Source organism: Canis lupus, chromosome 7 (assembly GCF_011100685.1).
Source record: "Canis lupus familiaris isolate Mischka breed German Shepherd chromosome 7, alternate assembly UU_Cfam_GSD_1.0, whole genome shotgun sequence".
In the NCBI taxonomy this organism is placed as follows: Eukaryota; Metazoa; Chordata; class Mammalia; order Carnivora; family Canidae; genus Canis; species Canis lupus.
Window position 1 is genome coordinate 7,680,923 of NC_049228.1, and position 72,089 is coordinate 7,753,011.

General features: G+C 43.1%; 2 long non-coding RNA genes and 1 pseudogene across 2 annotated transcripts; 2 read left to right on the forward strand and 1 right to left on the reverse strand.

The window, feature by feature from the left end:
- Nucleotides 1-4,374: 4,374 nt before the first annotated feature.
- Nucleotides 4,375-13,722, reverse strand: LOC111096861. The gene is made up of 4 exons (XR_005361577.1): nt 13,396-13,722; nt 8,403-8,445; nt 7,897-8,012; nt 4,375-5,286 (listed from the first exon to the last, which is right to left on the reverse strand). It is a non-coding gene; the product is annotated as an uncharacterized LOC111096861 (long non-coding RNA).
- On the forward strand, nt 10,071-11,275 carry LOC100687572 (annotated as a pseudogene).
- A 201-nt stretch (nt 13,723-13,923) lies between the features above and the next one.
- Nucleotides 13,924-27,806, forward strand: LOC111096862. Its single transcript, XR_005361578.1, has 5 exons — nt 13,924-14,210; nt 14,950-15,027; nt 17,507-17,577; nt 26,191-26,278; nt 27,774-27,806. It is a non-coding gene; the product is annotated as an uncharacterized LOC111096862 (long non-coding RNA).
- The last annotated feature ends 44,283 nt before the right edge of the window (nt 27,807-72,089 follow it).

Here is a 72,089-nt window from a genome sequence, read left to right on the forward strand (position 1 = left end):
AGCATCAATATAAACACAGATGCAAAAGAAATTGGCTTGGGAGATGGAAAAGCCTAGTCTGAATAATGTTGTATACCAATAAAAACCATAAAAACAGGGGAGGGGGGAATATAGAGAGTAGGTGATTATTTCCGTGATGCTTGAAGATGTACATTTCCACAGATATCAAGGGGAAAGGAAAATATGCCTTAGCTATCCCGTAGTTGGCTATTTTCACTACAGTTCATAATTCTTTCAGGTTTCCCCAAATCATGACTTGTCTGTCTACTTGACTGTATGCTAAGCAGACCTTTGCCTTACGACGCAAGAGGCTGTATATGGGTCAGTCCTGGGAAATATAAAATACAGAGACGTGAAATGTGCACTGGCTCAACCCAACTCCCAGCCCTTGCTGACATTCGCGCTACCTAATGAGAATCACAAAAGGTTTAGGGCCGGCAGAGGGCCCAGGAGCTGTCCTTGCTCACCCTCACCTGACCATCCCCTCCTGTGGTGCCTCGGGGAGCCTCTCCCTTCCCGGGGCCTCTGTTCCTTCACTACTTGCCAGGCTACCTTATCCTGGGCTGGGAGAAAAATATTTGTCGATTATAAGGCAATATTTATCAAGTATATCAGTAGAAAGAGCAACTACTCCCCACTGGCCCTTCTGAGGATTGCACTAGCCTGTCTGAAAAGCTTTTGATTATAACCGTTACGAGTGGCCATGGATTGTCGTAATAAGAGCCAGTTTATACTGAGCACAATGTGTCTGGTGGGCATTGCATAAAGTGCATCCCCCACGTCATCCCATCTGGTTCTCACAATGACCCATGAAGCAGGCTGTTTACCTCCATTTCACAGGTAGGGAAAATGAGGCTAAGAGACACTTAATAAGCAGGACGAAGTGACATAGCTATTAAGGAGAGCCAGATGCAGGTTTCCCGAAGTTCATAGCTGGCTGCCTTAACTCAATAGTGATGATTGATCTTACAAGCATGACATTATTTGAGGGATGTGAGCAAAGTTCGCCCTGACCCCAGTCTCCGTTTCAGAGGTGCCTGAAATGTCATCATTAATAATTCAACACTTTGTATTAAGCACCGCTCTTTTCTTGCAGGACTCATTTTGCAATATCTTTATTAAAAAAAAAGTGCATCCATCTATTTTCCTCTATGACAATTAAGACCCAGAAAAGCCCAGGAGATGGAGAGAGCAAAAGATGCATAAAAATGGAGGAGGAGGGAAGAGCAGGCCCCCAAAACAACCACTAGCTACTTCACCAGGTTTTCATGGGTACGTCTCGAGACGAGGAAGGAAAATGGTAAGACAGATATTTCCATTCGACATAAAGCCCTCCTACATAGAAGACATGGGTATGGCCAACCTCAAAAAGCCAAGGAGTGTCCTTCCTTGGAGACTTTCGAGACAAGACCTCTCTTGGTTGAGTTGAAGGCCATGTTGCCAGGAGACTGAAGATGGACAAGATGACCTTCAGATGGGGCTGCCCACGCTGGTCTCCACTGCGCTGGTGCTGAGCTGATTGGCAGTCCCTTCAGAGGTTTGTGAGATAGATCCATCCTGTTTCATCTTATTTCTGTTATTATGGACAGAAGCAGCAGCTCCTCTCCGTGAGAAGGGCCGGTGTGAAAAACCAATTCCCTTGTGATAAGAGCGGGGAGAAAGAATAAGCAGGAAAGAAGGGGGAAAGCTCTTCGTTGTTGATAACTGAAAGGGGCAGATGTTTCATAAAAAATGACAAGCAATAGTCTTTTCAATAAGGTGATAATGCTTCTGGTTGATCTGATGTGTGGCTGTTCAGGCAGTGTTGTCTGAAGAGAGGCAACCGCGTTAAGAGGCTCACGACGTGCTCGGGTGAGGGAGTTTGCTTCTTCCAAATCAAAATATTATTTTCTTTCACCGATTGCAATTTGTAGCTCATTGAACAATGTTGGAATTTTATTTTAAATCTTTTTTTTTTTTTGGTTCTTTGAAAATTCTTAGAATGTGCAACTCTCAGCCCCAAGCCCCCAAGCATAGAGCCTTATTTATTTATTTTTTATAAGTGAAGCCAGAGACTTGGGATAAAAAGCAAATCAGAGGAACATTTTTTCTCTATGGGAAACTTGACTGAGACTGAAAATCCCTTTGAGGGATCCACACATGAATCCCTCTGACTAACCGTGTAACTGGGTGAACCCCAATCTCATGGAACCCTCAGAAACTTCACAATGCTTCCTTGACTCTATGTCATGGGTTCAAGCTGGTCCTCTTGGGCATGAACACCGGTGACTCCCTACACTCCAATGTTCCCCATCTTGGCTCTGACAAGACAGAGATGTAGCAGAGTAACACTTTGAGATGTTACTGGCATATTATTTTCTCTATTCCCTTGTGAGTGAGCACTCCCCATCCTGCTATTGACAGGGGGCCACCTTTACCTCCAGAGCCAGGAAACAAAGATGCCATATTGTCAACCTCCAAGATAAAAAAATCCCAAGATTTCTAGTGTAAGATGGAAAGTGTAAGAAATGGAGTGCTCACAAGTAGAACTGCTCACTCCACTGCACATATAGGAGGTGGGAGAAGAACTGAAGAGCCTCTCAAAAGCAGAGCTGGGGTCCATCTTTGTATCATGCCCACCACACCTAGATAATTTGGAAGAGGGGAGTAGGACAAGATCCAGATTTTCTGGGGTCAACGAGAGATCAATCTTTTACTGGTCCCATCTGGAGTTACAGTCTTCAACATCCCCTCAGTGATCCTTATCCCTTTGAGTGTGGGTAAAATAAGGAAGACCAGCTGTAGGGGCAAAAGTAAGATTGAGTGGGGATCCCTGACTGCCACATAGTGTTTCCATCGTCAAAAAAATGACACACAACTAAGTGATCCCCAAGCTCACGAGAAAGGCTAGGAAGGACTGAAGAAGGGTGGATGGATACCCAGGAACAAGGATGTGAAGAGGAACCTTCATGAACCTGGGTAGCTGGAGGCTACAGTAAACCCAAAAATCCTTCAGTGAATAAGATTAGTGTAGACTGAACACCTTGCAGTGGGACCTGTATGAAAGGGGCTTCCTCGAGGACCCCACATTCTCATCCTATATCTAAGGATGACAGCCGGGACCCAAACAGGTGAAACCTGGAAAATTGTCAGCCCCTGTCCAGATGACATCACGGTGGCATGCCTTGTAAAACCCCCTCCTCCCAGTTAAAAATCGGTGCCAAGGACTAGGGAGAGGGAAGAAGCTGAAAGGGAGAGTTTTGCTTTGCTTTTCAAACCTAGAATGTGGGAGAATTATAACCCTATTTGCCAGAGAAGATACTACGTAGGACTGAGCTTACTTGAAAGGGACCAGATTAGGGGCTCCTGGGTGGCTCAGTCGGTGAAGCGCCTGCCTTCGCCTCAGGTCCTGGGATCGAGGCCTGCATCGGGCTCCCTGCTCAGTGGGGAGCCTGCTTCTCCCTCTCCCCACTTGTGCTCTCTTGTCTCTCTCTCTCAAATAATAAATAAATAAATAAATAAATAAATAAATAAATAAATAAATAATAAAATCTTTAAAAAAAGAGTGACTACATTAGGTTTGTGAACCAGGTGGAATAAGGATTCCGATTTAGGGAATTGAATTGTCTTTCAGGAAAGGGAAGAAATGTATTTTTGTTCACCTGAGCCTGTGTCCGTGAAAATTCCTATCTAAGAAATAGTCTCTATTCCACGGAGATACTCACATTACATATTGTTAAGAAACAATGTCAATCAGGATGTGCCAACAGAATCACACGAGCTGTTGTCATTAGGGCTTACGCGCCGCCCTTCCTGGAGCATTAAGGGATTCTGAGTTGCTCAAAAATCTCTTGTACTCTGAGCAACGATTGCCATAGGAGATGAAGTTTTAGCCTCGGCCTGGCTTGCTGCAAGGCACCATCTCATTAGGACTCTTTCCCCAATTAATTATGCAAATGGATTATTGATTATTAATTAGGACATTTAGTGATGTTATTAAGAACTTGGAAGATAAATCTTTTTGACTTGTATTTAACTAGTAGATTATATAAGCAATAAAGAATACGTGGGCAATAGCTGTATAATTACATTTTATGAATAGCAGAAACCTGTAAGGGATGTGGAGAGATTTAATTGACGTTTAACAAGATAACTACAGCGAATTAATTAGGAATTATCTGCTAAAATATGAATTAACTTCTAATAATATTTTAACCAGCTACTCTATGATGCTGGTATCTTCTTATTGTTGCTAAAATACCTAAATAAAATATCCTGCTAGTTAAGATGATAGCGCTAATTTGTCTTCCAAATAATCAATCAAGTTTTATTGAGATTTATTGTGTATCCAGGACATAGTGGAGAATGAAAGGGAATAGGCGAGTAGTTCCCGCTGTCACGAAATTCACAGCAGAGCTGGAAGGAAAGGACTCGGCACAAGGGACTGGTAGGAGGAAGAACATTAAGTGGGATGGGATTTCAAGGCTGACCCACTGCGCCTCTTTAAACCTCAGTTTTCTCACCCCTAAAATGGGAATGAGACTACGGAGCTCCAAGTTTGTTGTGCAAATGCCTCTCAGGGGCTGGTGCTTGAGAATCTCTGGAGGGACCACAGCTCCCATCGTAATCTTACTGCGTGATTCTGACAAGAAAATGCCACCAGTGGAAGCAATTCACGCACGTGCATAAGGACGTGCCCTCCAGTTGTTCAGTAAACAGCGTTTGTAAACCTCAACCCTGGAACAATCTAGCGCCTGTGCAAAGGGCAGCAGTCAAATAAACAGTGATGGATTCATACTACAGAAAAGTAGCCACCATTAACCAGAGTGAGGCTCATCCAGGTGGGCTCACAGGGATAGATCTCCAGGAATTTTACAAAATATAAATAAATGTAAGATGCCATTTATGTGAAAAATGGCCACATGCAGCGAAAATGCCATGTATTCTCTACGGGCACATATATGTGTATAAAAACATCGAAAAACATCTGGAAATACACACCTCAACCACTGCACCATGCTGCCTCTGGACAAGGGAGAGTCGTCTAAGGGGGCCTAAGTGTTGTCTATGAAATTTTGTCTTTAAAGGCTATGGAGATGGTATCACTTGAGTAATTAAATTTTAAATTAGACAAAAATGGGATCAGAATGTAGATGAGGCATCCGAGGGGTTTGGTGGGCTACAGAGGGGGTGGGCAGCAGGCAGGATGCGGACGTGGAAGGCAGAAAACACTGGCCAGTCCCGCACCCGGGCTTCTGGAATGCTCCTCACACACATCACAGGGAAGCCCTGGAGGATGGGCAGAGGCTGGAAATGAAGGGGGAAAGGAGTGAGTAAGCACACAGGGGGCATCACCTGCAAGCCAGGCCGAGGGGTGTGTCCCTGAACAGGGGGAGACCCTGAGAAGCATGTGTAGGGTCTGGAGCAGGAGAGAGGTGAGGTTCAAGGGGCATTTGACCAGAACTATTTGAGCTGCACAGTGAGGAACAGGGAGCCCCCCAGGAAGCCATTGAAGGCACCCAGGTGTGCAGTGTTAAACACCCCAACAGCACAAACCAAAGATAAGGGCGAATCTGACAGACGTTTGGAAGCAGGCCATGGTAGCAACTTATGAAGCAGGGGAGGTGCACCGGAGGGGATTTCAGACTGTAGAGCCCATCAGCCCAGAGGTCCCCGGGAGTGGGGGGCACCCCAGACAGAAACCTGGTTTGGGGGTGTGTGGCGGCCAGCGGCCACTTAAATGGTTAAAACAAACGTGTTTGATTTTAAAATGTAGAAATCTAGATGATGGTTGGCCTGCTAGGTACTGCACGAAGGTGACAGTCTAGTTTCCTCCTGAGAGGTGTCAGCCAAAGCCACAAAATGCTACAAACTCCCCCATGACAGGCATGAAATGAGAGTGGAGGGTCAAGAATTAGGGGAAGAGAGGATTTGGGGAGGGCAGAAAGGAACCATCTCTGGCTCAGAAGTTCAACATTCACATTTGCAGCTCCTCAGTCAGATGGTAGTTACCAGGTTTGGGTAACTACCTCTAAAAGAATATTACACCCACGCCAAGAGACCCTTCTGTTCTTCAGGGGTCATCTTTTAAACTAAGGGAGGCCCCCAAAGCTGGCCTGTCCATCAAGAAGGCAAAGCTGTATACGGTCCATCCCAAGGACGTCCTTTCCTGGACATCTGCATTCCACTCTCCTTTCCTGTTCGAATACACTGAGCTGTGCCAGAGAAGTCACTACTGTTTCTGCGGCTAAGCTTCTCCTAGGAGGCTCTCTGTCGTCCCCCTAGGAAATATTTATTGACCGAATGACTGAATCTTTGCATTGGTCTGCTGTCCAGTTGCTCTTGCTGACTCAAAACAGAACTAACAGAAGACAGGCAGATACAGATATTGAAAAAAAAAATTCGAATTTAGAATGTAGCATTCTAGGTGATGTTTGCACATCGGCCCATATAGGTATGTATGTGCCTATATGGATGCATGTAGTGTCTCTTATATTTGTTACAAGGGGTTGGCTCACGTGGTTATGCCATCATGGGGGCCAAGTCCCAAGATCTTCAGTGGGCAAGCTCAAAACCCACAAGAGTGGGCTCAGTAGTCAATACTCGATAGTATAGAGTTAACCCTTAAGTGACGCAGGTTGGAACTGCACGGGTTCACGTACATATGGATTTTTTTCCAATAAATACAGTATCCTACTGTAAATGCATTTTCTCTTCCTGATAATTCTCTTAGTAACATTTTCTTTTCTATAGCTTACTTTGTTGTGAGAATATAGTCTATAACATACAAGATGCGTGTTGACTGTTAAAATTTGGGTTGACAAAATGTGTCTCCTGGTAAACAGTAGGCTATTAATAGTTAAGTTTTGGGGAATCAAAAGTCATACATGAGTTTTCGCCTGTGTAGGAGGCCAGTGTCCTCTGTGTTATTCAAGGGTCAACTGTAGTTCCAGTCTGAAGCCAGCAGGAGTTTCAGCTTGAGTTTGAAGAAACGGAAAAACCTATGTTGCAGCTCTAGAGTGGTCAGGCAGGAGGAGCTTTCTCCTACTTGCAAGAGATCAGCCTTTTTTTGTTCTTTTCAGGTCTTCCCATCTGAATGCTTCAGATGAGGCCCATCTGCACTGGGAAAAGCCGTCTGTTTTACTCAGTCCACCAATTCAAAGGTTAACCTTGCCCCAGAAACATCCTACCCAGAATAAGACTCAACCAAACGCCTGGACACCCTGTGGCCCAATCATATTGACACATACTAGCATCACATCCACAGTGTTCCCGACAAATGCTTTGATGAACAGGGGCTATGAATCTTCCTTCTGGTCTCATTCTTCTGAATTTCCCTTCTTGGAGAGGAAGGTGACCATGGGAAGATAGAGAGGGAACCATGCCATCTTCATTTGACATCCTGGCCCCAGAAGAGATCCAGCAGAGACTATCTTATCCTCCTTCGGGCCTGTGCCTGAAAAAGTCCTATACTGAATGGGTGCCTGGAGTAGATGGTCAAGACTTTTCTAACTCTCGGATTCTAAGTCCCTGGTCTTTCTGGACTCCTTTATTTTATGACAGTGAAGGATGAAGGGAGCTACAGACCTCAGTGAGGGTGAGACATAGTTTGGGCCATTCAACTTCTTCCCCGAATTAATAGGGTATTTCCTTTAGGGTCCAGGAGAGTGTAGTACATAAGATCACAGCCCATGTCCTCAGTCAGAGAGGAGGTCAAATGTCAGCTCTGCCAACCACCAAGTATGTGACCTGGGACAAACCAGTTCCTTATCTTTTGTAAGACTCAAGGGATTGCTGCAAAGATAAATCAGTAAGTTAATGTATAAACAGCACTTCTGGGCGTGCCTGCCACGTGGTCAGCATCCAGTAAGTGGTTATCCTTCGGGTTAGGACAGAAAGCAAACCCATTTCACCCACCTCTTTGCATCCATCCAGTCCTCCGGCCAGGAGGTCGTTTGTCGCCACCTCGTGGGCATTGGTCACACTACGTCACCCACCCAAAGGCAATAGACACCAGCGCGCACAAACTCAGCCTAAACGTGAAGAAAAAGTCAGGGAAAAGCTTAGGTGCCAGTGAAAGGACCACCTTCACCTCCTGAAGGTTGGCTTTTAGCCCCCTGCTGCTGGGCCGCAAGAACTGCCCCCACAAGAAAGCACTGGTGCAGGTGCACGGAGATGCATGGGGTTTTTTGATTACAAATTGGAAAGTTCATTTTGTTATTTTCTTAAGAGTCTATTTATAAGATTAGTAAAACATACAGAAAGGTGGGTCGAGAGATAAGCATGTGTTCTGATTAAATGGAGCTCAGGCCAGGGGAGTGTGGAAAGAAAAACTTGAGTGACTCTGATTGTCGGGAGCCCCACACAAGGGTTTTCAATAAAATCCAGGCTAAGCTGCCTTAGGCACCGTGTGTTGAACTCACCCCTGCTTCCTTTTCTTCCGTCTCCAAAATCCCACAGAGACATCTTTGGGGGGAGGGTGGGGAGGAGAAAAAAAAAAAAAAGATGGTTAGACAGTCTCTTTCCATTTCCCCAAGTGTCAAAGTAAAGTCCAACAGGAAGCAATTAACAGATGTCTGCCCAGCAGAGAGTGTGGGAGTTCCAGGCAGAAAGGAGAGCAAGCATCTCTTAGCATATCACAGGGTGGCCCCATTTACTCCCCATTACCCAGCTAAAAATAACCTCTCCGTTTTTTCAGCTTTCTGTCTTTATTAGCATCAGTCCCAACAAGTTAGCTCTTTCCCTCTTGAAAGCTTCCTTAAACAAGCGGCAGGAGAGCAAACTAAATTCAGACTCTGTCCGGGGGCAGATTTTCCCAGGGAAACTTCAGCCTCTCCTTGGAATTGGAGGTACAGGGGAGCTACTACCAAATATCCCCAGCCGTGGACTCCAGACCCCACCAGTTTCCACCATCCTGGAGCGAGGACTACAACCCGACTGTCCCTTAGGGGATGAGATTCTGTGTGGTTTTATGGCAAGATCTTATTTGTGACATTAAATGAGCAAATCATAAAGCATCTAAAATGATTCATTTCTCACTGGGGCTGTCAGCGAGCTGTCACCAGCTGACAGTTCTGTCATAAGTGTCATTTATAATGTCACAAGTCTATTTCCCATCAATGTCATTAAACAATTATACTTGGTTTAGAAGAAAGAAAGGGGGGAGGGCAGAAGGGCTCATGGAAAGCCATGTGTGATGCTTAAGCAATTATATACTTTGCCATTCTTGGGTGGTAATCCCTGCCAACAATTAAATCTTACTTGATTTGTTCATTTAGGCAAATTATCAATTATTTGGAGGCGTCAGCCCGGGTAATTTTTCCTCTCTGCTGGCAGCAGCCACCATGCCCCTCCAGGATGGATAGCAACAGGATGCAGACGCAGCTTTGATAATTAGGCCACTGAGCACCATGGCCCGCAGCTCTGCTCCCCCTCCCTGTGTCCTCACTGGTGTGTGTCCTTTGTCAGGGCTTGGCCTATGGGTGAGACCACCAATCCTGGGAGCTGTGTAAATAAAGATCACTCTTCCAATAAGTACGGGCTTTTTTCCCTCTCCTTGCAAAATTTTGGTAAATGTGACCAAAATTATGCTTTGCAGCTATGAGATTATGTAGCTATGCCCTCCTGTCCTCTCTTCCATTTATTTTCCACAGTACGTGGGCCACCGTGTTAAACTCCCACTCAGGTCCTCAGGCATCTACTGTGTGTCTGTGAGAGTGGGGTCTGCCTCAGTGACTACGTTCACTAGAATGGCCATACAGATGATCCTTTCTGATTACTGTGTGAAGCAGCAGAAACCCATGAGCAAGCCTATGGAGCAGGGAGGGGTGGTGAGGTTATGAGACCAGAGCGTGAAAGGATGAAAAGGAGAAAGACCGAAGGGCACCCTGAAATTCCATAAAGGGATTCCCTCCTGGAATGGGGTGTCTGGGGTCTGGCCTGGCAATGGCAAGTTCCTTTCGAGAGCAACCAGAGGGAACTTTCCAGAACGCTCGAGATGCGGAGGGGTGGCAGCTGCCCAAGCTGAGCCCAGCAATGCGCTCCTTCCTGCTCCCCCACACCAGCCTCAGCCCTCTCACCGGCTATAGAAAATGGTGAAAGAAACCACTTACTATGATGTTTTGGGGGTCAAACTCAATGCCACCCAGGAGGAATTGGAAAAGGCTTACAGGAAACTGGCCTTGAAGTACCACCCTGATAAGAATCCAAATGAAGGAGAGAAGTTTAAACAGATTTCTCAAGCTTATGAAGTGCTCTCTGATGCAAAGAAAAGGGAATTCTATGACAAAGGAGGAGAACAGGCAATTAAAGAAGGTGGAACTGGGGGTGGTTTTGGCTCCCCCATGGACATCTTTGATATGTTTTTTGGAGGACGAGGAAGGATGCAGAGAGAAAGGAGAGGTAAAAATGTTGTACATCAGCTCTCAGTAACCTTAGAAGATTTATTTAATGGTGCAACAAAAAAACTAGCTCTGCAAAAAAAATGTGATTTGAGATTAATGTGAAGGCGGAGGTGGTAAGAAAGGAGCAGTTGAATGTTGTCCCAATTGCCGAGGTACTAAAATGCAAATAAGAATTCATCAGATAGGACCTGGAATGGTTCAGCAAATTCAATCTGTGTGCATGGAGTGCCAGGGCCATGGGGAACGGATCAGTCCTAAAGAGAGATGTAAAAGCTGCAGCAGAAGGAAGATAGTTGGAGAGAAGAAGATTCTAGAAGCGCATATTGAGAAAGGCATGAAAGATGGCCAGAAAATAACATTCCATGGTGAGGGAGACCAAGAACCGGGACTGGAACCAGGAGCTATTATCACTGTTCTAGATCAGAAGGACCATGCTGTTTTGACTCGACGAGGCGAAGATCTCTTCATGTGTATGGATATACAGCTGCTTGAAGCCCTGTGTGGCTTTCAAAAGCCAATATCTACTCTTGACAACCGAACCATCGTCATCACCTCTCATCCACGTCAGATCGTCAAACATGGGGATATCAAGTGTGTGCTAAACGAAGGCATGCCAATTAATCATAGACCATGCGAGAAGAGTCACCTAATCATCGAATTTAAGGTAAACTTCCCTGAGAATGGCTTTCTCTCTCCTGATAAACTTTCTTTGCTGGAAAAACTCCTACCTGAGAGGAAGGAAGTAGAAGAGACTGATGAAATGGACCAGGTGGAACTGATGGACTTTGATCCCAATCAGGAAAGACGGCGCCATTACAATGGGGAAGCACATGAAGATGATGAACATCATCCTGGTGTTGGGGGGGGGGGGGGTTCAGTGTCAGACCTCGTAATGGGGCCAGAGAGTAACACTGCTGCTGGCATTTGATATGCAGTAGTGAATGAGCAAAGGACTATAATAATAGCTCCCTACTTGCTATTGTTTTTGTTTCAATATTCAACTATAGTAGTGTTTTAAAAGTTAAAAATAAATAAATAAATACGAGCAACCAGAAGTAGGCCAGAAAGGCCCTGAACGAGTTTGTACCAAATGTGGTCTGGGCAGTTGTCACAGAAGCCTAGAGTCCCCATATAGATCTGACCTATTTCTAGATTCTAGCACCTGGTGCATGACGGCTCTTGGTTCAAAGTTTTATGATTTTGGCTTTTTTAGAGCATCTGGGGTGGACATCTGTTTTGGTTTGCTTGTTGGCTTGTTTCCTGCCAGCACTTTCCTCTTAGGTAAAGAAGACCCCTATTTTCTCAGCAGGACCATTCCTTGCCCCCTCCTGGACTGTGTATGTTAGCTGGAGCTGACCAACAACTGATCGGTGAGAGCATCCTGTCTCCCAGGTCACAGTAATTATTCCAGACAGAAAAGATGAGCAAAATTGATCCAAGGAGAGCCTATCCTCAATCTCTGCTGGTATTGACAAGATGGAGCTTGAGTCTGGAAATGCTGGAGGGCTGCCACTATGAGGGGAAAATGTGCCTGACAATGAAGGCAGCTCAGAGAAGGGCAGAGAGACACACCAGGTGTGATGGGGCATCTGGTCCAGTGTGCCCGAAGCTAGTGTACCCTTGGACATTTTAACTGGATTGACCCATACACTTCCTTTTCACCGAAGCTTGGACACAGTAGATTTCTATTACCTGCAACCAAGAGAATCCTAATTGATCCAGTTTGTGGTTTCTCCAGTTTTTCCCTTTTGTGTTGACAACCAGTTTGCCCGTGAGCCTATTTCTATCTCCCGTTACTGACGTGAAGGTTTCCATTTTGTTCCTTGGTTGTAGCTTCACTGGGTTGGATAAACCGCCCAAATCCTCTTGGCATCTCCACCGATTGACCCAATGGCAGAAGAAGCTTCAACGTGCAGGACTGACGTCCAGTTGGCTGTCTGAAACCCCATCCTGGCATTTAGAAACTCTCTCATGGCTGGCTGGATCAAAGCCAGCTCTTTGAATGTAACTAAGTGTGGCTGAGACACATGTAAGGATCACTCGAATGTCCCTTTCCAATCTTAGCATAAGTAAATGAGGAGAGGAGGAAGGAGGAAAGGAAGTGGTGGAGCAGGGGGCATGGCCTCAGTTACCCCCTGAAGCATTGCTCAGCTTGAATTGCCTGTGCTCCTAAGTTCCCCGTCTTCTCAAACGTTCTCTCCCTGCTTAGCCCTGTGCATTGAACGTCAGCTTCCGACCCTGCACACTTCTCTCCTTCTCCTGCTATCTAGCCTCATGTCGCCCCCTTTGTTACCACTGCCACCGCCACACTGCCTCCGGCTCCAGAGAGTGCCCAGCCCTTAGCAGAGAATATTTATAAAATTGCCCATTGCTATTTAACAGAGGGAGGATTGCTACATGGGCAAATGGAAAGATACACACCCAGTGGTGGAGAGGGTTATTCATCACACCTGGCATGGCATTGGGACAGGGTCTATTGGCTGCCAAAGAGAAGTCTGGCAAAAAATGGAAAATTGAGTCCATCAGGGGCCAGCTTTGTCCACAACACCACTCCTGCCAATGATGTCCTGCTGAATTGACAGGCTTTCTGGATGAATCAATTGGTTCTTTTGTCATCTGGTTGACTCAGAAACAGTTCCCCTTGAGCTCTTTAGTCCAATCTTGCAAAAGATAAATACACACTGACCTGAAAGAACAGTAGCGTAGGATAAATGTGTGATGTCTCGTTGCGTTTTGCAAGCAGAATCAAATTTGGAAGGAGTCAGAGAAAGAAAGATGGGGGTGGAGAGAAAGAAGACGGAAAGGGAGGGGTAGAGAGAGAGTGAGAGAGGATGGCATCTGACCCAGCTCCACCTGGACCACCCAGCTGTGCTGTGCGGGAAGTCCAGGCTTGCCATGCTCCAGCATCTGTGGTTGGGGCCCAGGTGTTTCTGGAACACTGAAGTGATTCTGTGGTTGCTATCAAAACTAATGCCAAGAAAAGAAATATAAATTACATTTAAAAGAAATCTACCTTTTATCTTTTAACCTTAGGCCTTCCCCAGCCATGCAGAAAAATCAATCTTGGCTAATCCACTGACCAAGATAAAGAAAAAGGGAAAAGAACAGACGAGAACCTTGCATTAAACAGCTGCTTGATGCTTAAAGAGGTATCAGAGGGATGTTGATTGGAGAGCTCACCAGCAAGAGGGGGCCAGGCTCAAGAGGCTAAAAGTAGGAACTCTTATTGGTATTCCATGACTGGTCATTAGCCAGGAAGACAAAGGACACAGTTATATCACATTTTAGCTTACAGATTCTAAATCAGCAGCAAAGCATGGCTTTGCTGGGGCCCTGCTTTCTTAGTATCTCTTTGTTGAGAGCTAGAAAAAAAAAAAAAAGGAACAAGTCCTATCCTGGGTAGAGTATAGCCAACTATATGACCATTACATAAGCATTAGCTAGAGAAATCAAGACAGAGTTATTGCTAGCTGTGATGCAATAAAGAGTGTATCTGGTCTTTGTCCCCAGTTCTGGGCACAGAACTTGGAAAGCCCTTGGAATTTCTACAGCGGTAGGAGTATTTTTATTTACAAGGAGCGCTTTTGATATATCTGAGTTTATGCTAAGGAGGTGATTTCATGGCAGGCCCCTAGATACTTTTAGGAGAGACGCTGACCCCTACAGAAAGACAACGTATGTGATTACACAGTTGGAACCTAGAGGCTCACCCCCAAATGCCAGGGAGAGAAGAGGGACAGGAGGTTGAGTTCAACCACATGGTCATTGGTCCGACCAACATGCTTACTTAACGCAACTCCATGTAAAACTCTGGACACCAAACCCCAGGTGAGCTTCCCGGTTGAGAGCAGAAGCTCCGGCAGCAGGACCCTCCTAGACCTTACTCTGTGTATCTCTGCATCTGGTTGTTCATTTGCATCCTTTAGAATAACATGGTGACTAGAAGTGTAGCACTTTTCTGAGTCCTGGGAGTCACTCTGGAGAATTACCAAACCAGAGGAGGGTATGGGAAACTCTAGAATTGTAGTCAGCTAGACAGAAGTGTGGGCAATCTAGGAACTTAAGGCTGGCATCTGAACCTAGGGCAATCCTGTTGGGGACCTTCCCCTTTATTTAGCTCCTGGAGTCTGAGCCTAACTTCGGTATTTTAGTGTCATCATTGAGTTTAATCTTAGGACACTCAGTTACTATCAGAAAATTGGCATCAGGACACCCTCTTCGAGTATTCCCCAGTAAAGAAGCCACAGAAGGGTCCTTTCAGGATAAGATATATGGTCTCTGAGACTGTCATCACCTTACATTTTCATAGCAGTAGGAAACCTGGTGGAACATTCTCTTGGGCTCAAAGTTCACAGACTTTGGGGACTGGAAACCACAGGAGATGGAATCCATGCTGCCATCTGCAGCAGGATGGATCCCCAAACATCTCAGAAGCTTTGAAATTGTCTCTTGATGGGACACCTAATACCCTCCCCCACAAGCCTGTCCAATAGTCACCCCATGCCCTACTTTGCTTTTAGCCAGAACACGTATCAGATATATTTTATTTCTTTGTGTCTCCCAATAGAACATGAACTCTCTGAGGGCATGAGCTTTGTGTGTTCACTGGTATGCCTCCAGTGTCTAGAACAGTGGCTGACATACGGTAGGTGCTTAATTCATGAACAAGGGTCCCTGCTTAACAGAAGCCTATGCTAGTAGGATGCTTTTAGTGGCGTCATACAGGAAAGGCAAACCTACTTTGTCTACTCGGGTAATTATGGGTATGTTGTATGCTCGCTTGTCTCTCCTGTCCCCACTTTCTACCAGTTGAAATTCTGCTTTACCCCCAGGGCTCCAGTTCTGGTCTCACCTCTTCAGTAAAACTTTTCCTGACAACCCCAGCCCTTACTGATCTATCTTTTCTCTAGTCTCTGGAAAAGCTAAGAATGTATCCCACACAGTTACATGCTGCCCTATTGTCTTTTTGGACTCGTCTTCATACAACCAGAAGTAAGCTCCCTGAGGAACGGAACACAGTCTCACATATATGTGATCCGAATCACTCACAGAACTTAGGTCAGCACCTGACACATAGTAGGTATTCCAAAAACATTCGTTCATTAGACTTGTTGCAAGATCTTGAAACTTCTAAGTTCAATAGAGTCAGGCCTGAAGAATCCTATGGTCCCTATCTGTGCACCCACAGCACCCTATTTAAAAACCTTTCTTAAAAAAAAAACCAAAAAACCAAAAAAACAAAAAAAAAACTTTCTAATTACCAGTATGCGAATCTGACTGTCAAACCCTCAATGTCCAACCCTCAAAATCTGACCCTGGCTTTTCAGCTCCGTGTCTCCAGGACCGAACACAGTGCCCCAAACACAGTAGGAATCTAGTTTTGATTGTTATTAATCACACAAACTGAAGTAACAAAATGCATCTATCACATTTCCATGGCCTCGCTTTTCCTAGCACTTGTGAGGTCCTGAGGAGGTCCCCAGTAACTACCTCCCGACGCTTGTCTTCGCTTGCCTGGTTAGACAGAAGTAGAACATTCTCTTTTGCTGAATCTTTCTACCCATCACTCCACAAATGCCATGCTGAACTGGGGGTTTGCTGAGGTCTCAGGGAGAGAAGATGGGGGTTGCCCATCTTGGAACAATGGGGAAAGGCAAAATGTGAGTGCAGTGACCAATGGGGAAAACAACAAATCTTTCTTACATTTCTCCTTTTTCTTTTTCTAAAAGAACAGCATAACATGAGTTAGTTTAACCATTTTTAAGCGTACAGTTGGGTGGCATTAGGTACATTCACTTCGTTCTGCAGCCGTCACTACCATCCACCTCCAGAACTTTCTCATCTTCCCAAATGAGAATACTGTCCCCACTATTTCTCCCTTCTCGGCCCCTACAACCACCTTTCTACTTTCTCACTTCATGAATTTGACTAGTCCAGGGACCTCCGTTAAGTGGAATTATGCAATATTTGCCATTTTGGGACTGGCTTATATAATATCTTTGAGGTTCATCCACGTTGTAGCCTCTGTCAAATTTTTATTGTCATGTTTAAGGCTGAATAATATTCCATTCTATTGTGTATACCACATTTTATTTCCTCATTCATCCATCCATGGTCACTTGGGTTGCTTCCACCTTTTGGTTATTGTGAGTAATATCCTGTTCAAATGGGTGTACAAATGTCTGTTTGAATTCCCACTTTCAGTTCTTTCAGGTATGTGCCAAGAAGTGAAATTGCAGAACCAGATGGGGATTTGATGTTAGTTTTTTGAGGAACTATCATACTGTTTTCCACAGTGACCGCATCATTTTTCTTATCACCTCAAAATTTATTTATTTATTTATTTATTTATTTATTTATTTATTTATTTATTTATGTTTAAAATTTGAAATTGTTGATATACTGACATGGTACTTATTTATTTATTTGTTTATTTATTTATTTATGTTTAAAATTTGAAATTGTTGATATACTGACATGGTATTTATTTATTTATTTATGTTTAAAATTTGAAATTGTTGATATACTGACATGGTACAAAACACAACACCAATGACAAAGTATTTACTTTTTACTCCTGTCTCCATGACACTTACTTCCCCATCTACAGGCAGCCAATGTTACTACTTACACTGCTCTATCACAACACCCCCAAGTCACCCCTATAACCTGAGCAAGTTTAATACCCAGGCTGAAGCTGTTTTCCTAAAAGAAAGGTTTTAAAACTGTCTGCAGTCTGCTCAGAGAAGGAGTTAATGGATCACAAAACTCTGAAATGCACTGTACATAATGAATAACAAATACCCTTTTAAGATGAGTATTATTAAAGCATCAACATGGTATTATCCAAAACGTATGAAGTGTCTTCTCTCTTTCTCTCTCTCTCTCTCTCTTTTTTTTTTTTTTTTGGCCCTTACTAATACATTGAAAGCATTACCTAATGCCCACTCCAAAAGATTAGATCCCTTTGAAAGAAAAGAGTCAACATGCATAACACATCCCAGCACCATCCTGCATCCTTTCCATTTGGGTTCGCAGTCAGACAGTTCCCTGGTTTAAGAAAAAGAGCATTTGCAAAATGGCTCTTGGGGCTTAATTGGTATTTCTTTCTTTTTGCCTGCCAGTATAATCCAGGAGAGGAGACTGCAAAGCAATTTAAGAACATTAGCATTGTTCCTAAATACCCACATCCAAGGTTAGTGAATACAACTGGTAAAGCCCAAAGAGCACCTAGGGAGATTAAGGGAGGTTTTGAAGCAGAACGCATGATTCTAATGAACTTGGGCTCTGCCTCATGGAAGAAGAATCTATCTAAATACATTAGAGCCAACGGAGCAGACAGGAGGGAAGCAGCTACCTAAGTATAAGAGATGCTGTTCTCAGTAAATCGTGAAATGCTGCAAACAGATTCGGGTGGGTTTGAGGCCCCGAGCCGCTACAGGGTGCTAATTATGATTGCCATACTGTGGCTGAGTGGGCTATTCCCCCAGTAGGCTGTCAAGAACCACACCAGCTGTCCTGGTGAATGTCCTCCTGGTGTCCCTCACGGGGGTGGCCTCTGCTTGGTTTCCTCCTCCTCTCACTATGCAGATGAATTAATTTGTTTGGAGGTTGAAGAGGGCTTTTGGAAAGAAAAGAGTGTCTGATAGATTAGTAGAGATATGAGCGATTGTCCAGGTGTTTTTTTTTTTTCTTACTTCAATACTACTAGTAGTGGGGTGCCTGGGGCTCAGGTGGGTAGCATTACCTAAAAGAACAGCTGTAGAGAGCCAAATGACCACATCTCAACATTATGCACCCAAAATGCACAAGAAATAAACTTATAGATTTTAAACAAACCTCATTTTTGAGTCTGAGATTGCAAAGTACGTGCCTTATGAAACATTGATTTTCCTACTGAGGTTCTGGGTAAAGGGGAGAGCAAGGCATTTGACCCCTAGCTACCCAGAGGAGTCAAACGTTATGGGTTAAGGTCAAAGTCCTCCGCATAGCTGTCCTCACTTGAGACACCAGCCACAGGGTGGCTGAGGTCCCCAGGTCTCCCTCACTTCTGATCAACTGGCTACAAATTCAGGGGTTCCCGCTCTCCCCTAGGCTTCCATAATATGTTATAAGGACACACAGAAGTCAGGAAAACACTATTTTTAGTATTATAATTGCATTATGGCAACAAGCTACAGATCAGAAACAACTGAAGGGAAGACACGTACAGCAATGTCTGGAAGGGTCCTAAACACCAATCTTCCTTTATTTTCTCCTGTGGAGTCAGGATGCATCATCCTTCCTGACACATCAATGTGTCGCAGTGTGTGGAGTACACCACCAAGGAAGCTCACTCAGACTTCTTCTGTGTCCATAAATATTACTGGGACTTCATGATGTAGGGATGACTGATTAAATCATCGGTCATGTGACTCCATCTCTAGCCTCCCCTCCCCTCCCTGAAGGTCTGATATCAAAGTGGCTCAAAGCCCTAAACCTCTCACATCAGTGATTGGTCTTTCTGGCATGGCCAGCCACCATCCTGGATCTTCTTCTTCACGTAAACTACCTCGTAAACAAAACCGATCAGGTCCCACCTTGAATAGCATAGACACTCCTCTTACTTGGGAAACTCCAAGGTTTAGAGCCTACCTCCCAGGACGTGGGGACAAAGGCCAAACAAATTCTTTGTTATCCAGGGCTAAGGTGGATAGTGAGCAGGGAAGTGGGAGAGGAACAAGCCACAGTGGGAGACTATGAGCAAAACCTGAGTCCCAGTTAGATTTCATTATACCATCTTGAGCAAGCCACTTAATCATCATGGGCCTTAGATCACATGCTCTTCACTCATAACAATAATTATTGATACCATTTAATAAGCACTTACTATGCACCAGAAGCTGTGCCTATTCAAAATTCTTTTTGCCTATTTAATCTCATTTATTCTTCACAATGAACTTGCAAATTTTGTCATTTTATTATTCCATTTTTGTAAAGGGTGGAGTGGTGCCTGAGATCTCAGAAAGTTAAATAACTTGTTCAAATAAGTGGAGGAGGGCAGCACGGGGGACTCAGTGGTTTAGCACCGCCTTCGGCCCAGGGCGTGATCCTGGAGACCTGGGATCGAGTCCCACATCAGGCTCCCTGCATGGAGCCTGCTTCTCCCTCTGCCTGTGTCTCTGCCTCTCTCTCTCTCTGTATGTGTCTCTCATGAATAAATAAATAAAATCTTTATAAAAAAATAAAACAAAATAAGTAAGTGGAGGAGCTGGCCCGCCAACACAAGCAGGAGTCCCAGGCTCCCATTCTTAAATTTCTAATCTATACCATTCAACCCTTTCCTTGGCTCGCAGGCATATTGAGAAAATGCATGAGGCTGATATGAATTATTATAATCTGAAAGGAAGGAACCTTATAATTCAAGCTTATAAGATTACCATTATTATTATATCACTGATTATAACTATCGGCAGTATTATTTTATTTTTATACTTCACATGAATCTGTCTACTTATTACGAAAATGCTTTCTCCTTACCATATGAGTTTTATCACAAAGAATGCTTTTGGAAGGAAGGCGGGTCTTCCAATTACTTTAAACCAAATTCTCATGTAGTTTCCCAAACATTTGCTAAGTATAACACCTTCTATATGCCAATGTACTTGCAACATGGAAGGGACAAAAAGATGAATAAGACAGAGATGTAGGCTCTGCCTGTAAGGCAAGAGTGCCGAGAATGACACAACAGATAGACTATGTCAAGTGACCCGAAAGACACAGAATGCCCTCTGCTGGTTCAAAGGAAAGAGAGCACATAAGCTTCAAGGAATCAAGAAGAATTTCAAGGAATCAAGCTTCAAGGATTCAAGCAAGAAAGAGAGAGGAAGAAAGGAAGAAAATGGAATTTTGAGAGCCCTGGATGAGGAAGAAAATGGAGTCTCATAAGAAGGGAGTCGGTAGTGGGGTGCCTGGGGGCTCAGTCAGATAGCGTCTGCCTTTGGTTCAGGTCATGATCTCTGGGGGCCTGGGATTAATCCTCATGCCAGGCTCCATGCTCAGCAAAACAGTCTGCTTCTCCCTTTTCTCTGCTGCTTCCCACCACTCATTCATTCTCTCTCTTTCTTTCTCTCTCTCTGTCTCTCTCTTTCTCAAATAAATATATCATTTTTTAAAAATCTAAAAAAAAAAAAAAGTAGAAGAAGGAAGTCTGGTAGCAAAATCGGGCGGTTCAATTCAGAATGTTCTCAGGGATTAATGAGTACCTAGTTTAGTGGTAATATATTACTGTAGGATGAGAACAGAATGCAAAATAAAAATTCTGGCTTTATCACATGTTAGCTTTTGATGTTGGGCAAAGCTCAAGGTCCTCCAGCATGGCTTTATCCATTAAAAAATAAATAAAATGAAAGTAAATAATGCCCAGCTCTTAAGGCTTTTGTTAGGGTTAAAAAAAGAAGTATATTAAAAACATTCTGGAAACTAAACAACATTAAACAAATTTTACATTTTATAATTTTCTTTTTTTCTTGGTTTGTCTGGATTATGGGCCTTAGTAGTGCTGTGATATATGATAGACAATATCAATAAAAAGGACATATTAGAGACATACCGGGCAAGGGTGAAGAGACCAAGCTTTGTCCAGTTCTAAGAAGTTAGCTCTTGTCTTACTTTCTGTTGCTTTGGGTTGATTTGGTTTGTTGAAGGTCATTTTAATAGCATTAATGCCTATTATTTCAGGAATAACACACATTAGCTCCAAGGAAAAGTAAAATTATTCAGTCGGGATAAGCATGGGATGTAGTAGTCAAGACTTTTTTTTCTTTTTTTTTTTTTAGGATTATTTGAGCAGGTTTACCTTTCCAAAGGTAACACTTCAGAGGAGAATAGGCAAAAGCCTGGACATTAATCTGGATTTCACATGACCCCGTGTAGAACCTACAGTAGGATATTCTGGAAGATCCCTCCCAGTCTGAGAACTTGGGGGCCACCTGCCAGCAGTTCTGTGGGTCTGGGAAGTTCTCTTTCTGCCTCTCCACTCACCTTATATAGTTTTAGGAAGTTGAGGCAGGAAGAAATGGGATTCCTCATTTGGCCAAAATTGGAAGAGAGTAGAGAGAAATAGCTACCACTTTAAAGTATCCAATACATGGCTGTACAATTAACTTTATATTAAGAAGGGATTCTAAAGCAGTTGAGCTTAACTAAGTCTGACTGTAAAAAATTAATCAAATCAATTTAATTAACTCATATAATTAATCTAGGTGTGCTTTGATAGCATGGAGCTAGAACCTAAATACTTTTCTTTTTTTAACACCAGGATTAACTATTTTAAGCTACCTTATTATAAATTCTCAAATGTACAAAATAGTAGAGAGGATAGTAAAATCAATCTTGACATAGTCGTGACTCGTATGCAACAATCATTAAGGTTTTACCGTACTTGCTATATCTATCATCCTTTTTTCTTATCATTTTTGATGGAATAGCTTTCCACTTATTTATATCACTTTTGTACCTTTCAGATATGCATAAAAGATTTCTAAAAAGTAGTTTTGCACATTTTAGTAAGTTGATGCCTCGGTATTTTTTTCTTTTTCGTTGTTGCTATAAATGGATATCTCTTTTATTAAACTTCTAGTTTAATAAAACAGTTACTGTTTGTTTATGACATGATTGTTGAGTTCCATCAGTTGATTTTATATCCTGCTCTTTTCCTGAAGTCTATTATTGGTTATAATAGGGTTTTTCATTGGTTCTCTTGAGTTTTCCAAATATATATCTTCATTATTACTTTTAGAAATTCTACAATTTCGTTTTGTGTTTTCCCTTTCACCCAAGAGTCTTTAATAGAGAACTTTGAGAATTTTTAAATTATTTCTGGTTTAATTACATGCTTTGGTCAAAAAGTCTGGTTTGTGATTTTTATTTTCTAAAATTAACTGAAGTTTTTCTGTTTTAATACATGCTCAGTGCTTGTAAATGACCCAAATGCACTTGAAAAGACAATGTATTCTTTTTTATTTATTATTGGTTTACAGTTAAATATACTGCTATATGAACTACCTTATTAATTTTTTTAGGTCTTGTATATTCTTAATAATTTTTAATCCCCTTGGCTTGAAGGAGATGTGATAATAATTTTAAGTTATTACTGTCTGTCCATTCCTTCTTTTATCTCCTGTAGTTTTGATTTATCAATGTTGCAATTTTACTTCCTGCATAGATATTAGTAATTATTGTATCTTTACTATGAATTGTACTCCTTAAATTCATAAAATGGCTTTCATATTTTACAATGTTTGTTGGCATGAAATCTATATTTCTGATGTTAAGATCATGTCATCAGCTTTCTTTTTACTTCCAATCAACGGGTGTATCTTTATAGTTTGATTCTTAACTTTCTGATTCACTTATTTTTCTTAGTATGCTTTGTAGGGCAGCATGGATTTTGCTTTGCTAAGATCAGAATAATGTTTTTTTCTTTTAAGATATGAGTAAAACCAGGATGCCGGGGTTGCTCAGTTGTTAAGCATCTGCCTTCAGCTCAGGCCATGATGCCAAGGTCCTGGAATCGAGCACCATATTGGGCTCCCTGCTCAGCGGGGTCTGCTTCTCCCTCTCCCTCTGCTGCTCCCCCTGTTCATGCTCTCTCTCTCTCTCACTCTTAGTTGAATGCTTTTGTCTTTCTGTTACTTTCCGTGATCTGATTCCTTTGGAGCCACCATCCCCTCCTCTCACCTGTCCAGTGTTACTGCCCTGCTCAATTCACCTACTTCTAGCAGTTTCCCCCACAGAGTGAGATGTTATACTTCTGGAAAAGGATATTGGCTGGATACTTTGGAGTTCATCAAGAGTTTGCTTTACTCCAGCATGGCTGGGTCCCTTGGCAATGCAACATGGAGGTGTTTGCTTTCATCTGCAATTCATAGCATATTAAAACCTTCCAGCTCACAGTTATTCTCAGGCCTCTTCAGAGTTTGACTCCAGGTAAAGGCCTTCTCTTCTTGAGGGTGAATATTCATAGGTGACTTGGGCTTCCATAGCCTATAGCGGACACATGAGATTTCCCTGGAGCCACTCTTACCTTTCCTCATCTCGTTCCCCTCCCACCTTCTGAATAGTCAGGTATTCCTGTCCCCTCCCAGTCGTCCTTAGGTGCCATTGCTGTATGCAGTTTGGATCCCACCTACTCTAAAGTTTAGGGGGTTTCTTATCACTTAGTATTTTTAAATATATAACTCCTATGTATTTCCTCACACTATCCTAATTTTCAGGAAGAGTTTTGGAAAAGTTCAGAAACTACCTTGATCTTACCAGGACCAGAACTTAGAGATCAATTTCTTTAAAAAAGATTTTATTTATTCATTCGTAAGAGACACAGAGAGAGAGAGAGAGGCAGAGACACAGGCAGAGGGAGAAGTAGGCTCCCTGAGGGGAACCCGATGTGGGATTCAATCCCAGGACTCTGGGATCACAACCTGAGCCAAAGGCGGACACTCAACCACTGAGCCACCCAGGTGCCCCAGAGATCAATTATTTTTTGATAGAATGTGGAAAAATTAAGCTCTCCCAATTCCTTCACAAAATCTTATAATCGTAGAATGTGAGTTCCCTTAAAAAAAAAAAAATCACAATATCTCATTTAATGAGAATGACAATTGAGACCCAGAGAGTAAAAATGACTTCGTTGAAGCCATTTTAGGAAGTAACAGAGCCACATGTGAAATGTAGCTTTCAGAGAATCTTGGTGTTAGAAGGGAACTCAAGGGTGCCATGGTCCATCTTCCTACCAACGCAGAAAGCACCAGAAAAGATGCGGTCAACATCCTCCAAAATACCCTAAAACATGGGGGAAAACATTGCCTAATCAACCTATTTCACCTTATGGTGAACACAGACATAGATCTTTTCACTTTTTTCTATTTTGAAAAGTGTGAGTTGAGACAGACAAGGATGAATTGCTACAGGTCCTATTGCTTTTGTTCCCTGTTTCTTCTCATTTTAGAAGCTGGCTTGGAAGTAGCTCTCGGTTGATTCACAGTCTGAGTTAGAAACGATCTTTTCGTCCATCCAGTCTAATGTGATTCATTAGCCTGCTTAAACCTGCCTGGCCGTTGATTCAATCACCGATTGTTCAGGAGTTCTTCCTAATGTGAGATGATGCACAGGAGAATATACGTGGATTGTACAAGATCACATAAATTTAAGAGATTGTTAGAATTTCTCTTACAGAGTAGAATTTCCTTCCCCATAACTTCCAAACACTGGTCTTGGTTCTATGCTTTGAAGCTTATGCAAAATGTCTCATCATTTCTGTACTTTACAATCCTTGAAATATTGGAGGACAGCTATTGGACTCCTTCCTCAGATCTAAGGCTTGTGTTTTTTCATGATCATAAACACACCCAGTACCTAGTCCTCTTGTGGTGTGGTCTCCAGTCCTCCCAGCAATTTACTTAACCTCCTCTGATTGAGCATACTGAGCGTGTCAATGTTTCTCTCGAAATGTCAGCAATAAACAGAGGGAGATTAAACCCTCTTTGTCTGGGCATCACGTTCCTATCAGCTCAGCCTAAGACTACATTAGTCCCTTTGGTATCTCTTGTTATGCTAGATGCACACTCAGCATGCAGTCAACTAATAACACCTAATCTTGAGCTTCTATAGCAGAGCTCCTACTTCTCCAGCGTGGGCAGCTGATATTTTTGGTCCCAGATGCAGAACAACAGCTTGGTAAGGACCAACACCAGTTCTATCAGAACTCCAGTGGTGTATTGAACCTGGGGACTTTGACTCTTTCAAGGTGTCAAGGTTCTCTGGTAGGCTCCATACCTCTCTTGGGATTTAATTCTTCCTGGGTTGTGTTTGTTCTATTTCTTTCAGTGTGAAGGTCATGTTTCTAGATACAGAAGACAAAAGCAAAAACAAAAACACTAGAGATCGAATGATCCTCTTTCTCACTTTTGGTAATGGTTTCTTGTCACTTTCCAGCACTCCTTTGGCACCACTGCTGATTGCTTTTACCACTCTCTGTAGCACTATAGCACCTAGTGCCCAAGCAGTGGTACATCTTGCCCTTGTTCTGTTTGTTCTGAAGACAGAGGAGAGAGAGGGAGGTAGACGCGGAAGGAAAGAAGGAAGGAAGAAGGAAGGAAGGAGACAGAGAGAGGAGCAAAAGAGAAAAAATAATTAGGGAGACATAAATCTGGATGACCTATATTAATCCTATTTAAGGGGCCTACCTGCTGTCAGCATAGCTTGACCTACATTCTGCTCCCATTTATAATCCAGGACAATATCTTTCTGTTCTTCTAACACCCTACATTTCTTTACCTATGAAATATGGATATTTTTAAAAATAATAAAAAATAATAAAAAAATATGGATATTTAGTGATACCAGCATTTCCTTTGACCTTAGAATATTCATAATAATACAACTATTTTATTTATCACCGTTCCATTGTATAGACCTTATCAATTAGGGCTGTACATTAAAAGAGATTTGTATGGTTGCAATGGTTCTATCTCTAGGCTAAGAAGTCAAAGCCTCAACTCCAGTGTGAGTTCTGGCCAGTTATATCAAGGGACAGCCCAACCACTAGTGAGAGCCTTGAAAACAAACATATCTCAAAACCTTCCAAGAGAAGGATAATAAGTTCACTTTTAAGTTTTCTTAACATTTCTTTTGATAATGCCTAAGTACTTTGTGATAGGGTTTGGTTTTGTGCTATTAGGGGAGAGGGGAGGTTGTGAAGTGAAAAAGTAAATAGGGCTGAGAGACAGGAAAACGATATAACATACAAAGCCCCATTAAATTGTTTCAGGAGCTGGAATTCGTACCCCAGAGTCTCCAGTTCCAGAACTGTGATCGTAGTGAATGCCATAAAGTCAATAAACATTACCAAGAGAGAGGTATGTATATGTGTTTTTTGTTTACTATTTATATTTATATTTACTATTGAATGAGCATGAATATAAACATAAATATTCTTAGCATATGTGAATACATCCACTTACTCACATGCCAGTTTAAGAGATAGAACATTTCCATTACTCATGAAGCCACCTTTGCACCCATTACCAACCTCGTCCATTCCCCTATTCTCTTAGAGATCACTGCCCTGTATCTTCTGTTTATTAGTCTCTTGCTTTTACTTTTTAATATTTTTAAGTTACTTTTCTAATATATCCTTTAGTTTTGCATGTTTTTTGACCTTTTTTAATAGAATCCCATTGTACATTTCTGGACCTTGCTTTTTTTGTTGTTCAGTTTCATTTTCCTGAGTTTTGCTTCTGTTGCTGTATCTTGCCCTAGTTCGTTTGTTTTCACTGGTGTATAGTATTCCATCTGGTCTACAATATATCCATTCTGTGGCTGATAAATATTTGAACTGCTTTTAATACTTTGCCATTACAAAGACTACTAGAATGAACGTTCTTGTACTTGTCTCCTGATGGTATGTGCCAGAGTTTTTCCTAGGTATACAGCAGGGAAGAGAGATGCTAAGTTAAAAATCATGTGTGTTTTCAAGTACACAAGATAACACTATTTCTTCAAAATACTAGTGCCAATATTCATTTTTTTTTCATGCTGTGTATAAGAGTTCTAATTGATCCACTTTCTTGTCAAAGTTGATTTGGTTGGACTTTTAAATTCTTTGTCAATCTATAAAATGTGAAATATTTCATCGTTTCAGGTTTCAGTGAGTATGTTCCTACTAAAGAGGTTGATTTTTTTTTAATTGAGTGCTTCTGGGAAGTGATTGCCCATTTTTCTATTGGATTCTTAATCTTTGTCGTCTTATAATTTATTCATTTTTTTATGGATGTTGTGTTATTCTTGAGATGTTCCTTGTAGATTCTAGATACTGATATTTTGGTACTTACATGTGTTAGAAATATCCTTACCAAATTCATACCTTGTCTTTTAAACTTTCTTTATGCTGTCTTTTGAAAGATAAAACTTCTTAATCTAGTTTCACTGGATGGTGTGTCTATGTGTAATATATTTTCCCAGTCTATGCTTCATCATTTATTTACATAACAGTTTATTTTCATGATTAGATATTTTAAATTTTGAGATCTGATTTATCTGTTACTTTCTTTTATAATTGCTATTTCACTACTTAAGAAAAACTTTTAACCCTAGGTTGTAAAGAGATCTTTCTACTTTTTTTTGGAAAGCTTTATAGTTTTAGCTTTTAATTTTGGATCTATAAGTGAATTGTTTTCTCTGGTAAGGGTTTGAGGTTCATTTTTTCCCCACATAGATATTCAGGTGTCTTAGCACAGTTGCTGAAAAAACTTTTCTTTTCCCATTGAATTGCTTTGGTGTCTTTGTCAAAAATCAATTTACTCTGTAATTGTGGGTATATTTTTTGTTTTTGTTTTGTTTTTTTCTTTTTAGAGAAAGAGAGAAAGCAGGAGTAGGGGGAGAGGGAGAGAGAGAGAATCTTAAGCAGACTCCACATCCACTGCTGACATGGGGCTGATTTCACAACCCTGAGATCATGACCTGAGCCGAAATCAAGAGTCGGACACTTAACCAACTGAGCCATCCAGGTGCCTAATATTTTTGAATTTTCTGTTCTGTCTTGATAGTTTTAACCCAATATGTCTTCAAATACCTTCATTCTTTTTTTTTAAAGATTTTATTTATTTATTCATGAGAGACATGGAGAGAGGTAGAGACACAGGCAGAGGGAGAAGCAGGTTTCCCACAGGGAGCCTGATGTGGGACTCGATCCCTGGACCCAGGGTTCACACCCTTGACTGAAGGCAGATGCTCAACCACTGAGCCACACAGGCGTCCCTCAAATACCTTTTTTCTGTCATATTCTCTACCTCTTCTTCTGGGTACCCAATTACACATACATTTCATTTTTTAATATTGCCACACAGATCTGTAAAGCTTCGTTTCTTTTTATTGAATATTTTTCTCTTTAATTCTCAGGTTGTGTAATTTCTATTGTTTTAGTTTTTCTTTAATCAAAGTATAACAGACACACAATGTTACATTAGTTTCAGGTATACAACATAGTGATTTGAAAACTCTGTATGTTATATTCTGCTCACTCTAAGTATAGCTGTCATCTGTCACCATTCAAGCTATCACAGTACCATTGAAATTTTCTGCTATATCTTTCATCTCGGTGACTTCTTCAGTCCCTACCTGGACTCCTGTGCCTCCTGCTCCCCTCCACTCATTTTTGTTCATCCCCCACCTTCTCCCTCTACTGTTCTAGCTCTACCTTAACTGATTCTTTCACCATTTCTGATGGGCTCTCAAACTCACTGAACAAATTTTTCATTCCGGTAAAGATACTTTTTAGCTCTAGAATCTCCATGTTCTCTTTTATAAGTTTTAGTTCTCTGATTATACTTCCCATCTGTTCATTATGAATATATCTTTCTTTAAATTCTTGGACATATTCACAACAGCTGCTTGAAAGTCCCTATCTCCTCATTGCGACTTCTGCATCATCTGGAATTTGGAGTCTATTGACTTCTTTTATTCTCATGTATGGGCCAGATTTTTCTGTTACTTTCACTTGTCTATTGATAATTGATTGATACTGGACATTATGAAAATTGTTTAGGGATCTACATTCTGTTACTGTACCCTGAAGAGTGTTTTTTTTTAAGATTTTATTTATTTATTCATGAGAGACACAGAGAGAGGCAGAGACACAGGCAGAGGGAGAAGCAGGCTCCCTGTAAGAACGCTAATGGGAGCCCAATGTGGGACTTGATCCCAGGACCCCGGGATCATGACCTGAGCCAAAGGCAGACACTCAACCACTGAGCCAGCCAGGTGTCCCAGGAGTGATTTTTTTTTTTTTAATTTGGCTGCATTCAAACTCCAAATTTTGTCTCTCCTGTTATGGATAGAAGTTTAAATTTCTTCTCAATTGTGTCAGTTTCCACTGTTTTTCTTTGTTGTATGTTTTTATCACACCTCCTTTTGGAATCTCCCCTGTGAAATGAAGGCAAATAGTCATCCAAGGATTTTGGTGGATTATATACACAGATTTGGGGGTTCACTTCTCTGGGGATCCTTACCATCTAGGATTTCCCACCTAATGTTCTAGTTACTTATTTTTATTGTTTGTTAATTGTCCCAAATTCTGTTTTTTAACACATTAAGCCAATAAGGCTGTGGTTCTCTGCCCAGTGAGTTTTGCTGCATTGGGGAGCATCACAAATTAAAATATCTAACTCACAATTCATCTTTCAAGAGTTGACTTCCTGCTAGTTTCTTTCTGCTTTTGGTAACTCTCCTATTTCTCCAAAAACTCGGACAATTCTAAAAGCATTTTTTTTCCATATTTTCTAATTGTTATCTGAGGAAAGATTAATTCAGCTAAGTTACTTTATTGTTACTAGAAGCCAGAACACATGATTCCTTTTAAAATTACATTTTCTAAACGTGTATTGCTGAGTACAGGAATACAGTTAACTTTCATATATTGATTTTATATCTAACACCCTTGCTCAACTCTTTTCATTATTCTAGTAAATTAAATCATTGTAGGTTTTCTACATATACAAAAACATAATTGTTTAAAAATCACACTTTTGTTTCTTACTTTCTAATTCTTCTACCTATTATTATGTTTTCTTTCCTTTATGTTCTGCTAGGACTTTCAGTGCAGTGCTATGTAAAAGTGGTGAAAATAAACACCCTTGTTTTGTCTATTTTATTAAGAATGAATTCAACATTTCACCACTAAACTAACATGGTTGCTTTAGGCTTCTTGTGGATTATATTTAACTATTAAAGACATTTCCTTCTTTTGCTAGTTTTCTGAGAGTATTTTTTTTAAATAACGGGTATGTACAAAATTCTAGAAAACATTTTTTCTGCATCTATATGAAACATATTTTTTTTTACTTTTTCCTTTAATTCATTAATCCACTGAATTTTAGTAATTGCTAGTCTCGTGTTAAACTACACTCACATTGTAGAATTTGATCCAAACTGGTCACTGCACATTATCTTTTTTTCATGCAGCAGAAGTGAATATTAAAATATTAGCAAATATTTTGTTTGAGAATTTTGCATCTATATTCATAAGAGATAGTGACCTAGAATAATAATTTCTTCTACTGCTGTTTAGTTACTGGTATCAAATTTTGCTAACCTCACGAATGAGTTAGTGTGTTCTCTTTTTACTATATTCTACTAGAGTTCAGGTATAAATACAGAAATAGTTCTTTGAATCTTATGATTGACATAAAGGAAAAGAGAAAAAAACTTCTGGGTGATATTTTTATGGGAAGATGTCATTTTTACAGGAAGTTGGTTTCAATATTTTTAAGTTTTATAGAGCATTTAGCTTTCTAATTATTCTTGATTCATATTTAAGCTGCGTCTGCAGTAGGACTTGATCACTTGGGCTTTTACCATTGCCATAGGAAGAACATGTCTTGGGTAACCCACTGGTTCCAAAATAAAAGACTCACATGGAGCAGAGGCTGACCCACAGGCCTGCAGTTTGAAGCAAAGCCATCACAACCATTCTGCAGGTACACAATCTGAAGCAGAGCAGCCAGGGGCTAACCTGTAGATTTGTGAGCAAAATAATGAATGGTTATTATTATATGCCACTGAATTTGGGGATGGTTTATTACACAAGATCTGACTGGTACAGATATTTGGACCTAGAAATAAGTGCTTATGCTAGCAAAAACCTAAACTACATGGATCTGGCTCAAGGAAACTATTAAATAAAGCTGAAGAGGTGGCTGTGCTTTAAGGTGGTGAAATGTGTGGTAAAACTGTCTCATGTGATCAACTGGAAGACAAAAAAAAATGTACCTGATGAGCTGATCAAGCTGAATGATTTTGAGGCAAAATGGGGAAATATGAGCTGGCTTCTGCTGACAGCACTTAATAAGATACTACAAGAGAGGTATGAATTCGGGTAAGAATTGTCTTGGGTATAAACAGAATTAAGAGAAATATAGAAAGTCAAAAAATTCCATAACTCGCAGGGCTGAAAAATAAAATCAAAGATTTTTCTCATCATAACAAAGATTCTGGGAAGAAATAAATATCTCTTTAATTCCCTGTAGGTCAACCCCCCTTGGCTGCTCCCTAATCTTACCAGCTTCTGAAGATTAAGAACTGCTACCTGGTTTCTATTGCTTTGGGACCCCATCACTTCTATTGCATTAATAAGCCAAATTCCAAGACAGCCCCGTCTATTGTCAGCCCTGACCTGCAGAGCAAAGCCACCACTGAACTTGTTGGTGATGCTGTGCCCCCGTCTTTAGCACAGTTTTGATAGCCTTCATGAATAGAGTGTCTGACCTCTTGGCTCTGCCATGGAGCAAAATCTTCCAGTGAGTGTTCTGGCCTCTGATAATGCATCCATTCTAACCCTCCTAAATCATTCCTACACTATCTCTTACAGCAACTCAGGCATTTTTGTCCTGCTCGGTGTGGACAAAATGTCATTTAACTTTGGGCTTCCAAGATTCACTCTAGCCGTGAGTTTGTCCCAAACCCTAAAATCTTTTCCAGGATGTAAAACTATATCCTAAGAGAGTAACCCCAAGTCAGGGAATGCTTCTTAGTCTGTTTTATGTTCCAGCCTCTGAACATTTTCCATATCCATCTCTATGGCCTCTGGCAGGAAACACTGGCTAAGTCTTGCATCTCCTGTGGGATATAAGCCTTCTCCTTCCTTATCAGGCTCAGCACCCCCATCCCCATGTCAGTTATGATAGAATTTAACCCTGGTAATTGGTCTGGCAACTGGGAAAGGAAGCACGGCTCCTGATGGAGCCACCTGTTGCCTTGCAGTGGCAAGGTGTCTGCAGTGTCTTTCTCGACAGGAGAGATGCAATCTCTTAATAGGAGGAGTAGTGAACTGCTTCATGCTCTGAGGGTTCAGGGAAGCCTACAGAGTCATAATCCCCATGATATTCACCTAGATGTCCCTATAACTATATTAGACCTGAACTTTGGCTGAGAATTCAGTATTTGAAGCTCTGCGAATATAACTACCAGAACCTGCATTACCTCCTCATCTAATTATCCGCCACAGGAGATAATGAGCTTTTTAAGCTACCAAAAGGCTCTCTGGCTAACACACTAATGTTTTTGCTATTTGTTAACTACCCTCAGTTTCTCATTATCCCTCTGTAGGAGGTCACAGCAATGTAGTAATAACCAGCCAATTCCATTGTCCTGTGTGCATTGTTACCCTATACCTTTCCAGTACTTGAATCATCACACCAGGAAAGGCATTCCTTTTGGTGGGGCATTTTCCAAAACCATGTTTCAAAAATGAAAACATTTTTCACAACTAGTGAAATTTTACCAACTGGGCTGTCAATTTGTTGCAAGAATTGTCTGTGAACCACATACCACTCTAGCTGAGATCCTTTTGGACAGTCAGATGGTGATCAGGGATCCAGGTCCCAAAGCCCCTCCTACCACCTAACTTTTTTTTTTTTTTTACCACTTCCAGTAATAACTCTGTCAGTTTGGATGCTCAAAGGAGCAGACACCAAGACATAAATGCAAGAGACTTATTGGAAGATAATACTTGTGAAAGATAATGGAGGGAACAGAAATAAACACAGTGGTCTTCAGGCCATGATGCAAGTCTACCAACTCTGATAGAAGAAAAGGAAGGAAAGGGGATTGGGTAGGAAGAGGCTCAGACTGCAGAGCAGTCCTGAGAAAGTACTGGCCAGCCCCCTGTTGGTCATAAATGTGTGGATCCCATTACTTCCATTCATATACATACCCCAGTTCTCAATCATTGCCAGGAGCTGCTAGAAGAATGCATGTCTTCAGCTCATACATCATGATAGAGCCCAAAACACTGCAGCTGGAGACTGTTGGCTCACCGTGCTCCTTTTAAGCTTCTCTTTAAGCTTAAAAGCTCCTTTTAAGCTTCTCTTTTAAGAAGATCAAGAGATCTGAGCAGTACACTTCCATGGTTGCTACAACCCTCAAGCGGTAAAAGGTCCAGAAGGCTTTCTAGTCATACCAATGGAAGAAAATACACACCAACCTTGCTACGTTTATCTCAGGTCTACTGTGTGCTAAATATTGTTAGCACATGGTGATATGAAAATGACTACGTCACATTGTGACTCATAATCTACAGAGGACTCAGACAAATAAAATGTTAACGATGGCACAATGTTGAGATCAGTGTGGTGTAAGCATTTATAAGGATTTCAAGGAGCACGAACGAGAGACTGATTCCTTCTGGCTTGGCCAGTGAGGGAAGGCTTTATGGAAATGGGCCACTAAAGGAAGAGCAGGTGCTGATTGTCATGGAATCCTGGAGCCAGGGCCTTTCAAGAAGAGGGAACCATGTCTTCAGAGTGCCTAACACTCATTGGACCATGATAGGAGTCTCGTTACTATTACTATGTTGAAATAAAAAAGGTGTTCAAAATGGGAGTCTGTAGGTTGCCAGAAGGTAGCCGAAGTAAAAAGAGATTTCATAAGGGTGCCTGGGGGTGGCTCAGTTAGTTAAGCATCTGACTCTTGGTCTTGTCTCAGGTCCTGATCTCAGGGTTATGAGATGGAGCCCCATGTTGGCGCTGGGTATGGATTCAGCTTACAATTCTCTCTCTACCTACCCCTGCCCCTCCTCACTCTCTCTCTAAATAAAAATAAATAAATAAAGCTTAAAAAAAGAGGTTCTATAAAGGACCCTGAAGTCTTACTGTATCTAAGGAACCAAAAATTAAAAAATAAATATAGCTGGTCCCCATAGGAATTATAACCTGGCCCTGGAGAAGTTTCTGAACTGAAGCAATTTTTCTCTGCATCTCTGTGCCCCAATATGGTTACAAGCCTCTGTTTTTCACTACATGACTGCTCCATTTCTTTCTCTCTGCAAACTGGATCCACCACTTATCAGTTGTTCATGACTGAAACCCTGTCACCTCCAGCCCCCAGTTCTACATTCTACATGACCTTGTGGCTCCGATACTCTCTACCAACTCACAGCAGCCTCTGTACCATGTTTCATTGTGTAGTGATCTCTGCAAGTTACTTTGACATGCATAAAAAACTGTTAGGTACTCATGGATCACGAGAAGAATGGCTAGATGGATAGCTACATGAGAAGACAAGGTGAAATGCCAATTATAGACTCTAGTAGTGGGTTTATAGGTAATTAATGTACAATTCTTTCAATGTTTCTAAATGTTTAAATTATTTATTTATTTAGTTTTTTAAAAATTTAAATTCAAGTTAGTTAACATATAGTGTATTAGTAATGCCAGGTGTAGAATTTAGTGATTCATCTGTTTGAAACTTTTTATAATAAAACTATGGGGGGAAAAAACACCTCAATTCTCAAAAGGGATAATCTGATTAGCTCAGGTCTTACATCCTCAGCCAGGTAATGAGCTGACTGGCCAGCTTCTGGCCCAGGGTTTATTCTTGGTTTAGTCAGCCATGGCCACGGGGGCAAGAAGCTACATGAGACATAAAGCTCCTCCCTCAAGGGGCTGTATGCAAGACTGATACCATGAAACATGCCTTGTTACCAGTTGTATAGAATAGGTGAACAGGGGTGCCTGGGTGGCTCAGTCAGTTAAGCATCTGACTCTTAGTTTCAGCTCACGTCATGATCTCAGGTCGTAGGATCAAGTCCCTGTTGAGCTGTATGCTCAGCACTGAGTCTGCTTGGAATTCTCTCTCCTTCTTCCTTTGCCCCTCCCCTCACTTGCACAGCCAATAAATAAATAAATAAATAAATAAATAAATAAATAAATAAAGTTTAAAAAAGAAATAAGGATCAATAAACATGTGGAACTAGATTTTTACTGCATTCAGGATGAAAACACAATATCTGTGTATGTAAAACAGTGGGGACCCAGGGGAAAAGAAAAACTATACAGTCACCCTAGGTGCAGCTCAGAGAAGGAAGCATCTGCCCCTCTTTTTGCTTACCTTCTCTGCCCCTCACTCCACCACAAATCCCATCACCCAGAGGAAATGCATCCCCAGTCTCAGCAACAGGCAGATTGCTTTTATCTGCCAGCAAGTGGCAAGCCTTGATTTAAGGGATCTCTTAGGTAAGGAATAGAATGAGATACAAGCAAGGCCAGGGTGAGGAGAGAGGGTGGCAGGAGGCAGGAGAAACATGTAGGATAAAACAATTTCTATCCACTGACAAAATATAGATGGTGAACTCAGAAGTTTTCTGCCATAATAAACAAGAAGAAGAAGTGTGAGAAGTGGACATATAACTTTATGACCTGTGAAATTGAATTGCCTCTTACGGATTTTTACCTTTTGGTGGACAATGAGGAACTTTGTCATCTCAGGCAAGGATGGGTCATAAAAGCCACTGGAAGGAGAGGAATCAGGCCTGTCTGATTAGAATCCAGGAGGCCTTGGTGTCCCGGCCAGCCTTTATATATCTGAGCTTCACCCAGTGGGAGCCGCGAGCTCTGTGAATTACAGTGCTTCTCAGTCCCAAGAGCCCATGTCTCACCCGTCGTAAACATTAGTGAAAGGCAAGGCTGCTCTCTTAAATCAGCAGCCTGAGAGGGAAAGCAAACCCAGACAGAAGAGCTGGGCGGGGAAGATGGTTGAGGAGCCCACCCAGCCATGGCAGCTAAAGCAGGTCTCCAGCTGATTAGAATTTGGGGTCCCCTGGAGCAGAGTTTCCTTCACTCACCTCAGACCTGCCGCTGGCCTTATTTGATAACAAAATTTATCAAATAAACACAGTTCATCTTACAAAAAGGAAACATGCCATTCCTCTGCCATCTTCTTTCAGTCCTAGCTGGAAAAGGGATGAAGTAGAGCAAGGTTGGCAGGAAAGATGTGGCCTTCATGTAGGCCTGCCAGTGGCTGTGACTTAGAATTCAGGCTCTGAATTAATCAGTTCTACTTATTTGATTTCCTAACTATCAAATCCATACCTCTTAACTCCTATGCTTCTTTTTGCTTCCCATCAACTGTGTTTTAGTCTCTCACTTGGACTTCAGTGGTTGATCAACTACTTCTCCTGCCTTTAGTATGACATCCTCAAACCTATATTCCATGAGCTGCTAGCAGGATATTTATGAAAGGAAAAGCTTGTGAGGCCACCACCCTGGTCAGTGGATTCCATTTTCCTAAAGATAAAGTTCAAGCTGGTTGACTTGGCATTCACAGTCTTCTGTGACCACCTCACAAAGTCTTCCAGAATCCTTACGATGGGTTCAGTTCCCCTAACCTGTGCTCCCAGAGATCCCTGGACATACTTTTCATATTGCATGATTCAACAGGAGATATTTAGCCCTTGCACAATATAAGACGGCAGTATTTGCTAAAGGGAAAAAGATGGGGTTTTTTTTCTTTATTATGGTGGAAGAAGCTGACCAATGGAGCCAAGTCAAGAGACAGGCCTGAACTCATTATGGATGTAATTAAAGTTCTATAACTGTCTGAAACCTCTCCCCCACTTCTACCCAGATCAACAGATCTAGCCTATCTAGATACGACCTTCAGGGGATGGAATTTGAGTGAGATTTGAATTCTTGGGGCTGAGAGTATAGTGGGAAATTTCTACAGAAGTCAGAAATATAGGACAATTTAACCAAATCTAGAGAAAGGAAGAGTTGAAAGTGATAGGACCTAGAGATAAACAAGACCAGAGAGGCCAGAAGCTGAAGCCAAAATCATGAGTCTGGAGCAAGTATGACTCAGGTTGTCCTGAACAATAAGCTCAAAAGTCAAACGGTGATTCTCTTGTCTTTAAGTGAAGTGGGTATGTGGCAGGTAGATGATTGAGGGTATCGCAAAGAACTATAATAAAGCAAACAAAATTTTTGGAGGAGCAAAATATTTTAGGGTCTGGCAATGAGGACCCCATTTTACAAGAAACAAATTTATCACGAAGTGAGTGAAGTTTAAACTTCTGTGCCCTCACTTGCACGAAACCCTATTAAGGTCCTGCATATAATGTTTTTATTGGTAGTTTTAAATTAATTTTCTTGTATTAGCTTTGGCTCCCTCCACCCAAATCTGGACTACTTCTACCTTTTAGCATTGCCAAGCTAACTCATTTAATAAAATTAGCCAAAGTTTTCTATCTCAAGCATACAAGTCATTACTCCCCATTAGAGTAAATCCCAAGGTAGGAGTCAATAAAGCCTGAGCTGAAACTTCCCAGCACAAAAGAACTTGGATGTCTAAGCTAAGGGAAAGAAACAGAAAGAATCTTAGGATCCAGAGGCGCCCTCTCTAACCATGAACAGTAATTCCTCCAAGGGGCCAACAGTCATCAGAGAATTCATCAATTGACATCACTTCAGCATCAGTGCTACAGAACATGGCAAAAGGAATTATTTCTATGAAAACCAGAGAGACCTAACCAAGAAAGTGACTGCATGTGTACATGTGCGAACAAAAAAGAGAGAAGACAGAGGAAGGGATGATGAAAAAGACAAGAAAGTGGAAATAAGAAATAGTGAGAACACATGTAAATAAGTGCTTCTCAGGGAAGAAGACAAAAGGATACAGTCAATTCTATTTTAAAACAAAGAACTGCACCTGCCAAATAAATTTCTCTTTCCTTCAGGGAAGAGCCACATAGACTAAAAACCAATATCCCAACCATTCAAAGGAAAGGAAGAACAAAGCTTAATAATCAGGTAGTAATAAAACAAGCTCTTGCCGGTCTGGGCCACTGGGGTATCAGGCAGGCTGGGGAGAGATCCTCACCCAGAGCAGGTGTGTGTGCATCTGTGTGTGTATGTGTGTGTATGTGCACGTGCATGTCTGTAAAATCAGGTTGAAACACATGTGTGACTTGAAATTTGAGAAACACCAGGGACACAGTCCAGGGAAAATATATCTCCCTCAATCTGCTAGTAGACTGCCTGAAATTTCATCTTTAGAGAAGCATATTGGAGGTTAAACACTTTTTTCATGTGGTCCTCATTGAAATGGCAAATACCTTTATTAGGGTCAACGCAATCAGTTAGTAGCATCTTTCCATAGATTAGGACATCTGATTACATTCTCCCAGTGATCAGAAGGTTAAATTATCCTAAAACCACAGAAAAGCCCAGGAGGAGTTGGAAATTCAAACTGGCTTCTTGTCTACCCCATATATATATATACACACACAATGGCCCTCATGCCATTTAGAATAGTCTAGCTCCCACACCGCCTCACAGACTTCACCACTGGGAACGATATTTGGTCAAACTATTCCTGGGGTATTAGTCAAACTGGTCCCGAGAGAACACTGGGGCTGCCTGTCTGCTTGGTGACAGAGCTGCCACCATCACATTCTCGCCCATGAGGACTTGCTGAGGCTTGTCCCCAGCAGTCTTGGGTTGGCAGCCACTGGAAAATTGACAAAGGAGTGAAAATCAAAAGGCAAAGTCTCATTTTTATTTGAGCATTAGGAGAGCAAATGGAAAAGATGAGAATCAGAAGGGTTTTTATTTGAGATGCTTGATTTTGAGGAGGAGGGAAATATGGGATATCTTAGTCCTCTTTCCAGCTCAGTGATGGTGAAAATAAAGCCCCAGGATGATCTATAATGTAAAAGTTTGGAGATGACTTTGTTTCAGTGGGAAAAACAGCTCCGGAACTTATGAATGTCAGGCAGTCTTGCAGATTGCTCACAGGAGAGGAAGGCTTGGCAAGGCCATTGCTCAGCACTTGACGGGATTAATGGCTGAGTAGGAGGAGAACGTACACTTGTAGACCTGACAGGATCCTTCATCAAACACATGGACCTCCATGTGGAAGAGTGAGTGGCAAGAGAGGGGCCCCATGCTATGGGGAAGGGAGAAGTCAGCACAGCAGGCCATGTGACAGCCAACCTTGTGGTTGGGGGACACTGGCGTCCCCCAAGAAGATGGAGGAGGAAAATGAAGTAGGTGGCCCTGTAGACAAAGTAGCATTTGCCTCACGGACTGTCCTAGGTGAAAAAAGACTTCCTGTCTTTTGCCCAGCCTCCTTGTTCTACAAATAAGAAAACAAAACTAATGACAGCATCTAACAGGTGGTGAGTGCCTACTACTGCACCAAGTGGTTGTCCACCCCACATTCATAAATGATGCCCGCTGATCCTCACCAGGCTTCTAGAAAGTGGGTATTGCCACCAAAATTTTATGACAGGCAAAGCTGCAAACCAAATTTAAAGGATCGTGGGGACCAGCTCACTCAGCTGGTAAGTGGCAGACCCAGCTGGATTCCAGCGCCTGGCCTCCTAACCGCTGCAGCATGACCTCTACCGGGTTGCAGACACTTGTGTCACAGATAGTCAGGGGCTAAGCCAGGCATAGCCTCAAGTCTCCCAACCCCTAACGTAGAGCCCTTAAGCCACCAGGGCATTCCTGTGCCAGAAAGAGCAGTCTCACATGTTTCTCCCAGGTCCTCAGGGCACACAGCCACCCAGCTGGAGAAGTAGCACCAAACCTCTTGGCTGTCCCCACGTTGCCTGGGAGCCGCTCAGATGTCTGAGTGAAATGGGCGTTTTTGCTCATATTGGTGACCGCAGATCCAGCATCTCAGAGAAGGTGCTGGGGTTCATATACCACCGAAACCTGCACACTTAGAGAGAAACAGTGACTTCGAGTTCTTACTTGGGAAAGCACAGCTCGCTGGTTTTTAACACAAGGAGCACATTTTCTGGGTGAGTGGTTATAAAAATCCATGGGTTAAGAAAGACCTTGAGAAGTCATTTAGCCCCATTGCCTTTCCTCCAGGCAGGATGACATTTAAACTATCTTTGGAAAGGGATTTGTTTTTTTAAAAAAATAAAAATATCAACAAGCACTGCCACAAGTCCCTTGAGCTGGAAGGCTTTGCTCCTCCTCAGGATCCAAAAGTTCTAAATATCTAACTTAAGTCTTTCTAAGGAAACACAAACGTATTTCCTATTCTCGATTTCACGGAGTTCTCTTGCAGGAGGAACATTGATTATGCACATAGCACGGTCCCAGGATTGGGGATCCACCTGGCCTAGGCTATCTCCTTCGGGTAATAAAGACATCCAGGCATCTCTGGATACATGTAATATACATGGGTGGGATAAACAGCCTCATTAGTGGGCCATGGGAGTCTGAAGTGTCATAGACAAAAGTGAAAATCATCTTCTACTAGAAGTTTCTCATTAACCCAAAACCAACACAGGATAAATCTAGGGCTCCCACAGGAACGCGTTGGAGAGAGAATCCCCAAAATTCCAAATATGGAATTGAAGTGGGACTTGGCAAACAGTGTTAAGGGAGAAAGAGCAAAGTTTGAGGAAGGGCTTCATAAGGAAGAGCAGATAAGCAAGTCTCTGGCTTGATTATAAATAAACTGTGATCTAAAATATGTACTTTTAAAATGCATTCATGTCTATGCTTTGGGATTTTTCCATACTTTGGTTTCCCAGAATAATTGAACCCCATGGCAAATTCAAATTTCATCCAGGTTCAATCAGGGAGAGGAGGAATAGTTCCTCGGGTCAGGAAAAGGTTCCTTGAGCAATGGAAAAGGATGTGGGGAGGAATGGTGCATAGAACAGACCCTTAGTGGGTAAGGTATGGGTCTAAGAAGATGGGCACCCAACAGGGCATTCTTCTCCTTCCTTTGAGTGAGTGAAGCACAACCTTGAACTATTACAAGTCTGTTGGATCAACAGAAGGATACCTATTGCTCTGATTAGATTTTCTGTACTAGCATAAACCATTGACAAAGACAAGCAATCCTACAACCATGTGGAGTCCAGAGGAGCGTAGACCTTGTCTGCGCTATAATTCTAGTCAGATCACCTCTTCTGATCTCATCTCTCCCTCTCTAATGGTGATCCTATCTGTGTGTATAGCTTCCAAGATCATCTGTATGTCAATAACTCCTAAATCTCTATTTTTGTCTCTGAGATATCTCAGTTGAACTTCAGACTCAGAGAGCCAGATCTCTACTGATTATCTCCACCAGGGCATCGCACTTACAACACAACCAACTCGGGAAGGATGATAATCTTGGCAATCACAGAGAATCCAATGTTGAGTTATGGCACTATCATTTCTTGGTCATCAGTGTCCTTAAGCAAGCCACCCAGTTTCCCCAAGTGCAAAATCAGTGTTGTTTTAAGGATCCAATTAGATGGCACTATGACGTGCCATGCTGCCCGATGTCTGCCACATGCAAGCCACTTATTGCCACGTACCAGATGCTTATTGACGAGTGAATGAACAAATAAATGAGTGGAAATGGAGATGCGGTGAGGCATCATTACTCTGCTAAGGTCAAACATGATCATATTGGTATGAAATGAAAGAACCATGGAAAAAACAAACACTTCCATTTTCTTGGCGAAAGAAGAGCTGGAATGGTGAATGGAATGATAGACCCTAGGGAGATCTGAAATGAGCATACCATCTCTGGATAGCAGTTTTCCAAAGCTGCTAAGGTTGGTGACACTTCTTTCAGTCCATAGGTGAGGGAAAGACCAGACATTAATGGTTCAAATGTGAAACTGACCCAGAACCATTAAAACAGCAGCTGGCGGGAATGGAGAAGGGATGAGGCCAGTGGGTGAGTCTTTGCCCAAGACACCGGCCATCTGTGAAAATATTCCACATCGACAGCAGAGGTAGATGGCAAATGTGGCCTTTACCCAGGAGAGGAAGCTCAGAAATCCAACTGGAACTTCAGCCCTGGAAGTGTCCCCAGGTCAGAACTTTGACCTTGTCAACCAGCTTAAATCCTTTATTTATTTTTATTTTTTTTAAAGCCTTTAAATAAAAGTTCCCCTAACATATTTCCTTGTAAAGGATCTTAAGTATGAGGTACATGGTGTTTTCAAGGATGTTAGCCAGCTTTAGAAGCAGCAGGAAAAGGAAACGTGGTAGGGTAGGGAAACTGCCCTGTCTGGATCGTGGTGATGGTTTACACAATCATCCGTGATTGCAAAAATTCACCAAACTGTGCAGCTCAATGGGTAAATTTTCCTGGGAGTAAATAATATCTCAAAAGCAGCAGGCAGGTGGAGAAAAAACAAAAGGGGACGAACTATTGTAACCTATCTGCATGCCTGGCCAGAAAATAATGAGAACAAACATCTGGGGTCCTGGGCAGTGGAAGGCCGGATGTGATACGAAAAGTGATCATGGAAGAAGCTGACTTCCCCTGAAAAAGATATATTTATTCGAGAAATGAAATTCTGGTATATGCAGCAAATTCTGGTAAGGTCTGAAAGAAGGAACTGGCTGGAGACAGGAGGCAGTGGCCGACATCTCGGGGAAGCTGGGGGATTTCTTCTTTCCTAGGCAGTGGATCTCGACCCTCTGGTAGAATCACATTCGTTTACGTAGGAAAGTAAAATGGAAATTTGGGGAAATTTTGTGAGCTCTAATGGGCTAAGAGAGGGGGAGAGCTCGCAGAGGGCCAGAGGCAGGAGCTGCGTCCTCTTTCCGACAGGAGGACAACCACCAGGTTTGGAAGAATCGGCCCAGTAAGACAATAGGTATGGAGACATCAGTGAAATATGTGTGCATTCTGGGCACACCAAGTATCAGACCTGTTTGGGCTCAAGGTGTCCCTTTGGAACATGGATCCCCCACAGCCAAACGAGCCATAGAAGCAGCTGCTGCCCCCACATCAAAAAAGGATATGGTACCAAGCAGGGGCTCCAGATACCAGAGAGGGTCTGACTTGCCGCAAAATAGGACAGGATAAACAGTGGGAGAATCCACAGAGAGAAAACAATGTCATGTGGACATAGATCATCCCCGGAAAGGGCAGAAATAGAGGGAAGAAACAGAGACACTGCAGGAAAAAATTATGATTACACGGGTCTCCCTGGAGTTCACCTCCAGACAGGATGGAGATTAGATGGTGACTCATGTGAACTAAACTCACAAGAGACTAATGTATAAATCAAAATCACGATTCATGCATTCAGAAGGAAAATTACCCTTACTAGGTAACCAGAATACCGGAATCCAATATTTAGAGCTTCCTCTTCCAGACCCCGGCAAACCTGGAAGCTAAGTAATTTACCACAGTGTTATTTTGATAAGTATATAAAGTGGGGGACGGGGAGTCTTGAAAGATGACTCCTAGAGGCCACAGAAAATCCTGAGAAACCATTCCTGCCCCGTAAGAGTTCAACCCTCCAGGGACCTGAATGCTCATTTCCTTTGCATTCAGCGTCTTGGTCGTCTGGATGTGTGAGATGAATGATGACAAATTCCGGTCCTTTGGTGTCCTCTTTTTTTTTTTTTTTTTTTTCGACCGCATGCAGGATCGCTTGTTAAATGCACTATGCACCGTGCTAAACACTTTACAGATATCACCTCATTCATCAGTGCACAACCCCAGAGACATATCAATTATCTTCATTTAACTGATGAAGAAACGGATTCCCATGGAGGGTAAGTGGCTACACAAAGCCTCCCCGAGGCTGGCAGGGATTTGATTTACACCTGTATTCCTGAGGCTGTGCTCCTGAGCACCGTGCTATAGGGTCTCTTCAGGAAGGAATCGATTCACTTCTTTGGGCCTAGCAAGGTCAGCCCACCAAAGCCTCCCCCTCCAAGTTTTATCCCTGGGTCGCTCAGCTGCCCATTTACGGAACATCGTTCCCATTGCCTCAACAGATGGACACTCGTAAGCCTCGTGTATGGGTTGCACTATTTTAACTCTCAAAGAAGAATCATATTTTTCGGATTTGGAAGGGAAATAATGAGGAAGAAAAAAAAAAAAAAAAAAACGTTGCCCTGAGTGGCCAGCCACACGATTCCAGTCACTTCAAGGACACAGAGGCTCAAGGTCACAGTGGTGTCCTGTAGTCTGCAAAGCCCACGGGTCCCAAGTTCTGAAAACTTGCTTCTCTCTTTTTTGTGTGGCTGAGACCGAATGTGAAACTTTTACTGGATCCAGTGAATTCTTGACTTGGGCGGCAGTGACAGTCATGGGGCGGAGCAGATACATACACAGGACATAGCACGCCTGTTTCTGGATCTAAGGAGCGTACTGAATTGGCTAAGGGTGAACTGCGACAAGATTAACAACTGCAACAGGATTACACACTCCAGCCCTAGAGAGGCAGCAAGACATCAAGAAAGAGCAGGATCTTTCCCAGTATCTGCATTTCCCCTTCCGCAAGGTTCCTAGCTTGAAGCCACCTCCTCTCCACCACGTCCAGATACCACTCCATCAGCTCCTGCTGTTGCAAATGACTTTATCTAATTATTTTTTTCACCTCTTCATTAATTCAAAAATCACCTGCCTAATGTGTCCTAGATTCCAGGGAAATGTAAGTAAATAAAAATAGAACTTTCAAGTCTGTCCACCCAGAGTCACTTCCCTCAATCACTTTGTTCTCTTGCTCCTTGTGGTTGTTTCCGGAGGCTTTAGCAAAGACGAGATGAATGTGTTGTCTAGCTACCATATTTACCAGAAGCCCTGTGGCCGGGCTCAGGGTTTACTTGTAAATCTCGGATACAGGAATATCTCTGAGAGCACATGGGGAATCCCATGACTCAACATGTCAGCCTAACACCCCCCAAACTAATTGACCAAAAAACAAGAGTTCATGAAACTTTAAAAGTCATTATTATGATTTATAAAAACTCTTCCTAGTGGAGGGAGGTTGTAATGCTCTCACTCTTCTCCTTATTTATAAGAAAATTTCCCAGACTTACCCAGGATTTTCTCCTATTGATTTGGTATTTGAGGGGTTGTGCAAAAGTTCTCTCTCCTTCTGAAAGAGCATCACTGTTGCCTATAGGTTAAAGGCCAAACACCCCAGTGTGGTATCCTAAGCCCTCCATGACTTGAAGGCAAACAACATTTGAGCCAATCTCCCTGAAGCATCCCTCCAAACATCAACAATCATATCTCACTGCTCTTCCCACACCGAACATTATATTACCTTTATTCCTGCTCATGCTGCTTCCTCAGCCTAAAATAAACCCTACGGTCTCATCCCATAAACCCCCACTTACCAGCTCAGTGCTGCTTCCGCTCCGTAGTCTTCCTTTATCCTTGGTCAGAACCCACTCTTCATGCCTATGCATGACTGTTGCACGTCTTCCTATCTCTTTAGAATGTTCTCATTTTGCCTTGGCTTGTTGTTGATGGGTAACATCTATTTTTTCATCCCATTGTTTGAAGCTCTTGAAGACAGGGAGGGATTTTGTGCATAAGATAGGCACCAAATAAACGTTTGTTTAAAATCCATTTTTAAAAGAGACAAACAGTAACTGTAGTGGAAAATGAGCCAAGGATGAGCTCACAGTCAGCAAATGTAGGGAAGTTTGTAGTGGAGAATTTCACTCCACCCAGGAAACAATGACACCACGCTATATGACCAAGTTGTTAGGTTTCAATAATTTGACAAATGTCCTCAGCTTTGTCTGCCTGCTGAGAATCCATTTCCCTCTCTTTTGTTGAAGCATCACCTTTTCTGGTGACAGCGCTGGTCAGAAGTAGCTCTGCCCTCCTTACATTCCCATAATATACTAAATTCCTTTTGAAAAACAATCACGTGGCACTGTAACGGTTTCCTTATCTGTTCACCTATTTGCAACCCCCCCACACACACTGGACTATGATCTCTCTCTCTCTCTCTCTCTCTCTCTCTTTTTTTTTTTTTTCAAATAGAATCCCACAGGATGAGCACTGGGTGTTATTCTGTATGTTGGTAAATTGAACACCAATCAAAAATAAATTTATTATATAAAAAAATAGAATCCCACATACACAGAATTAAATTCAGGATCTTTGGCTCATCATTGAACTCTGCATGGTCCCTCCACTCTATCTTTTTGGTAAAGCAAAGTCCCGTGTGGCTAGTATTGTGCTAAATTCTAAAGAAAATAATACACGTTTCCTGTCTTCAAAGAACCGAAAGCTAACCTCTTTTCTTCTTTGTAACTCCACCACTTAGCTTAGTGCCTGGCACATGGTAATGCCTCTTGTGGTGAATTTGTTTCCCCTGCCTGATTACTAATGTTGGAGAGCCCCAAAATTAGTTTTTGGAATGCTTATTGCCTCCATCAACACACTTCTGAGATTCTCATCTAATCCCAAAGCCTTCAGTACCATCCTAAATATATATCATCAGTCTCAATCCAGATGCCAAATTCCAGACTTATCCATCCAACTCTCTCCATGAAATCTCTACCAGACTATCTCATAGGCATCTCCCACTTCATGTATCCAAAACAGGATTCTTGATCCAACTCCCAGTCAGCCTGTTGCCAGACTTGCATCTCCTTTAGTACTCTCTTTTTCTTTTAATTTACCCAATTTCTTAAGCTAAATTCCCTCTCTGCAGTCATCCCTGACTCCCGTTTTTCTAATACCCCACAGCAAATCCGTCAGAAATATTGTTGGTCTTACGTGATTATAGACTTATTTTTTTTCTTCATTGTCTGTGTCTCCCACTAGGAATAAGCTCAATGAGGGTAGAAATTTTATTCATTTTGTTTATTATAGAATCTCTGGCACTTAGCACACGACAGGTGCTTAATAAACATTTGTTGGATCAAATTTAAACAAATATTTGTGGAAGAAAGGACAAATGAGTGCATGGTATCTCAAGCCTGCCCTCTAGATAAATAATTTTAGAGAGCAATAGCCACAATGCTTTCATTCAGAGTGAGCACAAAGTTGTTTTCTGTTAATATTTTAGAACCCGGAAATCAGACATGCAATACTTCTTTAATAATAAGAAAACAAAGAGAAAGCTGTTTTTAAATTTTTCCATCTTACAAAGACGTAAACTATGTCAGAGGTATTTTGCTCCAAAGAATGGAAGAAGCCATGAATGGATAAAACTTCTCTGATTGAGTATTCTGGTCAAATATTGGCTTCTGCTACAAAATAAAATACTACCCATCCCAGTGAAATCAGACATTTTTTTTTCCAGAAAAAGGAAGGAGAGAAAAACACAGAGATTGGAACCACAGCCCTATCTGCATGTCTGTTGTTTTTTCATGCAATGATAATAAATGGTAAAATATCAAAAGAGATATGCAGAGCAGCTAACAGTAGTACCTTGGATTCTCCTGTAGGATTCAAACCAAAATTGGGTCATGTGTGGTCTGCAAAGGTTAAAAGATAGCATTGAAACTGGTGCATCCCCAACTATGCCAGATGGAACACCTACCACAATTCCTGGAATCAATCCAGATTATTTCAACTCTGGATCTAGGGAAGTGTTCCTGATAAATAAGGTTGGTCCCAGATGCTGGACCAGGATAATGTTTTCATGACCCTACAGTGTTTGTATGAATTTACTGTTTACCCCGCCTCACCAAGGAAGAAGATTGCAACCTCTTTCCGGCACCTGTAATCTTTTGAAAGGAATAGGAGAATCATAATTGCACATATAGATAACATTGCCATTTTAAGTCTCTATATGGAATCACATCTGAGACATTTACAGTCTCCCTCAGAGTGATTCAAGAGGCAAGTTTAGCAATAAATGTCAACTCCTGTTACCTAGAGTGCCGTACACAGATCACATGGGGAGGAGTTGAAAGGCAACACATTTCCGGAATAAAGTGAATTCTGCACACAAATAGAAGGTTCCGAAATCCAGGGAAAAGTCTAGGACTTCAGCAGATTCTTTGGTCCCTGTTTCATATTTCAGGTTGTACGTTTACATGCAAAATGAATAATATCACCTGAACTCTTGGAGCAAATAGAACTTTAACCAAGTGAAAGAGATATGGTTCTCTGGTGCCTGTGACTATGTCTGTTTATCCAGGTCCTGTGAGGAAGAGACACCAAAGTGATGTTAAACAAGGGGAAGGAATTTTGTTAGAGAAAATAGGAAGGGAACTAGGGAGCCATCAGATCCTGCAGCAAGTCTAAGATTTCCAAAGGAAGCAGAGAAGAAGGAAGTGTCCTAGACCATCATCTAGTCTCTAGAAGGTTCATCAGAGTCACTAAGCCCAAATCAGAAGAGTCCAGTATCTCCCAAGGCTCAACCTGCTCTGGCATCCCTGCCACCTTCAGTCATTAGCTAGGAGCCACCTGTGGGAGATGTGGCCTTAGCATGAATGCAGCGAAGGAGCTCAGAGTCTAGCAGTTGGGACTCTTGGTCAACCACACTCCCTGGAGCTGGGGATTTGCAAGGGACATTCTCATGGTTGCTGCATGAGAATTCTCATGACGCAGGGATAGCACTAATGCATGTTAGTAAAGACAGTATTTTCCAAGTACATGACAAATGTTAACGTTCTCTTTCTGAGCAAGAAATTATAATTAGCTAATTAAGGTAAGTTCCAAAGAAACTATCTCCAGCTTCTAGCTCTCAAAGATTTGTGCTTCTTTCCAGAGGCAACTCATCCGAGAGCACAAGGTACTACAGGGTGAAACACCCTGCAACTTTTGAACTCTAATCACCATCAGGAGCCTCGGAGCTAAATTTCCAAGCACAATATCTCCAAATCCTCAAAGGGTTTCTGGATTAATCCATAAATCTTAGCATTAAAAAGCATGAAATGTCCCCTTATTTCTAAAGGCTGAATAAACTTGTAAGATTCTGGCTGTTTGATCCCCCTCTCCAGTGAGACACCCCTGGAGCTTTTGGACTGGGAGAAGTGACTGAAAAAGCAGGAAGAGGAATCCCAGAGGGTCTAGAAAGGGTTCTTTCAGAGTGAGGTTCCCCAGGCAAAGGTCGATGGGAGAGAAAGAAGTGACCTCATGTTCCACAAACACAGCCAGTTGCAGCTACTTCTGGCAAGATGACAGTCTAGGGATCAGAAATCTGCACATTATCATTTGATTCTAAATAGGCATTTAAAGGAGAGAGAGAGAGAGAGAGAGAGAGAGAGGAGGCACATTTCAGTGGAGCAGAGCACTTGTCCTTTATTTCCTAGGACAAGCTCTAAGAGGAAAGAGAACTGCCAGGAAGGGTGCAAGTGTGCCTCTGGAGGCCAGCTCCGTGCTGCCAAGCCTGACCAGCTTCAAGGCCAGGTGACACCCAGTGAAATCAAGAAATCCAGAAACTAAATGGAGGTCAAGTGCTAACTTTTGATGCCATTTCCTTGGACCCTTCTTCACCCTCCTTGGGAGGAAAAGCCGGGCTAAGGAGTCTGAACTGGAGACAAGGAGAAGACATCACGGCCTCCTGGCAACCAATCCGGGGCTGGGCTTTCCTGGCTCCTCCTCCTTGGGGTCCTGGGACCCCATCTGGAGAACCAGCTCATTTGGATTGGTTCTGCCCAGGGCACCATAGGGCTGTAGCCAGCAGAGCCAGAGGGGGGAACCTAAAAACAGTAAACAAAACAGACTCCACAGTGTCTAGGATGACAGCAGAGGATAAAAGAAGGCAAAGTGGTCCCTGCTCACAGGGGAGGGGAAGAATGGAGACGGCTAATACATCACCTGCTCCCGCTGAAAGGTTTACAAAAATCCGGTTATATTTTTTAATCATCTCGCATTTTAGACCTTTAAAGTACAAATATGGATTTCAAACATATCAAGGGAACAAATTAACTTAGAAAAATGGTAATGCTTTCCAAGGTTGCACCTGCCATGAAATCGCTCCAAGTTTGCATTTTCCCCAGGTCTCGGGTGTGTCATTAGGCCAGATTGATTGTCCTCCTCCCCTGAACAGCTCCCCCATTAGAGGGTTATTGTATGGAAATTAATGGAAGGTTGGGAACATTTTTTTTGCAGCTGCAGTAGTTGGAGTCAGTTTTGATTAAGCGATAGAAAGCGGGCAGACGGGGGAGATCGCTTGGCGTTAGCGGCCTCCTTCATTATCACTGAGTCAGGCTTCGCGTGCGGATGTTTTGCTGCCTTTTGGCCACTGCTGTATACATTGATCCCTCTCTGGTTTTCAAATGTGTCCCCACTTGATGTCCCCCATCAGGAGGCCAATTGGATGTGAAACTTAACACTACTCTGTTCTTTGCTCACTTTCTGTTTCCCCGGCCCATGACCCTGTCTCCCCACCCCGGGCCCCATCACCAGATGCAGCAGGAAACTGGGAGGCAGGTCCACCCTCCATCCTTCTTGTCTACTCATCTCCTAAGAGAAACTACTGAAGGGGCCTCAACCAGCAATCAGAGCCCCGATGGCCTCGGGGGATTTCAAGGTGCAAATTAAGCGTTGGACGGGCTGCTCAGAGAGCTGACAAGTGAGAACTGACAGTTTGCCTCTCCTCCGGTTCAGTCAGGAGCTTTCAAACATCCCAGGGAAACTGAGGCGCTGGCAGATTAGGGGTTGATCTGCCTGCCATGGGGGGTCAACATCAGATGAAAGCAACTGAGGGCAACAAGACATGATGGAACAGAAAAAGAAAGGGCTAGGTGCAAATTGCCCAGGGAGGGGTAGGGAGGGCCACTGATGGGGGTGGGGTGGTGTGACCTTCGGTGGGTCCCTTCCATCTAAAAATGCTAAACCTCTGTGTGAGCGTCCCACTTGCTACATTCCCCCAAGCATCCATTCATGTTCTCTTCCAATATTTCCTGCGTATCTTTCTGCCAAGTAGCGCAGTAGGTGTTGAAGCTGGGGAAAAAAATGTGGCTGAGGCTGGGTTGCTAGTGGTCTTAGAAAACACCCCCTCCTGATGACCCAGTACACCCCCGTGTGGTGGAGAAGACACATGTGGAGAAGACACATCTGTAAATGCAAAATTACAATGTAGTCTGTACAGCCCGGATTCGTGTTCTAGCAAAATCTGTTGGAAAGGTTTTGGGAGAACAGCAGAGAACAGGGTGAAATCTGCCTGAACGGGGCAGGGCAAGGAGAAGGGTTGGGGAGGGTTACAGAGGAGGTTTCTCCAATGAGCTAGCAGTGGAACTGGTGCCTGAGCAGAGCCAGAGGAGCTGGGATTCTGATTAGACCAGCTGAACAAATGTTTGGAAGAGAGGCACACGGGCACAGAAAAGCAGGTGGCTTCTCGGAGAAGTGACATAAGACAAGGCTGGACAAGAAAGTTGGAACTGGATTGTAAGTAAAGGGAATAGATGTGCTAAGGAATGAGGACGGTAGCAAGGACAGAAATGGAGTGTCTGGTGGTTTTTGAGCAAAGGCCTTTCACACCGCGCTGTTGGAGAAAGCACAGACTGGCGGCTGTGTGGAAGAGGCATTGGTATGGGTGGGGAGGGCTCAGAGGACCAGGCCAGTGGGGTGAGATGGGTACTGTGATGGTCCCGGTGAGGGCCAGTGAAGCCTCTAACCCAACCAGCCAGCCAAAGGCCTGTGTTAGGGCTCCCACCTGTCAGAAAACCCATACTAAGATCCTCTCAGAGCTCACATGCCAAGGAGGAGTTGAAAAAAAAAAAAAAAAGTTAACTTAGAAAAATTGCCATCTAGTAGTTTAATAAGTTCCCTGACATACCAAATAACATCTCCTGCCTCCAGCAAGTGAGGATGGGGTCAACCTAAAATAGATATTTGCCAATGGTCAAGACTGGACGGCTGGTCCCCGGCTTGATGGATGCTTCCAGGACGGCCTCTGAGTGGGCTGCACGGCCCACACCATTGACCTCATGAATCTTCTCCTTAATCCAGGGAGAAAATTAGCTCCTGCCTTTGAAGAGTGGCGTCTGCCCTGAAGCTGTGTAGTCCCTCTCAGGAACAAGAGCAGGCCTGCTCTTTCCTCCCAGAATTCAGTCACAGAGAAGCAGAAGATCCTTGCATTCCCCAAACCTAACCCACCGACCCCGCACCCCCGGCCCGCCCACTTCACTCCTTTATCATCTTGCCCACATCTGAGGCTCCCACCTTTCACATTCCCCACACCTGGGTTAAGCGTCTGTCGTGAGAGCGCCAGCTGTTATCAGGAAGCAGCAATAACCAATTGGCCATTACTATCTCAAATTCCTCCTGCTTAAATCAGTCTGGGGGATTAACTTTGGACAACTCCAAAATGATATACTAGAAGCCAATTTCTCTCCCTCCCCCTTGGGCAGCCACCTTCCACCTGGTCCAGTAATCCTCTAAACTCATTTGGGAATCCAGCTCATCTTGGTCCCTTTAATAGCCTTAAAGGGACAAGCTGATTCCCTGGGGTTGGTAATTTATAATCCAGATAGCATCCTCCGGGAAGAAAAGAAGGGAGGCTCCATCTGAGGCCTGCCTTCTGCTGAGAGCTTTGACTGCAATTCCTACCTCCCTCTCTCCCTTTTTCTGTGTCTATCTATCCCTCCTGCAAACAGTGAGTACAAGGATGGCGAAAAGTCTTGTGAATGTCTAGCCCCATTTGGAGGTATTATTACAGGAAGGGAGTTGTGATTATTTCAGCACCTGAAGTGCTTGGGGTCCTTATACTGTTTTTAGTTGCCAGCAAAAGTAAACTGTTGCTGGCTGCTTCGAAAGGCTGGAGTAATGCCAGGTCATGATACCTCATATGCTGGAGAAGCTAGCTCCCGTGTGAGAAGCACTCTAATTACATCATTTTGATGAAACGCTTCATAACTGAAGACCCCATCTCCATTCCCACTTTGGATAGTTTACTTCTACAATACCCTAGTCTAATAAAAGCATCACGGATTCAGGGTATCCTGATTTTTAGGCTTCTACGGCATCGACAGGATAATCTCAAACATATTTTCAACCCAAGATGTCATTACACATGACTTATCTCTTTTTGTGGTTGTTCCGTGCCCTCTGTGTGTGTAATTCTGGAGGAAAGGACTCAGGCCGTTGTTTGGGGAGGCTTCTGTGGATTCCCAAAAATAGATGATCTAAACAGCAAGCACAGACAGCCTATTTGAAAAATTCATGGCGACACTGATAACAGGGACACAGACAGACCAGGAAATGAGCATGACTTGGTGGACTGCCAGGCTGACAAGGGACAGCAGCCACAAAGATTCTAAATCAGTAACACCCAGGCCAAGACAGAGTGCCAGATGTGACCCGTAAGTACGCAGAGCGTTGAGTCCTTTCTTCTAAGAATAATCCTACCTAGGCACCCACATACTTCCAGAACTCAGTAGACTTTGAGACACTAAGAATCATGAATTCTCATGAGTAATAAACCCCGCCCCCCTTGAAAATTCCTAAGATCTACCTTAAAACTAGAAAGGCATAGACTTGTCTGAAAATCCTCAGGGGGAACAAAGCTATATACATAAGCTTCCCTTTCAAAAAACCTCACATATACAGAATCTTTGCTCATAATTTTAAGGGGTTCAGGAGATCTCTGAAGCCACACGATACACACCAGGATAGGAAGTCGCTAGTGTAATAAGCTGCAGTGGTGACACCCATCAGAGAAATGAATCCACACATGCATTCACTCAATGAAGTCGTATTAAATGCCTACGAGGCGCCTCGTCCTATGTTAGATGATATGAGGAGGCAGGGGAGCCTCTTCTCTGCCCCCAATAAAGCGACAGGTCTGAGGGAGCCAAGAGGAGATCCGAGCTGAACTAAACAATGAGAGCTGATGTTTTCCTTCCCCAGTGTTCATTTCCACAGGGCGCTTCATGTGGGAATGGGGACCATCTCCAGAAGAAAAACACCCTCACTTCTCAGTGTTGGGACTTCAGAGAGAAAGACACTTTTCTGAAATTTTGGGATGGGTTTGAGGAAGGAGCTGATGAAGGCCAAGCTGCAAGGGAGGACTATGGGATCCACTCCTGGAACGCAATCTACTCTAAGGGAAGAAAAAAAAATCTGTCTGGCATGACGAGGTGGTTCTAGCAACCTGGCGAGGGGACCAGAGAAGAGAACTCAGCCCCCTGGATGCACGGGCATATTCCAAGAAAACAAAAGCTTGTATGTGAACATGGACAGGTGCAAGCAACACCACTGTGGCTAACCTCTGAAACCTCGCAGGTAGTGAGAGGTGACAACTGGAGATCTAGAACAGGGGGTACCGCCAGGGAGCAGCTCAGGGGGTGCAGCAGTGGGCAGAGCTGCTGCATGGACAAGCACTGGCAGCCCACGTGGAACAAGTGCATGCAGCCACAGGAGGAAGGTCAGTGGCAGGGGAATGGGGCACATTAGCTTCGGGCAGACTCCCAGGAAGAATGGCAGGATGGTGGCTGGCCTGTGTCTGACTGCAGCAGCAGCAGCAGAGGCAGTCACCCCTGCCCCTGATGGGTGAAGGGAGGAGGGTGGAAACTGAGGAAGGCACCAGCACCAGTAACAATGCACACGCTCATGGAGCTGTGACTAAGAGGTGAGTGAAGGCTGTGGCATGAGCAGTATGCTGGATGACTGGCTCCTGTGCTCAGAGTGCTCTGGGAGGGGGGGGGGGGGCAAGAGAAATCTAAACAGGTATTGCTGAAATCCAGTAACTTTGTGGGTAGAAAGTCCCAAGTTGGGTGTACATACTAGTCCCATTTCCCTGGCCGCACAGGCTGGTGAGCCCTGCAGCTATTTACATGATGATCACACAACGTCATGACTGTTGTTCAAAATGTCTATTGACCCGAATGCCGGGGACATCGACCAGTAAAAATAAACACCAGCCACAGGACTGGAGTAGGGTTTGGAAGCCTCTTACTGGGCTGGGTGAAAGCCTAATAGCAAGGTGACAAGGAGGTCTGGGAAGGTCCTGGGGTGGGGGGTCAGTACAGCCAGTGGGGGCAAGTCTACTTAGGGATTCAAAGTCACGGTTATTGACACAGCACCACAGAAGCCTTTCGATATATTCACAACCTGTATGACCACGCTGGAACAATGCCAGCTGAACATCAGCTCTGGACATTAACCGAGAATACAGAGCACCGTTTGCTCCAACGTCACTTGAGAATCTAAAAGAAATGAATGCAGAGAAACTGGAGTGGAGGAGTGGTTACCAGGGGCCGGGGACAAGGGAACCGGGGAGATGTTGGTCAAAGGGTGCAACCTGGCAGGGAGAAGATGAGTAGGTTCTGGGGATCGAACACACAGCATGGTGATTATAGTTAACAGCGCGGCAGTATAACCTTGAAAGCTATTAGGAGACTAGACCTTCAATGTTCCCACCACAAAAAAAAAAGAAGTGCTAATTATGTAATGTGGTAGAGGTGCTGGTGGGAGTAATCACATTGCAACATATATCAAATCAACCCGTCGTATGCCTTGTACTTATACAGTGTCTATGTCAATAAGAAAGGATAACAAAGGATTTTTTAGGGGAGTACTAGAACTCTTTTGTATCCTAGGTGTGGTGATAGTCACACAAACCTCAACATCTATTAAAATTCTTGGAACTGTCTGATTGCTGAAGCTAGGACTTCCAGTACTATGTTGAATAGCAGTGGTGAGAGTGGACATCCCTGTCTTGTTCCTGATCTTAGGGGAAAGGCTCCCAGTGCTTCCCCATTGAGAATGATATTTGCTGTGGGCTTTTCGTAGATGGCTTTTAAGATGTTGAGGAAAGTTCCCTCTATCCCTACACTCTGGAGAGTTTTGATCAGGAATGGATGCTGTATTTTGTCAAATGCTTTCTCTGCATCTAATGAGAGGATCATATGGTTCTTGGTTTTTCTCTTGCTGATATGATGAATCGCATTGATTGTTTTACGAGTGTTGAACCAGCCTTGTGTCCCGGGGATAAATCCCACTTGGTCATGGTGAATAATTTTCTTAATGTACTGTTGGATCCTATTGGCTAGTATCTTATTGAGAATTTTTGCATCCATGTTCATCAGGGATATTGGTCTGTAATTCTCCTTTCTGGTGGGGTCTTTGTCTGGTTTTGGAATTAAGGTGATGCTGGCCTCATAGAACGAATTTGGAAGTACTCCATCTCTTTCTATCTTTCCAAACAGCTTTAGTAGAATAGGTATGGTTTCTTCTTTAAACGTTTGATAGAATTCCCCTGGGAAGCCATCTGGCCCTGGACTTTTGTGTCTTGGGAGGTTTTTGATGACTGCTTCAATTTCCTCCCTGGTTATTGGCCTGTTCAGGTTTTCTATTTCTTCCTGTTTCAGCTTTGGTAGTTTGTGGCTTTCCAGGAATGCATCCATTTCTTCTAGATTCCCTAATTTATTGGCGTATAGCTGTTCATAATATGTTTTTAAAATCGTTTGTATTTCCTTGGTGTTGGTAGTGATCTCTCCTTTCTCATTCATGATTTTATTAATTTGAGTCTTCTCTCTCTTCTTTTTAATAAGGCTGGCTAATGGTTCATCTATCTTATTAATTCTTTCAAAGAACCAACTCCTGGTTCTGTTGATCTGTTCCACAGTTCTTCTGGTCTCGATTTCGTTGAGTTCTGCTCGAATCTTTATTAACTCTCTTCTTCTGCTGGGTGTAGGATCTATTTGCTGTTTTTTCTCTAGCTCCTTTATGTGTAAGGTTAGCTTTTGTATTTGAGTTCTTTCCAGTTTTTGAATGGATGCTTGTATTGTGATGTATTTGCAAATGACGTATCAGATAAAGGGCTAGTTTCCAAGATCTATAAAGAACTTATTAAACTCAACACCAAAGAAACAAACAATCTAATCATGAAATGGGCAAAAGACATGAAGAGAAATCTCACAGAGGAAGACATAGACATGGCCAACATGCACATGAGAAAATGCTCCACATCACTTGCCATCAGGGAAATACACATCAAAACCACAATGAGATACCACCTCACACCAGTGAGAATGGGGAAAATTAACAAGGCAGGAAACCACAAATGTTGGAGAGGATGCGGAGAAAAGGGAACCCTCTTACACTGTTGGTGGGAATGTGAACTGGTGCAGCCACTCTGGAAAACTGTGTGGAGCTTCCTCGAAGAGTTAAAAATAGACCTGCCCTACGACCCAGCAATTGCACTGTTGGGGATTTACCCCAAAGATACAGATGAAATGAAACGCCGTGACACCTGTACCCCGATGTTTATAGCAGCAATGTCCACAATAGCCAAACTGTGGAAGGGGCCTCGGTGTCCATCGAAAGATGAATGGATAAAGAAGCTGTGGTCTATGTATACAATGGAATATTCCTCAGCCGTTAGAAATGACAAATACCCACCATTTGCTTCAACGTGGATGGAACTGGAGGGTATTATGCTGAGTGAAGTAAGTCAATCGGAGAAGGACAAACATTATATGTTCTCATTCATTTGGGGAATATAGATAATAGTGAAAGGGAATAGAAGGGAAGGGAAAAGAAATGTGTGGGAAATATCAGAAAGGGAGACAGAACATAAAGACTCCTAACTCTGGGAAACGAACTAGGGGTGGTGGAAGGGGAGGAGGGCGGGGAGTGGGGGTGAATGGGTGACGGGCACTGGGGGTTATTCTGTATGTTGGTAAATTCAACACCAGTAAAAAATAAATTTATTATAAAAAATAAAAAAATAAAATACTTGAAACTGTACACTGGAAGAAAAAGAGGTCAATTGTACTGTATGACCATTGAAAAAAATAAGATTACCTCCTCCCTCAGAAAAAAGCCACAGGAGAGGCCTAGGCAATGCACGCTATAGGATATCATCAGGAAGAGATGTCCCCATGGGCTGCAGAGGAAGGCTGCAGGTAGACCAGATGGTGAAAAGAGACTCACATGGAACAAAAAATCAGAGCCGGGTTCTGGTCCTGACCCAGCTCCTTACCTCGCCCTGCGCTGTGAGTGCCAGGCCAAAAAGTGGGAACTTTAGAGCCATGTCCCGGAGTCCATGTTGCCCAGGGGTTTGGGATAAGAATGACAGAGAGAAGAAAGGCTTCAAGTTTTTCAGCAACATATTTCCTGAGCAGGTGTTTGGCTAGAGATCTGAATGTTGTTATTGTCATGTGGCCAACAAGAAAATGTCAACAGCAACATTTAATAGCTTTTGGTAGGAATAATGTAAGAAATCTATGCAGAAGGAGAAATAGCTGTAGTTTGAGTCCCGTCCAAGCGACTGCCACCTGCCATTAGGCAGAAAAAGAAAACAAGGATGAGAAAACAGCAAGGCGTCAGAGGAAGACGGAATACAAATCAAAGAGATGACAATAGATGGGCTGGTCTGTAGCCTGAGAAATGAACAGAGAGCAGGAGAGGGGAGCGGATGGCCACATTCCCACAAAGCTTCTGGTGCCCGGGTCAGAAGATTGCCGGGCAGATGATCACGACTCATCTTAGTACTGGATCCAAGCAGGGAGTGGCAAAGCATACTTAGTGCCCTGGGACTCGCCTCCTCTTGGCTAGAGGCTGGAAGGAAGGCAGGTCATGTAAAGAGCGTTGCGTGAACAACAGTGACAAGGAAGTGACAGGTCCACCTGGCCCGGCCAAAGGTCTCGTCCTTCCTGGAGCTGCTCCAATACTTAAATCCAGCAACATCTCCCTTCTGAGCACTTCGAAGCCTGCATTCCGACATGTCTTCTCTGAATACTGTCTTGTATTGTTCTTGAGTTTTGTTCCCTGTGCTGCCTTAATTCCCTCACGAAACTGTGAGTTCCTCAATTGGATGTGACTTTTTCGTTGTTAATGTTCTTGTGTTCCACGACACACGCCACTTTGTATTCTCCTGGGCACCTAAGTAGAAAATACATACTACACAATTATGAAACTCGTTTAAATGGAACCATCCATTCCACAAGCATGTATCGAAGACACACTGTGATCCAGATGCTGGATCAAAGCAGGAGAGAATTTAACGCACGGTAGCTACTCCGTAAATATATGCTCTGATCTGAGGAAGCGAAGGCTGCCAAGAAAGTGCGTGCAACTTCCTAGCCAAGACTTCTGGGAAAAGAAGGCAGCAGGTTCTCAAGCTGCCATCACGAGACGTGTCGCCCCAAGAGGCAGTGGTAGCAGAAACCATCACACTACCAGGGAAGCACTGGGGACCACGTCAGTAGAATTCACTGTCTACTGTACCAGAACCAGACGCCTTTGGCTTTACATCTCTGACTTCCTCCAGCCCGGGCCAAACGTCTCCAAAGAGGTTCAGAAAAATACTGGATTTATAAAACAAGGGTAAGATGCTATGAAAAAAGAAGCAATAAGAAAACTATTGGAGGGGTGCTTGGGTGGTTTGGTTGGTTAAGCATCTGCCTTCGGCTCAGGTCATGATCTCGGGGTCCTGGGATCGAGCCCCATGTCAAGCTCCCTGCTTAGCGGGAAGTCTGCTTCTCTCTCTGCCTCCGGCCTCCCCTCCCCACCACCACTCTTGCTCTCTCGGTCTCTCTCAAATAAACTTTTTTTTTTTTTTTTTTTTTAAGAAAACTATTGGAGGGAGTGCCCAGCTGGCTCTATCAGTAGGTCATACAAATCTTAAATTCAGGGTCATGAGTTCAAGCCCCACATTGGGCATAAGAAAGAAAGAAGAAGGAAGAAGGAAGGAAGGAAGGAAGGAAGGAAGGAAGGAAGGAAGGAAGGAAGGAAGGAAGGAAGGGAGGGAGGGAGGGAGGAAGGAAGGAGAGGACAGGGAGGGAAAGGGAAGGGAGGGGAGGGAAGGGAAGGGAACTATTAGAAATTGAAGGTTGGGACAGTCTCAAAAAATGAAAAAAATGGAAAAAATGGAAAAGATAAGAGACATAGGCATTCAATCCAGGAGGCCCAGCATGGAGTTTCTGAAACTGAAATCTGAAAAACAGAGAAGAGGAGATTGTCAAATAAATAACAGTCGATTTCCCAGAAATGAACAAACACATTCATTTCAAAATTTAGGTGGGAACAAAATCCTAAGAAGTGCCAAATAAAGACTCACGCTTACACAGACCTTTTTTGAAATTTCAGAATACTAAAGCTAAAGAGAAAAGGAAATCTTCCCAAAAGGATGGAGGAGCCAAATAAGATGGGAAAATGATAAACATCAAGAATCAGACTGGCATCAAACTTCTCATCAACAACACTGAAAGCTAGAAGATGATCAAGTAATATTTAAATTGTCCATTATATTTTATTTTCACACAAAACCTTTGAGACACTTTTCCCACTTCTGCACTTTCCTTCCATGTGGAGGAAATTCCGTGTGTAAAACACCCCTAAACTCTCCGCACTTCCCCCCCGCTCCCCAACCTCACAGAGATAGAGTAGAGCGACTTAATCTGATTTGTGAGTTTGGAAGAAGGAATTGGATGTGTAATCTAGCTCCTTCTTCCGTGTCCCTTTTCTGGGGAATAAGCTTCCCACAGGAAGCATAAGTTTGCTCTGTCTCTACAGAGTATGAAGCACCCAGCTGTTGTTCTCATGGATAAATTGGCTTAGCTATGGTTCAGCTTTTGGAAGCCTTGCTTGCTGCCGGATACATCATATTTCATCTCACGGAAAATATCATCAACTGTAAAGCATTATTTCATGTACCACAAAGAAAGTAAAACACTAACAATTAGGCAATGCAGTCCTTTCTATCACTTTGAATTTTTTAGTACTTATTGAACAAGAGTGTTTCATTTAGACATATTGTAGTGTTTATGACACATCACTCTTTTGTACCCATGAAAAGGAGAAGAAGTTGGCTATCATTTTTCTTAAAAAATTTACATTCCACGTCAAGTTCGTTCAAATCACATTTGACTCAGAGTTATCTACATCTTTAATTTACAGTATAACATTTTCGTCTTTGCCATCAAGATATAGCATGTGACCTCATATTGCTCGGAGAGTGTCTTCCAAGCTGCAGACATCCATTCTGCAGATTTTAATGCTGGCATTTTACCTTTTAGAAGGTGTCAGTGGAAGGTTTCTAGACAACAACCAGGACTTATAGTCCTCCCTTAAATGGTCTTTAATAGTTTATTGACAGAAACATCAGGAGGTTCAGTGGCCTGGTGTTGCCACCAAGAATAACCTAAGTTCATGTGTGGGTAGGCGCCAACAACTCTGTCATGATCGCCACCTGGCCAGCAGCAATTGTAAGATGCCAGTGATTATGAAATGCACCTTTGGTTAAATGATGTTAAGTGTGAACAGAAGGTACATCTTAGAATCAATAAAATACGGTAACAACCATTTTCTTTAGTACCAGCTTAATCACTAAGGAAAGGGATGTTCAGTTTCTCATCTGCTTTATTATTTTGTCATGTATTCCAGTTCATTTAAAGCTTGAGCAGGAAGGAGGACCACCATGTATTAGGTCCCATCAGATGCCAATAATAAGTACTTTCATTATCCCTATTTTGCAAATTAAAAAAAGGGGGGACTCAGCAACGTGAAATAACTGGCTCCAAGGATTCACAGCTCAGGGGCAGAATCAGACTGAATCCTGGTCCGCTGGTGGCTGCAATAACCACTAAGCACATTGGCCTTTGTAAACTACCTGGGGCAAAGAGTTTTAAAGGACAGACAGGAACTGACTTGTGAGAAGGACACACCAGCATAAAAAGGCTCAAAGATATGAGTGAGCTGGGTCCTTTCAGGAACCTCTAAGGATGTTCTCAGGGCTGGGGAGCAGGAGACAAAAGGAAGGGGTGAGGGTGTGGTATGCTACTGGAGAGCTAGCATTGCCCTTTCAAAGGATGATGAGCAATTTTGTGAAATAATCCATTTTTCCCCCCAGCTTCAACACCGTTGCCCTGGGAAGTTTTCTCACACTTGTCTAGCTGGAGAGTCTCTGCTGTTTGCTCCCATGGTTACCTGAACTTCTTCTCCCTTAGAACTGGCCACACTTCACCATAATTGCTAATCTAACTCTCTCCACCCCTAACCATAAGTAAGCTCTGTGAGCAGAAGACTGAGCCCATGTAGGCCATCACTCTATTCCCAGAACTCATCACAGAGGAGGTGCCCCAAAATTCTTGCACATAAATACACAACTCAATTAGTGGGAGACTCCCAGCCCTCACTCTAGTCGAGGCCACTGGAGTAGACTAACAGAGAAGTCTGGTGCTGGCTCACTTTCGGAGACTTGCTAGAGCTTGACAGGAGGGGCCAGGGGCTCTCAGAAGGCGAGTCCCGCTCCATTCACTTGAACAGGCTGAAGAGAATATCTCCATTTCGAAGGTGTGGGCCTAAGAGCAAACCCACTGGGCCCTATCAGGAGTCAAGATCAATCCTCATAAGCCATCCACAGGCTATATGCATAAGGCCTGATCACTGAGTGATTTCACATCCCAACCCCACAAAACGTTTGTGATTTCCAGCACATTTTTGCAAACCATTTGATTTCACTTGGAACAGATTGCTATCAGGAGGAACATTTTCCAGGTGGGGAGTTCCCCTTTGTTTCACCCTTGGCAGCCCTTCATGACATTCCCTGGCACATATCTGCATCCTTATGCTATGAACCTTTTCCCTCTAACCTCTTTCCTGGGCTAATGGACCCCTTTTCAGCAGCAAATCATTCCTTGAGCCTGTGATACATCTCTTCTTCTCCGGGTTTGCTCCATGGGTATAATTGGCTGCATCTAGCTCCCCTCTGTCCATAACACCATAGATCATACAGGCAGAGATGGATCCCCGGTGAACCAAAACAGGCTTATGGTTTCAGGAAGGCATTAAAATATGCATATTTTATTTTAACATCCTTTGGGTATAGGGCAGCCAAAGCTGTGTCTTCCTAAAACAACCTCCCTGGCTAAATAGTCAATGGGTAAAATAATGCGTTGTACAGGTTACATCTAATGAAAACTAGAGGCCACTTATAGGGGCAGACGAGGCCAAAGCCTCCCTTCCTATGACCCCCCTCTTTGAGTGATGGATGAAGTCTGTGCTTCTGTTACAGAACACGAACTCAATTAAAATAGTTCCCATACATTGCTGCTGGAATCACTTTTGAGTGTTCCCATCCTATAAACATATCATATTATAATATTAATGTGGAACCTACTCACTTTATTGTCTCAGTCCCTTCACAGTTCATTGATTAACCAGATGCCAAGCATACATCCCTTTTATGATGTGTGTGTGTGTGTATGTGTGTGTGTGTGTATTTTATTGTGGAGGACGCATTATCAATCCCATCCAAAGTTCCTCGCTGGGTTTTTCCTATCAATTGTTTCCTTATGGTTCACAGCATATGGACAGTTTATTCTCTCATCAATCCTCAATGGGCCATTCGTGTCCTTGATAATAATAACAGCATTAATGGATGTGTTCCCATTTCAGGATATACCACTCTCTTGAGCTAATTTAATTAAGCTGCACTACAGCATTGTATCCCCGCTTCCTATTGTCCATCATGCTGCTCTCCGACACCCCAAACAAATGTGTTCCTGAGCCAGTGAGGCTCATTTTTCTCCTTTGAGAAGCGTAGAAGGTCCTTGGGTGAGAGTTCAAGGACAGCAGGATTGGTGAATGGGATGGGGATGACAAGGGGGACACAGGAAAAGACCATGAAAGGGAATAAAGATGGCTCTTGTCAAGACTCCCATGGTCTAATAAAATGAGCATTGACAGAGGTTCAAATCACAGCTCTGCCATCTACCGTCTTTCTGACCTTGGAAAATTTTACTTCTTTTAGTTTGATGTCTTCATCTATAAAAGGGACCCAAGAGTAGACTCTTTATATGACTCTTTAGAAGAAATAATAAAATAATGTATCTCCCCGTAGCACATGGTTGGAACTTCATTAATATTAGCTCCTTCAATTTCTTCTTGTTTAAAAAAAAATTTCTTCTTGTTTCTTAACTTGAGTTTCTGCAGCCAATGCTGTTAATATATATTTTGCAGGTGTGTGCTCCTCTAACAAAAGGTGCGTTTCTAAATAAAGGGTGTAAATTGGGTTGGAGAAATGAGTCATATTTTAAATGTAGAGGAGGGTATGGCTGTTTAAAAGTCTCCTGTGTTGCATTTTTTGTGTGTGTGAAGCAAAATCATCTCCCTCCCCAAAAGGAGTATACATAAAACAATAGATTGCTATACAAGATAATTTCTCTGGCTGAGTTATGGCCCCCCTCTTCTATGTGGTCATTGAAATAATAATAATGTCACTGAATAACATTTACTGAGAGCTTACTAGGTATGCTGTGCCTTACACATATTCCTCACATCCTTTATGAAATAAATACCACATTATTTTGCCTTATTGATGAGCAAATCAAGACATAGAAAGGTCAAATGAGGGACGCCTGGGTGGCTCAGCGGTTAAGCATCTGCCTTTGGCTCAGGGCATTATCCTGGAGTCCCAGGATCGAGTCCCACATCGGGCTCCCTGCATGGAACCTGCTCCTCTCTCTCTCTCTCTCTCTCTGTGTCTCTTATGAATAAATAGATAAAATCTTTAAAAAAAAAAAAAGGTCAAATGACATGTTCAAGGTCATATAGTGAGTGGCAAGCCTAGATTTAAACACAGGATCTGCTGCCGGATCTTCTGAGTCAATTCAGGGGAGAGGCTCACTCTAATAGGAACCAAGGAGTGTTTGGAAAACCTACCTTCTCTAATCCAAGAAGACCTTAAGAAGGACTTAAATTGCACTCTCAGCATTCCCTTTAACACTGCAGTTATCCCTGGTGCCACAGATGAAATCTGCCACCTGGATCCTCATCCCACCTGAGGTGCAAGATTGATGTCATTCAGCTTAAAATTGTACAATTCCTTGGATTCTTCCTAAGGACTAAAAACCTCACTCTTTCCATCCACACATGGACTTGTGCTGGCTGAGACCCTGGTTGGGCATCAGACCTGGAGACCTAGACGAGAGTAGGAAATACTGACAGGCCTGGGGTGGAGCATAAAGGTTAGGGTGTAAATCATCTAATCAATTCCATCAGCTGAAATCAAAGAAGAAGGTCGGACTCTGAATACTGATTATCTACTTCTGTGCCAAACCTCATGCTGGGTATTTTTAACAGGACTGAGAAAAAGAAATTTTGGGTGCAAAATTTGAGGAGGCTCTTAATTCCAGGCTTGTGTGTCAACCCTGGTTTTCATATTCTCATTTCACTTAACCATCATGAAAACTTTGATAGGGCAGTGTTAATAGTTCAAGAATGCTTGCATTCCATCTGGAAAGAGAGGTAACAACTCAATTCCAAAGCCAACCTAATTTATCAACCTTATTCTTAGAAATTTATCTTTTTAGGTACACCCTTATGTTACTCCAAATTTAACTCCCCCCCAAAAAAAGTAAATGATTCTTGGCTTTATAAAAAGCTAAGTCATTTATGCCAGGATCCAGCCAAACAGTAAAAGTATCTCTACTGTACCTGTCACTCAAAATGACTCATCCCAACTCTGCTTTATTGGACATGGCTCTCATTTTCAAAGAAGAAAATGCAGCAAGAACAGGCAAGAGTATTATGAGTCCAAAGAGTTGCAAAGATTTACCAGGTTGCGCAGCATTATAAATGCTTGGAGAACCCAACTTGGCATTGAGTCCCTATCCTCAAGAGACATTAGAGAGTCCAGTCCTCAACTTTTAATATCCTGGTCTACAAGAAATGTAAGTCACCCACATGAGCAAGTAAATGACCAATGGGAAATCTGAGACTCCTAGGGGATGGGGGTGTCACAAAACTGTTTTAATCTGGGCCTCAGGAGGAAGACCTCCTCTCAGCCTGATAGCCTTACACCCCCTATCTGTATCTGTTCTCTTGTGACTAGTAGCAAAGGCAGGATTCAAACACATAGTTGGAAAAGCATAACACGAGCGTGGGTTATACTCCGATCCTTAAAAAATCCTTCCCATCACTCTACCTTCCTACTTTTGATGATCTCTTTAAAAATATCGGTTCAGTTATCTACAAAAAACTGGCATATTTTATTTTATCCAAATGGTTTTGAACATGAAGGAATTACCCATACGTTCCCGAAGATCCCAGTGGTTGGGTTTGTGCCTCCTATGTGGCTGGCACCTCTTTTCTCTCTGAAGAAGCTCACTGCTCACCTCAATGTCAGCTATAGTCACATGTCGTTTTCAGTGTGACACACCATGTGTTTTAGTCAGTGCTGGCACTTCACCTGAGGATTGTACTCGTGAATGCTTCTCCCCAGGACCACAGAAGTTCACCATGCTGAGCACTCTGAGCTGGCCAGGGTCGAAAGCCTAGCTCTACAGACAGCTTGAAATTCACATTACAGGGTCCTCAGAAGGCAGGACTACAGCTCAGGAGGCATAACTGAAAGAAGAGAAGGAAGCATTTCTCCTGAGGCAGGTTGGAGAGAAGCATGTGAAGGACAAGTAGGACTTAAACTGGATGGAAGCCGAGGGAACTCCGACTCCACAGAGGTTGCTGTTGTGGGAGCCCCACCAGGGTGCATTTCACTCAGACACCGTTTGAATGGGGACAATGATCCAGCTGGCTTGGTTCTTAAGGTCAGGCACTGTCCTCAGAAGTGGTCAGTTGTCTGAGCCATCCTGGGAATATGTTAACAAAGTGACAGAAGCTGTCATGTCCTGCTTAACAACCTGTATATTCTCATGACAAACCTAATTCATAAAAAGTTATCAAGAAAAGAGGCCATCTTCAGGTATAGACACATATTGCTTGGCCAGGCCTTCTGATGTAAATATATTGGAAGACATATGAGGTCTTTAGCTCTAAGAAATCAGGTCTTAGAAGGTCTACCAGTAGCTTATTTATCCTCCTGGGACCTTTCTAGGATCTGAAGACAAGAGATGCTCAGGGTTAAAATGCAATCTCTTGGCTGCCTAGAACCCAGCATACTTACCATGAATAGTGTCAGTCTGGGACCAGGAATGTTGAGCTAACCCAGCCTACCTTCCCCATTCATGATGCAAGTCATGGTGCCCTCTAGATGAGAAGAATGGGCAACACAACAAAATTTATTACTCATTCTTTTCCTGGTTCTTTGAAATATGCCTGGTATTGCCTTGCAGGTGGCCTGGAAATGAGTCAAATGGCTCCCAAGGGGGCCTGCCTTCAGCCTTAGGTATTCATCTGGGAGAACAGGAGGCAGCCACCTGTACCCCTCGCCTCTTGGCACCAACTGAACTAAATACCTTGGCTTCTGCTTAAAGTAGTTAGCCAAGACGGCAGCTCAGTTTGGACCTGGCTGTTAGTACTTACAGCATGATTTCCCAAGTAATATTTATCCACTGGTCCCACATACTGTAACTAAAGGTAAAAAAAAGAACTTCATATTATCAGACAGGCCTTCCTCTCATATGGCCTGGCCTGATAGAGGAAGAGACATTTACTGAGCAATTACTATTCACCAGTTCTGATTAGGAAATATGACTCCGCCATAGTCTTAGTTTTGAAGATCTTGCACTTTAACTGGGAAACAAGACATGTGATGCACATAATCAATGTTCACAATAGAAGCAAGAATGTATTTACATGCTAAGTTGTGAGGCAAAGACTGGACTCATTAGAAATGTCAAATGAGAAAAGCAGTGAGAGCTGGAAAACTCTATGAAAATGTGTGAGTTTTGGGGGGCTATTCTAACAAAGTACCAGAAACTGGGTGGTTTAAACAACAGAAAGGCTCACAGTTCTGGAGGCCAGAAGTCCAAGATCCAGGTGTGGGCAGGGTTGGCTTGTTCTGAGGATTGTGAGGAGACTCTGTTCCATCTCCCCTTAGCTTTTGGTAGTTTGCTGGAGTCTTTCACATTCCCTGATTCAGAGAAGCATCACCCTGATCCCTGCTTTCATGTTCACCTGGCATTCTCCTTGTGTGTGCATCTGTCTCCCAGTTTCATCTTTTCATGAGAACACCAGTCTTACTGGATGAGGGTCTGCTTTCATAATCTCCTCTCCACTTGATCATCAGCAAAGATCCATTTCCAAATAAGATCACATTCACAGGTATCAGGGGTTGGGACTCGTGCATCTTTTAGAGAGACACAATTCAACACATAGAAGGAAGATGTGCAGTGGATATGAAACTTGAGACGGACACTGAAGGATAGAAAGGATCTGTATGGCTGGAGATCAGGAGAAAGCCTGTTGCACTCTAGAAAGTGCCATTTAAAAATGGCATTTTTAAAAAAGACATGAAGGGAGTGTCTGGGTGGCTCAGTCAATGAAGTGTCTGCCTTTGGCTCAGGCCATAATCCTGGAGTAATAATCCCCCTGATATTAATAATATAGTAATAATATAATATAGTATATTATAGTAATATAGTATAGTATATATATAGTATATAATATAATAATAATATAGTAATAATCCCCCTGCTGGAGCCTGCTTCTCCCCCTCCCCCAGCCATTCCTCATCCCTCTCTGTCCCCCCCCACACACACTCACACCTCCCCTGCTCATGCTTTCACTATCTTTCAAATAAATCATCTTTTTAAAAAAACAAATAAAAAGACATGAGGTTTAGAACAAACAAAAGCATATACAAGGGACAACAAGGAAACCAGCCCATTAAAAAGGATATCTAGAAAATCAAGTTGAATAGGGAGTGTGGATCTACGATGAAGGGTCTTGGCTGACAGGTAGAGGTTTTTTAAGTTGATATAATATGATAAAGGGACCAAAGGATGGACACAGTGAAAGCAGTGTTCTGGGAAGATCAAGAGGTAGAAGGATGAAGTGGAGAGAAGAAATGGAGGGAGTGAGACCAGTTTAGGAAGGTCTTGGGGTGATTACAGTAGAAATGATGAGTATCAGTTAGGATGGTGATGCTGGGAATGAGTCATTCTTCCCTAAACCCTTCTCAAAGTGGGTACGTAGGCATTATCTCCGTGCATGGGAATTCTCTATAAAGCTCTCTGCAGGGCACCATGTGGAGGTCACGAAGCCTTGGTTGTCATAGTCATCACATGAGTAGCACTGTCACCATCACCATCCTAGTGGTCACCATCATTGCCTTCTCATCAATCTTGACCCTGGACAGTTCACTTGCAGACTCAACCAGCCTGCAGCAGGAATATGGGATGAATCCCTTTATTCACCCAGGTCCATACGTCGCCTCATTTTGTAGCCAGTGTAACCACAACAACAGCTTGGGCTCTACCAAGGGAGCCCAGCCACTATTGCTGCCACCACTGGCTACAACACACTCGGAAGCCCTTTCCCAGCAGTGATGCCTACACCAGTGGCCTGGACCCGCCACCAAGACACCACCAAGAAGTACAGGGCAGCTCATGCCTCAGGGGTTGAATTTTGAGTAATGGGAGGCAGACCCAAAAGAGACAAAGTTAATATGGAAGGCCTTTCAAGAAAGCCTAGCAAAGACCATCAGTGATGCTGCTTACAAAGCCGTAGCTGGTTGAGCCAATGCTTCCCTGGTATTTGCTCTTCGTCCTTTGACTATTTCAGGTTTCTCTTATCCCAACCGCCATTTCCACTGGAGTGCACTCCCTAATAAAGAGCTATTAAGTTCCTCAGTCGTCCCTAATGCCTAGGGAGCCCAAGGTAAGACAAACAATAAAGATTACATACATTGTTAATCAGCAAATCATGTTCTGGTCAGTTTTAGATGCTGGCCAGAAATTGGTGTTCCATGAAACAAATATAGTCTTTGCTTCATGTTCATGGAATCCTGCCTTCTAAGAATATAATTACGAGTTGAGATAAGTGCTCTGGGGAAGGAGAACACAGCTCTCCAGATTGCCTAACAAAGGAGCCTAAAGTAGACAAGGTCAGGGAAGGCCCACGGAGGAGGGGTGCTTGCCCCAGGAGCCCTGGTGAGTAGGTGGTAAGCAGCAGCAGTTTCATGGGGAGGAAAGGAAAGCAGAGTGAGTAATGGTAGAGGGTGTGGGCCATGTGTTTGTACAGGCCCAGTGGCTGAGTCCTCAGTCGATATCACCCAGTGAGATGTTTAAAAAGTATGAATGCCAGGGCCCTACTGTAGGCTTACTAAATCAGAGTCTTGAGTAGTGCCTAGAAAGGTTCTTTTGGGGTTTTTAAAATTTTTTAAATATTTTATTTATTAATTCAAGACACACACAGAGAGAGGCAGAGACATAGGCAGAAGGAGAAGCAGGCTCGCTACAGGGAGCCCGATGTGGGACTCGATACCAGGATCCTGGGATCAGGACCTGAGCGAAAGGCAGACCCTCAACAACTGAGCCACCCAGATGCCCCACCTGGGAAGGTTCTTAAGTCTGCTTTCTGAACCTTGGTCAGATTGGGAAACCACTGAATTCATGCCCTAAATAAACAAAAAAGGTAAAGTTTGGTTCTGTGTTGGCTTTTCCTTTTGTCGGAGGCCACCAACTTTCTTCAGTTTACCCTTCATATACCCTTTGTTTCCACAATGCATGGCCATCCCGCATATGTGTGGACCCACACATGCACACACACCTGGTGCCCATCTGGGGTTTGCCCAGGGTGCTCCCTGCTGGCCCTGAGCAGAGAGCCTTCCTTCATCCCTTTCTCCAATCACCCTGACCGAAGCATTCCGTAACCCCTCAGGACCCTGCTATCTGCCGATGAATGAAGTCTTCTGTACTTCCACACTGGTGATCACCCTTCTAGCGAATCATAATAGAACCCCCATGTAGGGATATGGCCCTGTCTGGTACCATAGCTCAAAAAGCCATTTGCAATGTCATATCCCATTTAGTATTTCCAGCAGAACTAAACCTTGTGTTGTATTATCCTAAAGAGATGATATATCACCACTGACCAAGCTAGGCAGCAAACTTGCCACCCTATCCCCAGGGAATATATTTCTATTTCACAGAGGGGCATCTAACCTCCTTCTTAAAGCAAGGGAGTGTCTTTTGGTTGGTTTGTTTTAAATTATTTATTTATTTATTCATGAGAGACACAGAGAGAGAGGCAGAGACACAGGCAGAGGGAGAAGCAGGCTCCCTGCAGGGAGTCCAATGCGGAACCTGGAATTCGATCCCAGGAATCGGGGATCACTCCCTGAGCCAAAGGCAGACGCTCAACCATGGAGCCATCCAGATGCCCCAGCAAGGGCATGTTTAATATTGGGTCTGTCTTAAGGAAGGCCTTAATGGAATATGGGCAGGGATATGGGGTAACATGGCCCTAGAAAACTTTTAGCACCACCATTCATGAAAGGCACTATACTATAGCAGTTAAGAGCAGCATGTCTAGGTTTGTGAGTGAGTGAAAAGGCTTGAATGCAAGGCCCAGTGCTGCGAGGTCTGACCTATGTAGTTGCCTGATCTCTCACGCTCGGGCTGCCTCACCAGGAAGCTGAGCCCTGAGTTACACCTCAGCAGGGAGGTGCAAGGCCTGAATGAGACAGTACATCCGAAGCACCGAACAAAGTGCCTAGCACATGCAAGCCCACTCTTGGATTGTTACTATGCTGCAGGGGCAGCTGCCCCGCTTTCAGGAGATTGGCCCTAGAGACGGAAAATGAAGGTGAGTATGTTTGTGTTGGTGGGTTGGGGTCGGGGAAGCACAGACAAGAGAGGAGAGGCGAGGGGGCACAGCAAAGAAGAGCCCAGAGCCGTCGGCTGGCCCACAGGGGCCTCTCCTGATTCTCCCGGCCCAGCCAGGCCATCTTCCAGCCCCGCCAGAAGGTGTGGAAATTGAACTGTGATCTGGAGAGCTATCTGTTCTGACCATTAGTCAAACACCGGGAGCCAGTTAGACCTAATTGTCTTTGAAACATCCAAAGACCAAACACTTTTTTGGAGGTCAGGCTGCACGGCCGAAAGGGAGGTAGGAATACCAGGGATGAAAATAAAGGCATAATAGGTTCATATAGTTGGTCTGAAAATTAGCTTTAGGGGTCTCCTTACGTTGGTTTCTTAATGATGTGAAACGCGATAATGGCTTTGGCCATAATAAAGACAAATTACTTTTTTTTTTTCCCTGAAAATAATGCAACTTTGGTAAACATCCCAGGTTTATCACTTAATTTATCCCCAGCTCATGGGGAGAGTGAGAGACCTCCCCCCAACCCAGCCCCCATTTTTAATATTCCAAGCTATTAGATTTCAATAACCCACTCTCCAGCAACGTGTGTCTCATTTCCCTGGACAGACCAAATAGGCAATAACAGCCTCTCGGTTAGAACACTAATGTTGTAATTTAGAACTTCTGTCAAGATGAAAGATCTTTGCTAGGATCCTCAGAGGGCCCATAGCAACACTTCAACCCAGGCCCGGATAATGAAGTTTT